Source organism: Ovis aries, chromosome 1, assembly GCF_016772045.2.
Source record: "Ovis aries strain OAR_USU_Benz2616 breed Rambouillet chromosome 1, ARS-UI_Ramb_v3.0, whole genome shotgun sequence".
Classification (NCBI taxonomy): Eukaryota; Metazoa; Chordata; class Mammalia; order Artiodactyla; family Bovidae; genus Ovis; species Ovis aries.
Window position 1 is genome coordinate 186,173,543 of NC_056054.1, and position 60,948 is coordinate 186,234,490.

Genomic DNA, 60,948 nt, shown 5'->3' on the forward strand with positions numbered 1-60,948 from the left:
TAAAGCAAGGAAGGGGGGATTAGGGGTGTGTGTATGTAGAAGCGATAGAGCAGCTATAATTTTAGAAAGGCTCAGGAAAGGCCTCACTTAGAAGGTGACATTGAAGAGTTCAGAAAACTGAAGTGAGGGAGCTAGCCACTTAGCTCTCTGGGAAGGTAGCGTTCTAGTATGGGAGACAGCAAGTACAAGGGTGCCGAGACAGGAGTGTGCCTCATTAATCTCCCAAATACTGAAGAGACTGTTGTGATTAACATAGAGAAAGGTGAGGGCAGAGTAGGAAGAGATGAGATGGGAAAGGTGCCTGGAACTAGATCACACCAGGTCTCATAGGTCACTGAAAGGACTTTTCTAAGTTGGATGTTCCATAATCAGAACTTATATTTTAACAACATCTCTGGCTGCTTAGTTGAAAAAGAGACTATGGGAGAGCAAAACTAGGAGCAGGGAGACTAGGACCTTGTTGCAGTATTCTAATTTCTTAGTTGATGGTGGCTGCAAGGGTGGTGGCAGTGAAGTTGGTAAGACATGATCTTTTCTGGTTATGTATTGAAAGTAGAGCCAGCCAGGTTAGCTGGTAGATTGGATATATAGTGTAAGAGAAGGAGAGGGCTCAAGGATAACTCTCAGGTTTTTGACTGAAGTGAAGAATGAAGTTGCAGTTTGCCAGGATAGAGAAGAGTGTGAAAGGATCAGGGATGGAGGTGGAATGGCAGGTTGGGAAATCGGTTTGGGATACATCACATTTGGCATCACATTTGCTGGTTAAACTTCCCTGATGGCACAGATGGTAAAGCATCTGCCTACAATGCGGGAGACCTGGGTTCAATCCCTGGGTTGGGAGGATCCCTTGGAGAAGGAAATGGCAACCCACCCATTCCAGTACTCTTGGCTGGAAAATCCCATGGATGGAGGAGCATGGTAGGCTACAGTCCATGGGGTCACAGAGTCGGACATGACTGAGCGACTTCACTTTCTTTTACTTTTCTTTTACTGGTTAAACAAGTCAGCCTTGAGCAGGGAGTGCAATATTATGTCTCCTGTTCAGGCTAGAGGTCTAGAGCTGGAGTTATACTTTTGGGGAGTCATCTGCCTATAGGACAGGGAGGCCTGCTGTGCTGCAGTCCATGGGGTCACTAAGAGTCAGACACAACTGAGCGACTGCATTGAATTGCCTATAGGTGGATATGTAAAGCCATATGACTAGAGATTATCAAGGGAGTGAATGTAGATAGGAAAGACCCATGGGTCTGAGGTCCACCCTTAAGAGATTGGAGAGAGAAGTAGGAAGGGAGAGAAAGAGACTAAGGGAATAGCCAGAGTTAGGAGAAAAGCCAAGCTGGCGTGTGCCCTGGAAGGGATAGATATAAGAATAGACAGATGTTTTATTCTTTCAGGTATAGAGCTCACACGTCCTACTGAACCTGTATCTTGTGTCTTCACCTTCTTTACTGTCTCTGCAAACAGTTTCATTTAAAATATCACTGTGGGAGACTTCCCTTGTGGTACAGTGGTGAAAAATCCACCTTCAAATGCAGGGCACCTGGGTTTGATCCCTGGTTGGGGAACTGAGAACCCACATATTGCCAGTTAACTAAGCCCTCACATCACAACTACTTTTTTTAACCGAGACAATCTGATTATTTTTCTTTAACAAGTTTATCCTTTTGAAAAACCATTTTAATAGTGTGAAATGTAATAATTTTGCTCCTAAAACTACCAGCTAAGGCAGCTCAAAAACCTTTAAGTTCAGAGTTAGCCTACCTCAGTCTTCATCCTTCCTGCAGTTTATTTGTAGCCTGGAGAGACTGGCATGGGTGTAGCATTAGAAAGGGTCCTGGAAACAAAGTTGACAGTATGATAGAGCACATGAAATCTGTTTGTCTTCATTGGAAATACTGCCTACTTCAAGAAAGGCAGTGAAGCCAAAAACAATCCAGAAAAAAAATAGAAAAAAAAAGGATTAAAAAAAAGTGCCTTCTCTGACTGCTTAAAATGATTAGGATTCTTAAATCAATGGAAAGCTGAAGGATAATATGAGTGTTTTAAATTGTGAACAGGATCATCAGGAGAAATTAGTCAACAAATGCTAGAAATGTGTGATCTTCTCTGAAGCTATGTAGGAATATTTGAGATATACCCTTAACTGCAGGAGAGAAGAAAGGGTATCGCCTCTGCTCCAGAACAAAAGTCCTGATGAGATTGCTTCTCAGTGTGGAACTTCATTTCCTGTATCTTTTGTTTTCATTCGTTTTAGGAAGATCCTGCCTTGATTCGTTGGACCTATGCAAGATCAGCAAATGTCTATCCCAATTTCAGACCCAATACCAAGACCTCCCTCTTAGGAGCTCTGTTCGGAATTGGGCCCCTCATCTTCTGGTATTACGTTTTCAAAACTGACAGAGTAAGTACTTGAACCTTGTGTTTGGTGACTGTGTGATAGGTTCCTGCTGCGCAGGCTGCAGCTCTCTCTCACTCGATAATTCCCTTCTTGGCTTTCTACTCCTCCTCCTTACCTTTCCTTTTATCTTCTCCTACCTTTATCCCTTTCCAGCTGAATTAAAAACCGGAAGTTTCATTTACATGTTTAGTTTTATTGCTCTATCCTTTCAACTCATGTAGAAATATTCCCTCTTAAAAACCACAGTTGTTTCTTGGTCTTTCAAATTTAATGTTAGTGGCTGCTCTAGAATTTAAAATAATGAACTGGTCCCTTTAAATATGTAAGACTTGAACTTAGTTCATGGCGGCGTCTTCCTGATGTATTCTAGATGAGGTAAGGAAGTTGTGTGTGTGTGTTTGTGTGTGTGCACTCAGTTGTGTCCAGCTCTTTGTACCTCCATGGACTGCAGCCCACCAAGCTCCTCTGTTCATGGAATTTTCCAGGCAAGAATACTGGAGTGGGTTGCTAGTTCCTTCTCCAGGGGATCTTCCTGACCCAGGGGTTGAACCTCTGTCTCTTGTGTCTCTGGCATTGGTAGGCGGATTCTTTACCACTGTACCACCTGTGTATATTAAACAAGAGGATACAGAAATAACTTAAAAAGTTAATTGCTTTTTTCTCATTAGATGTACAGAAGTTAAGATTTTCCATTCTGATTAACCTTTAGGTGTTGTTTTAAAGATATATTTATTGGGTTACATATTAGCAGAATACATGTATCACTTTGTATGTTCCCTGTCTGCTCTGCGTGAATTTCAGTTATATTGGTCACATTGTGTGAGTCAATGTTAAAACATTGATATTCCAACAGTAGAGTAGCAGAAGCAGCCTGTGGTGGGGATCACTGCCATCAGACGCCTGGGTATGTGATTGCATAGAAAGCCAAGCTTATCTTTGACACTAGACCAGTCTGATACTAGATCCCCAACCCGAGCCCACAGGCCTCATGTTGCCATCTACACTGGGGCCCACCAATGTGTTAATAGCTCTGCCTTAAACTGGTCAATCCACTCTCCTGTTAGAGTGTATATATTTTCATTATCTGATAAATTATTGCTTAACAGAAAGGTAGGCCACACTTACCAGAAGGTATATGCCTTTTGCCTTCAGTGTATGCTATTTGGTGGGGTAATATAGATATTTTTCAATGGGAGTGTTTTCTTACTATCCCTTTATTTCTTCAGATTATTGCTTCCTCAGTCACACTGTGCAGACTTTAGACAATGAGAGATTGGAATTAGGTTGGGAGTGTTTCTTCTTGTTTTTCAGAGTTACACCATGAATTGTACCAGAATGCATTGTTTTTGATGTACTTTTTTTTTTTTTTTTCTGTTTGTGCAGGATAGGAAAGAAAAACTTATCCAGGAAGGAAAATTGGATCGAACATTTAACATCTCATATTAAGTCTGACAATGATGTCTATATGTACTATTGTTTAAATAAATCAATTAATCACTAAATAAATAGTTTTCTTTCTTAATATTACTTGGATTCAGCAAACATTTGCTGAACATTATGGAATCCCACTTTGTAAGAATTCAGTTTAATGAAGAAACAGATTCATGTTCATTCATTCAGTCATTTAGCAAATGAGTGTCTGCTATAAGCCAGGCATTGTGCTGCGTGCTGAGAATATAGCAGTCAGTAGGACAAACTTAGGCCCTGTGCTTTAGAAGTACACACTCTGACAAGTGTTTATTCAACAGTTATTATATGAGTGCTTATTATGTATCTAGTACTATTTAAGACCTAAGCTCTTGTCTGGCTCCAGCCCCAGTCATAAATGCAGCAGAACAGTTACAACCTTGTGGTTTAAAGAAAAAATAGTGATTCAGAAAAGTGATGTAGGCAAGCTGATGAAGAAGCAGTTCTGTCTAGGAAGATGGCATTTGATCTCGGCTCTGAAGATCACAGGGGCTGACAGAGCAAAACAGGAACACAAAAGGGTAAGATGTGTTGGGTATGGCTAGATTGGGGACCACTGTTAGGGAGAAGACAGGGAGGGTGGAGGACATGCTGAAGAACAGAAGTAAAATGATACACAGCATGGTCTTTGGAAGTCAGATCTGGGCTAGAATCTTAGCTTGAGATTAGCAGTTGGAATACCAGACCTCCACATCCTCATCCATGGTCTGGAGATAGTAATGCCTACTACCTCTTAAGATGAAGATGAAGTAACAGAGTATTGCTCAGTGAAAGTTGCCCCATGCTTTGTAGTTCAGTCTTGAAACTGGATGACAATTTCATCTGTGAGAATAAAGTAAAATCAAATGTTGTAGGGGGAACAGCATGCTCTATGGGGCTGGCTTACATGAGTGTATTGGTTTTAGTTTTCAAAGCATATTTACAACTATTCTCTCATTTGATCCTCATATGAACCTGGAATACCCCCAAAATGCAGAGCCCAAGAGAAAAGCTTGTACAGACTTTTTATGTTAGGAAGTGATCTGAAAGAACAAGGGGCAGACTGCTAAGAATGAAACAGGGATTGAGGGAAAACCCATGAACTGTGTGCTCTTGGCCTGAGGGTAATGGGCTTAATTCCTATAGGGGCTTTCTGAGGAGCACTGTGGAATGGACACAGGTTTTCCTCAGACATGAGAAAGTGAATATATACCAGTCATTCCTCTCCCTCTTGGTCCACAGTTGTCTCATGCAGTTAATTCTCTTGAACTGCCAGGTGTGAGTAAGCCTCAGGCGGGCCAACGATTCTTATAGGCATCTCATGGAGGATGAAGGAAGGTTAGGGCAGAAAGAAGGTGACATGCTATGCAGCTGAGGTGAAGTATTGTCACACTTGCAGGCAGCTGAAAGCTGCAGCAGCAATGGGAGTGAAGATGGGTCAAGCAGAATTGAAGCAGGCACAAGAAGCATAGGATATCCTCCTCCACTCTGAACAGCTTGGCTCTGTGCACACACTGAATCTGTCATTCAAACGGGTGGTTAGGTACAGTGTCACAGGAGGGCTGGTGGAGCAAGCTGCTGTCCACAGTTGAGACTGGTTGAGGCCCTAGCTGATAATCATTTCCCCTCCCCATGCTTTCGAGATTTCCCTTCTCTTGGCCATCACTTTAGCAGATCTAGGTTGCTTGCCCGAGTCACCAGGATTTTCATTTCTAAAGGCCAGAACCTTAGTTACTCTAGCATCTTCAGGCCTTTGATGCACCAGCTGCCTGTTTACACTTCTCATGGAGCATGAAAGCGTGAAGATGAGCCAGTGAATCCCTTGGGAGCCAGGGGTATCCCTTTCTGCCCAACGGCAACCCTAGTTCCTTGTAATCAAGGTCATTTAGTGCTGCTAGTATAAATAGCCATTTTTTTTTTCTCTTTATCTACTGCTTCTGAAGTACAAAAAACCCCAGATGGCCAGGAGTTAGTAATGACTTCAAATTAAAGTGAAATCCTGTTAACATTAGTTCTATGATTTATAATAAGTATATATTCAGTCTGTGTTTCTGGCACAGAACTCCTAAAATCCTTGGGATTTCCTAAGTGAGATAACAGAAAAAGGTGTCTTATGTTAATAAGGTGACTTTTGAACCACACCTAAGGATGGGGGCTGGCTGTCTGGAACTTTGAGTTGCACCCCTGACCTCCTTAGCTTTTTTTTTTTTTCCTCCTTAGTTTTATATCCCTGCTCTGCCACTTATTGGTTAAGTGACCTGGAATATATTTAAAGTCTGTTTCCTTATCTTTAAAATGGATAAACTAGTAAAACATTTTTATTAAACTCATTGTATGAGTTATTATAAAATATTTAGAACAGTGGCACACATTCAGGTCTTGGTGAGTGTTAACTATTATTATAACTATTAAACTCTAAGTTTAAAAGTATATTTTAAGCCTAATTAATGAAAACATTTTAATTTGCATTTCATTTATTAAATATAACTTCATATCTCTGTTCAGAGATATGAATTCTCCAGGCAAGAATACTGGAGTGTATTGCCATTTCCTTCTCTAGGGGGTCTTCCTGAACGTGATTGAACCTGGGTCTCCCATGTTCCAGGCAGTCTTTACCATCTGAGTCACCAAGGAAGTCCATAATATTGAAGTATAATATAACTTCATATATTTTTGTCCATTTATGTTTATTTTGTTCTTTGCTTGCTCAGATCCACTGCCAAATTTTTCTGATGTAAAATGTCTTCTTAGTGATTTAAGATTTAGACAGGTGAAGATATTAATCCTCAATTATACCAATCTTTTTTTCCTCTGAGAGTTATTCTAATTCACCTTAGTTATAGGAAAAACATTTACAGTAGGACTTCTCTGGTGGTACAGTGGATAAGAATCTGCCTGCCAATGCGGGGGATACAGGTTCAATCCCTGGTTCAGGAAGATTTCCATGTACTGCGGAGCAACTAAACTCACATGCCACCCACAATCACTGAGCCTTTGTGTCTAGAGCCTGTATTCTGCGACAAGAGAAGCCACTGCAATGCACTGCAATGAAGAGTAGCCCCCGATCACCACACCTAGAGAGAGCCTGCATGCACAGCAAGGAAGACCTAGCACAACCAGTAATGAATAAGAAGGCAGTATCCAGAAAGACATAGGCAGAATTTTTTAAACAGTTGTTTAACATTGAGAATTACTCAACAGTGTGTTCTTATCATGATAAACTGCCCCAAATCACACTCAGAAGCTGTCACCTTATGTGAGCATTCAGTGCTGCCACATGTCTGACTGATGCCACTAGCCCTGGGCACTGGGCATAGACGCCCGCACTGGGTAAGCTGCCTCTGTTAGCCCAAGAACTCAAGTTTGTTACAAGTACAGCCACTGGCAAGAGTTCCTCAAGACCACCGTATTTTCCCATCACTTGCTTCTGAATCCAGGGCATGGGAGTGGCTGAGCTTAGGTGATGTGGGTGAGTTCTGGCTGCCAGGGAGACTGAAAAAGCCAACATGCAGCATGTTCAGCTCTAAAGCACTTCTAAAACAGTGGAAGCCTTTGAAGGTGTTAAGCAGGAGTAAGCTTATTGAATTTGCACTCCTGAAAGATCATTCTGGATCCTGGAGGAACTCATCTTGGGGTAACAGGCTGGAGGATGACCAGTACCAGGCTGTTATAAGACTTTAGGCCGGAAATTGTTTTCAATTTTTGAGATAGTTCTCAGTGCAGAATAAAGCAGCCCATTCCCAATCCCAGGATGACTCACTTCGATGTGAACCTGTCAAAAGCTTTATGAGATTCTAAATATATTATCTCTATTAGATCCCCTTTATGCTCATGCGTGAGGAGCCAGTTTTCTTAATAATTCCTTATCCTTGTATGACATCCCTTCTTCTCTCTGGAACAATATTGCTTCTCTAACAGCCTGGTTTGTTTACGTACTATGTTTTTTTTTACCCTTTATTATGGATCCTTCCTGAAGAAAAAGATTATTTGTGCTCTGATCAAAATCCCATTGGGTTAAGCCCCTGATTTATTTTTCTTCTTTCTCATTCATGGCACACAGTCTTCTCATAACTTCGGGGAAAATACAGGGTACTGATTATATTCTTCAGGATCATTAATGGGGTATTTGAAGAGATTAGAGTTCTGAACAAGAATCTGTCTTTCTGATTTACTTCACTTTGTATAATATGCAAAATAGATAGCCAGTAGAAATTTGCTCTATGACACAGGGAACCCAAAGCTGGTGCCCTGTGATGACTTAGAGGGGTGGAATGGAGAGGGAGGTGGGAAGAAGGTTTAAGAGGAGGGGACATATGTATACCTATGGCTGATTCTTGCTGATGTATGGCAGAAACCATCACAATATTGTAAAGTAATCCTCCAATTAAAAAAAAAATAAAGAATCTGTCTTACTCAAATGTGTGATTTAAAAATATGAACAGCATTTTTAAATTAGTGAAAATATAATCCTGCAAATACATTCAAAGATTCTGAATTTCCAAAGCTTTCATTGCCACTCTCTACCTTTGTGTGGACAAATAGGGTTTTATGATGTTTCTGTTATAGGACCCATTTGTCCCCTATCACTAGGATTGTAACATATCCAATGATTCCCTCTTTGGCTGCCTTGTTTACTGCCATTTCTCTAGCTGACCTAGAGATGACTCCTTCTGCTGATATCCACTGTGGCCTGGAGGGACAATGAGCAGTATCACTCACCTGGAAACCATCATCCCTAGAAGACTCAGCGATCTTATGGCCAAGTTTCAGGATTTATAAGATTAAAGTCAAGCTGAAAGTCTGACATTTGATCTCTGAATACCCCTGAAGACAGATGGCTGGTGCAACATGAGGTTTCTTGAGCAAACTTGAACTAGAGTTCAAATTTATTTCTCCTATAATCACAAGGAGTTATCACCTTGTCATTGTAGGGTCGATTCTTTGCCACCAATCACATTTAAATCATTCCTCTTATTTAATAATTAGGCTGTGGAAAAATCTTAGGGATGGGAGAAAGAGGCAACTTGGCTAAGGCTGCTCCAGAAATCGACACAGGAGGGACTCAAGGACTGCAATCTGATAGACAATTGTGAGTAAGAGGAAAAGGTGGGAGATGGGACTTCTTACGAAACTACATTTGCACAGTTAAACACTTTTTTCTACTTATATGTTTTGCATGAATTAAAGTTTTTAAAGAGGGTTTTATTCTTTATGTGAGGTGGAGACAGTATCAAAGAGTGGTATTTTATATGGAGTAGCTTGGATGACGGTAGATGGAGATGGAGGGTTTCAGTAACCCCAGTGCCATGTCTTAGAAGCTGTACCCCAAGCTTCTGCTCCAAAATCATGCTCTGCAAGAGTGGTCCAGAAGCAGCTTGGTCCCATCAGGAACTTTAGGAGGAGAGACAAATGCCAGACCGCAAGGAGAAGGAGCAGCTGTTGGTCTTCAGGTTCTAGAGATGGTTGGTTTCTTGGAGGTATGGACGGAGGAGCCTGTGTCCTGTTAAATTCTAGTAGGATACTCACCATCAAGTCCCCTCTGCATTGATCATATATCAATACTTATTGAGCTGCAGTCATTTACTAAGCACTGAAGATATTAGTATAAAGATACAGCTTCTTCTTGGAGGAACTCACAATGGAGAACCGTTATAGCAGCCAACATTTATTAAACTTTTACTTGTCTTCCAGGCACTAAGATAAAGTAAGGGCTTTACATATCTCCCAACATACCTTAAAAATCATCACTAAAATGATACCTTAAATCTCATCATCATGAGACTTTGAGAGGTTAAACAGTTTACTCAAGTCCTCTAGCTAATAAGGGCTAAGATAGAACTGAAATCTGGGCAACCTGAATTCAGAGGGAAATTTTTAACCAGTTCTTTGAAAGGGATAAAGATAGATGTTATGAGAAGCCCGATACTGAGAAAGCACACCCAGTCCAGCCTGGAGGGATTAATAGATGGTGCCTTCAAGAGCAAGGACCCCCATGTGCACTTTCTTAGGGTTTCTAGCACATTCACAGGTACACAGAATGTTAGAGCTGGAGGAATTGTTAAAGATCTGCTAGTCTCACAGCCTAACTCTATAGAAAAGGCTTGGATAGGAACAACAACTTGTCCAGTTCTTCAAGAACCCTGCTTAAAAAACTGTTGCTCATTACTGATGGGAATGTGAAATGATACAGTCACTTCAGCAGTTCATCAGTTCGTTAGTTTCCTACAAAATTAAACATACTTTTACCATGTGATCCAGCAACCATACTCCTTGTCATTAGCAAAAAGAGTTGAAAACTTAGGCCTACTCAGAAACCTGCATATGGATGTTTATAGATGCTTAATACGTAATGGTCAGAATCTGGAAGCAACTAAGGGAAGGAAGAATAGGCAAAGCATTTAAGGCAGTGAAACTACTCTGTAGGACACTATAAAGATGGATATATGTCATTATGCATTTGTTCAAACCCATAGACTGTACAACGCCAAAAGTGAACCCTAAAGTAAACTATGGGCTTTTGGTGATGATGTATCAATGTAGGTTCATCAGTTATAACAACCATGCCACTTTGGTGGGGGATGTTGATAATGGGGTGGGCTATGCATAACTGAAGGTAGAGGATATTGGGAAATCTCTGTACCTTTAATAAGGATGTATTTGGAGAGAAATCAGGCAGATATTTGGAGCATTTTCTGTGTACAGCAAGTATTAGAAGATTTATCTCTTCTTGGAGCTTGCACATGAAAATATCTGATTCAAAACCAATACCTCTCATGTTATTCTTGCTAAATTCTCATAAAAAGGTATCCATGGCAGGCATCAGCTCTTACTCATCAACACTCACTCTCCTTCCTTTTCTTCTAATAGAACCCGTGGGCATGATCCCACTCCAGGGAATGAACCTGGATTGGTCTAAGGATAGATGTGTAACCCAGTTCTGAACCGAAGACATAAGAGAACTCTACTAGGGAGGGCTTTCTTTCTTCAATAAAAGACATTTCCCAAAGAGAAATCCTTCTGTCCCTTTACCCTTTTCCTTTCCTCCCTTCCTCTGACCTAGAACATGGAAGTGAGGTGATGATAAGACATATCCAAGAATCAGTTCAGTTCAATCTCTCAGTTGTGTCTGACTCTTTGTGACCCATGGACTGCAGCATACCAGGCCTTCCTCTCCATCACCAACTCCCAGGGCTTGTTGCCTCATGTCCATTGAATTGGTGATGCCTTCCAACCATCTCATCCTCTGTTGTTTCCTTCTCTTCCTGCCTTCAATCTTTCCCAGCATCAGGGTATTTTCCAATGACCCAGTTCTTTGTATCAGGTAGCCAAAGTATTGGAGCTTCAGCATCAGTCCTTCCAATAAATATGCAGGACTTACTTCCTTTAGGATTGACTGGTTTGATCTCCTTGCAGTCCAAGGGACTCTCAGGAGTCTTCTCCAGCACCACTATTCGATTTGGAACCAGCCTGTTGTTCCATGTCCAGTTCTCACTGTTGCTTCTTGACCTGCATACAGATTTCTCAGGAGGCAGGTAAGGTGGTCTGTTAATCCCATCTCTTTAAGAGTTTTCCACAGTTTTTTGTGATCCACACAGTCAAAGGCTTGACATAGTCAATAAAACAGAAGTAGATGTTTTTCTGGAACTCTCTTGCTTTCTCGATGATCCAACGGATGTTGGCAATTTGATCTCTGGTTCATCTGCGTTTTCTAAATCCAGCTTGAACATCTGGAAGTTCATGGTTCACATACTGTTGAAGCCTGGCTTGGAGAATTTTGAGCATTACTTTGCTAGAGGTGAGATTAGTGCAATTGTGCTGTAGTTTGAACATTCTTTGGCATTGCCTTTCTTTGGGGATGAAATGAAATATTCAGGAATAGCAAAGCAGAAAACCAGAATGAACTTGGCTCCCAACTAACTTCATGTTATGATTGTCTTTGTCCTGACCTGCCAACCTCAGACTTCTTATATGAGATAAAATCTTAGTTGTTAAACTAATGTTAGATTTTCATTTACAATTGAATGTACTCTTAATTGATACCATGTCCTTTTATTTATTATAAAATATAATTGTTCAGATTTTAATTTTATTTATAAAATCCAAAATAAGGACACTAAATGCTCATGAATGAGCAAAACTGCCCCATTTGCTGAATTTCTCTTCCAGCGACTATATAGAATTTAGACTTGCACACACTTGGTTATTTTGTGAGGTATCACTGTTATAGTGCTATAGTGGGTTGTGTTAAAGCTTGTGATATAATTTTAGATTTTAAAAATACCTAGAGTAGGCTATTTAGAGTCCAAAGGCCCACATGGTTAGGCAAGACTCCTCCAGGAAAAGCTCTATAGTTAGTCATAGGCGAACTACTTATATCAAAGGCACTTTAGATTCTGTCTTAGCTTTCACTTTAATTGAGCTATTAATACGCACTGTTGAGATCTTAAATTGAAATTCAATATGGTTTTCTTCAGATCTAAAAGATGATGGAAAAAGGCAATATGTACTTCTAAATTTTCTGCACTTCGGGCTTCTGTTACTTATTGCATTAGAAGAGTGCATGCCTTCCTTCTCAGCTAAAAGCTAGTTATTTACGGACAGGGACCTTGGCTTACTTATTCCAGTATATCCTATAGTAGGCCACACAATAGCCTCGCTGAGGCAGAAACTTAATAAGTATTCACTGAATTACAATATCAATAATAACAACAATAATATCTAAATCTGCCCATGTTCACTAGGTGCCAAAAGCAGTGTGAGTGCTGTCAAAGCGTGGTCTCATTTTGTCTTGTTTTAGTCACTGAGTCGTGTCCAGTTCTTTTGAGACCCCATGGACTGTAGCCCACCAGGCTTCTCTATCCACGGTATGTCCCAGGCAAGATTTCTAGAGTGGGTTGCCATTTCCTTCTCCAGGGGATCTTACTGACCCAGGCATCGAACTCTCAACTCCTGCACTGGTGGGTGGATTCTTTACCACTGAGCCCCAAGGGAAGCCCATTGTCTCATTTAAACCCCCCACCAAATTCTTATGAAATAAGTCATTTCCTTCTTTCAGAGGAGGAAAGTGAGGCACAGGTTAAGTCACTTGCTCAAACTCATTCAGCTATAAGTACCATCTGGATTCCAGAGTCAGAATTCCTCATGAAGTATTATCTTTATCCACATTTTACAGCTGAGGAAACAAAAGCTCAGAAAGGTTAATAACTCATTCAGAATCACATAGCTAACAAGTGGTTGTGCCTGGATTTGAATCCAGGCAGTCTGGTTTCAGCATCTGCCCTCTTAATTAGGTACCACACTGACTCACAAAAGGATAAATTTTAGATATACTTCAGATTGTCACACAATTATATAAAGTTGATTCTATCAAATTGAAGCCTAGCTGTTTATGAAATGTAACAAAGAAATTTAAATGTCAGCTCTCAAGCCTTTTTTTTTTTTTCCCATTTTAGCAGTAAAATATCCTTCTGGAAGGGCAGAACTTGCTTCAAACTCAGAAGTAATAACTCTTGCATCACTCTAGAAAATTACAACACAGAAACCACACATTAATTTTTAACTTATAGTTCACATCTAGGCCCTAGGTTTCCTACCTTCCCTCTCCTCCTCCATCTCTCTCTGTGCCCCATCTGGTCAACAAAGTGTGTGCTTTCTGGAGGCAGGCAGTGGCCCTTCCCACGACTGCCTAATAGTGGCTTCTCCTCCTGGGTAGTTGCTTGTTTACACAACCCATCCTATTCCATTTCAATGTATGTTTACTGAAACATTGGGAGCTTTTCTCACCTCCTTTCTGTAGACCCAAGAAGCCCAGATTTGGACCAGAATCAAAGACTGCAAACAGAATGTTTTGGATACTGATTTTAAGGTAGTTTCTATTAATAGAACAGTGGCCCTCTGCCTTGCCGCGCATTGGAATTACCTGAGGGATTTCCAGAAAATTCTCATTTGGATTCCACCCCCAGCATTTCTAATTTAATTGATCTGAGATACACCCTGGGCACCTGGAGTCTCAGAAACTACCAGGCGCTCCAATGTACAGGCAAAGATGAAAACCACCATGGGGCTTCTCAACCCTGACACTACTGACATTCAGTACCAGATAATACTCTGTCCTGTGCATTGTAGAATGTTTGCCAGCTTCTCTAACCTTTACCTAACAGATGCCAGTAACACCCTCCCCAGTTGTGACAACAATGATGTCTCTAGGCTTTGACAGGTGTCTTGGGTGAGGGATACAAAATCACCTTATTGTGAACCATTGTCTGGAGCCACTGCCAGTAGCCTGGGCTGTGAGAAGTCTCCCAAAAAGAAAAAAGAAAAAGAAGGGCGACTTCTGTGGCATTCTCTCTAACAGGAAAATATATAAAGATGTCAAGGATACCTAGCAGAAAACTCCTGTCATTGGAGGAAACCTAATCAGGGTGCCTTTATTTTTCTTTTTAAAAAGAGTTTTAAATTTCTAAGCAAACAGATGGCTTATTCCTTGGGAGAACAATAGAGAAACGAATCTTTAAGAGTAGAGAATTAAGGAAATGATACAGATCTCTCTAGCTGATCTGAAGCACAACAGAAGGAAACTATATCTTTTTTTTTTTAATTAGCGTGAACAGCCTGGCCTGGGTGAAATATTGTCTCCTGCTGACAAGCTGCTGCCAGCAACAGGGAGATAAAGTACATGGGCTTGGATGCTAAATGGATGTAAACCAGAATGTTTCTTTAGCTCTAGAAAGGTTTTGCCAGCACACTAACAGAGTGAACCAAAATCGGTGAGAGTCTAGGTTTGTGTATAAGAAGAGGGTTGTTGTTGAGTTGCTAAGTCGTGTCTGACTCGTGATCCCATGGACTGTAGCCTGTCAGGCTCCTCTGTCCGTGGAATTCTTCAGGCAAGAACACTGGAGTGGGTTGCCATTTCCTTCTCAAGGGGATCTTCCTGATTCAGGGATCTAATCTGAGTCTCCTTCACCTCCTGCATTGCAGGCGGATTCTTTACTGCTGAGGACTTCCCTGGTGGCTCAGATGGTAGAGTGTCTGTCTGCAATGAGGAAGACCCACGTTTGATCCCCTGGAGAAGGAAATGGCAACCTACTCCAGCACCCAAATTTAAAAATTTTTTATTTAAAAATATTAACTGTCTTACTAGTTTATAATGTTTAATTTTTAATAAAGACATCTTAATACGGTATGGAACATTGGGAAGGCACATCAGCTACTAAAATACCTCACCATTTGAGACCAAGAAATGCCACTGCCAGAAACCCACAGTAGTCCCCCCCCCATCTGCAACTCCTCTTTCCCACACCCCTTACATCCTGTCCACTAACGAGTTCTTTCAGGTCTAGTCCAAAGCTTTCATGGATTTATCCCCTAGGTCCCTGCTGTCACTTCGTTAGCCCAGGACAATGGTGTCTTTTGCCTGGACTATTGCAATGGCCTGGTCCTGGGCTCCCCACACTCACACGTCAGTCCCTTAAATTCACGAGGCTTCTTCTTGGAATGCTCCTTTTCCCCTCCCTACCCCAGAGCAACCCTACCTTTCCTATGACTTGCTCCTTCCTATCCTTTCCCAGTTCCCAAAGCACCTGTACATCATGCTTAGTTTTAGTTGCTAAGTCCTGTCCGACTCTGCAACATGGGATTCTCCAGGGAAGAATACTGGAGTGGGTAGCCATTCCCTTCTCCAGGGGATCTTCCTGACCCAGGGATCAAACCCAGGTCTCCCACATTGCAGGTGGATTCTTTACTGTCTCAGCCACCAGAGAAGCCCTAGGTGTCCTATCCTTTAGGTCTGGCTAAAAGTCACTTCATCAAAGACCTAAAGAAAGGCGTCCCCATCCCACTCGTTATTCCCATCTCAGTTCCTATTTGTTTTCTTCTTTGCATGTTTCTCAATTTGCAATTATTTTGTTTGTGTATTTTGTCTCCCTGTCTATAATCTCTGTAAGGGCAATGCCCATGCTTATCTCTTGACCTCCATATCCTCATAGAATTGACAAGTTTAGTAAATAAAAACACAAGTGTGGTACTTCCTTAGGGGTCCAGTGGTTAAGACTCTGTCTTTCTAGTGCAGGAGGTGAGGGTTCGATCCCTGGTCAGGGAACTGAGATCCCATGCTGTGCAGTGAGGGGGGCGGGGGGCGGGGAGAGGCATATCAGTTAAATTTGAATTTCAGATAAACTACAAATAATTTTTAGTATAGGTATATCCAAGTAATGCACAGGACATATACTAAAAATTATTCGTGATTTATCTGAAATTCACATTTAACTGGATATCTTATTTTATCTGGCAACCCTAGTTCCTAGGCCCCAACACATAGCTGACTCTCATTTTGCAGTGTTAAATAAAAATTTGGTAGCAGCATATCAAAACTGCTACTATGGCAACAAAGTGAGGGAAATGTGTTCAAACTACAAAGTAGTGACAAACACCACTTCCCATTCCTTTCTGTTCTTTTGCCTGTCTTCTCACTCCAGGAGAACCTAATCACCTGGTCCAATCTCGTGGACCCCCTTTCCCTGTCACCCTGGGTCTGCTTCGTCAATGCCTGTATTATGACCAATTGTCACTTTCACGGAACACCAGCAAGTATTTATTGAGTAATTAAGCTGACAGAACTTAATACATTTCTAAAAATGTTTATGTTCCTTGACTATGAAACAGTGAGTTCCCATTTTAACCAACTCCCTCCCCGAATACCGCCAAACGGCATGAGATTCTGAAGGAAATCACACAAATCCATTCTCAACTGTGGCATCATGCTCCGGTTTCAATTAGTTTCTGCAGGGTTCCTGGAATTGGGGGTGAAGTGGCTCTTGAGAGGTTCCCAGCATTTGTAGTAGTTCTCATCCAGACAATTAGAGGTCTTCAGCCCCCACTTGGTGACGGCCATATTTAGAGAAGACTCAAACATAAATGCCTGTAGGGAATGCAAATGGAGACAAGAAAGAGGAAGTGAGGTGGATAATAAAACACATTTGACTAGATGTCAAGAGAGAAGATATGGGTAGGTAGACTCTTTGAGTAATAAATCACATGTGCTTGCATGGTAAGGAGAAAATACTCAAGCCTTGGGTTCTGACTCTGATCCTACTACTTACAAGTGGGTAATAGCTTGCGTGAAACCCTTAGCTTCTCTGACACTCAAGTTTTATTCTTACTAAACTGGAGTTGGGCACATAAGCATCACATTGTTCTTGTAGCACCATGGAGCTAAGTTTGCTAGATCCAAGGGCAGAGGTGGGAGAGTCCTGGGATTATTCTTTTCAGGGGCCATTACGGTGGCTATGTCCATGTGAAAAAGTTAAGTCGCTCAGTCATGTCCCACTCTTTGCGACCAGGTGGACTGTAGCCCACCAGGCTCCTCCGTCCATGGGATTCTCCAGGCCAGATTATTGGAGTGGGTTGCCATTTCCTTCTCCAGGGGATCTTCCCAACCCAGGGATCGAACCCAGGTCTCCCGCATTAGAGGCAGACACTTTAACCTCTAAGACACCATGGACTAGAGCCCATCAGACTATGTTCACGTGAAGGAGAACATAATTCCCATTTAATAGATGAGGAAACTAGGGTTCAGAGCTGGGAAGTGACTGTCTAAGGTGGTAGTAAGGAGAACTTGCAGATTTGGGATTTGAGCTTTTCTTTTGCAGGACTCTGAAAAGAGATAGGCTAGGGAAGGAGAAAGAAGGAAAAGAGAGACTGAGGAGACAGGACGAAGGGAGCAGGAATGGCTGTCACACTTTTAAAAGCCCTGTCCAGGAAGGTTCTGAATGGTGGGTGTCCTTCTATGTTCAGGCAGGTTTTATCTGCAACAGAAAGAAGATGCAAGTGCCCTGTGCATCCTTGACATTCCAGCTTTACCTACTGCTGATTTTCTGACCAATTATGGCTTTTAAAAAACCCCAAAACCTACAATTCTTATGCACTCATATTTGGAAATTCTAAAAATATAGATGGACAAAAGGAAGATAAAAATTCTCTTTGTGCCACAACTCAGAGAACCTCTGTTAATGTCTGGTATACATTCTAATATGTACTAACTTCTTTTTGTCTAAAATGATAGAGATGATGGTCCCTGCTTGACTTCCCATGACAAGCTTGATGTGAGGTGTTGGGCATGTTATAAAGCACTATTCAGATATAAAGATCATTATTATGGACATAATTATTGTTGTCTCTTTGCTAACTGCTTCTTAGGAGACTTCCTGTCTGACTGGACTAACAAAGCCCCATCCCAGCTGAGCTATGAAGGCAGTATTATAAAGTTAATTTATTCCAAAGTAGTATAAGGCTAAGGCATATGGAGGATCCTGGATCCAAATTACATAATGGGAAATGGGGAGGGAGACCCAAAGTCTTGTTCCTCATAAAAACAGCCCTGTCCTGTGCTTCACTGTTGCAGAATACTGCTCCCTGGTAACATTATCCAAAGCCAGGTTGGGCATTCAAGGTTGCTAAGTGGTAACTATGCCATAGCCTGTGTACCTCCAGGAACTTTTGGAGGTAGTAGCTTAAGATGATGAATATCTCATAGAGCTCTTGCACAGAGATGAAAGTATTCTACAGAAACTGCAGAGGCCCTTGAAAGGGGAAACAGAGCTGAGGTCTGGCAGATGGGACTCACACCCTTCCCCTGAAGATAAGCTTCATCGACTGTGGTCCTTGAGTTGGGACTGAAAGCAATCTGTTGTGTCGGGTAGAGGGGCAGATAAGCTCTCTGCTTAGGTAGTTTGCAAGCTGGGCATGGAGTCAGGCTGGTCTGTGCTATTGATTTTAATGTCAGGTAACACTGAAGGCATTGGTTTAAAAATGTAAAGCAAGCTTGCATATGATGTCGCATAAAATTACTCCTTGTGGTTCATAAACTCTATCTCCAAGAATGCAAAAATAAAATGAAATCAAGTACCGCAGCCAACTGCAATTGTGTTCAGTTTCAATGTTTACAGCGTGACACAGGAGGAATACAAAATAGCTTTTAAATCCCATCAGTTTCATCCCTTTACAAAGGAGAGCAAAAGAAAAGGAGAGAACTGCTGCTCACAAGCCCTGACTCTAGTCAGGCAAAGGCTTCCTGACCCTCCTGGGCTTGAGAAACCAGCTATAAGTGACACGCTGCAAACCTTGCTGCTGTGGTCCTGGAGGATGACTTCAAAAAGCAGGAGATAACTCTGAGACAGAACATATATATATATATTATATATATTATATATATATACAGGGCCACACACAGATAAGGGAAGACTCCTGACACAGTAGTAATAATGTCCCCCCTTTTGTCTGAACAGTGTGGCGCAGTCAGCAGGGTTAAATCACAGCCACCAGCTGCACTGAATGCCCTACCTTTTCTACAGATGGAGAAAACGAAGCACAGAGAAGTTATGTAAATTCCTCAAGGTCACACAGGAACCAAGAGCTAGAGTTCAAACCTAGACCTGACTCCAAGTACAAAGCTCTTTTTACCCTAACACATCAGGCATCTAGTATACACACAAGGGTGTGTGCGTACACAGGTGGGAACATACATACAGACACTCTCCTCTCTAGACTTCTCTGTGACTTTGGAGAAATAAAAATTAGCCATTCCTTGCAACAAGGTTGGGGGTCCCAGAGGCCGCTAGAGCCTGATGTCTAACTTGCTTACCATGGTGCCATCAGCAATCCTCTCAGGTGCCAGCTTGGCTTTGCTGGCCTTCTCAAAGCAGTCGGCATCAGGCCCATGGGGAGTCATTGGGCTGTGCAGGCTGCCTCCCCCTGGCAGGAATCCACCTTGCTTTGCCTCATAGCGACCTTTGATGAGTCCCATGAATTCACTCATGCAGTTCCCTGGGAAAATTGAAACAGTATTTTTATTATCCAAGGCAAGGACCCCAAACACCTAGACTTCTCAAACATTATTTCCGCAGAATGTCAAGAAGAGAGGAGAATCATAAAATTTCATAGAAATAATAAAGAACATAGATAGACAGGAAAACGACCACAAAACATTCATTAGTGTGGAATTCTTGGCATGCAAAGCTCTACTCCATGGCTATGTAGATTAACAGAGGTCTTAGGTTCCACTGTCTGAATGAAATTATGCTAGATCTAAAGAAAAGTAGGCCCCAAACAAGAATTTTAATAACTAACATGCAAATTGTGATAAAGAGTGAAGGTACTCCATATAAAAATTACAAGCCCCATATAAAAATTAACCACTTTCCCAGATCTGAATTCCTTCCCAAATAGCCTTACAGTAGTACAGGGCATCACCATATTTCTGGTTACAAATTAGAAAATTAAAGCTCTGTGTGTGTGTGTGTGTGTGTGTGTGTGTGTGTGTGTGTGTATGTTTGTGTGTATACGTGTTGATGGAAATGTGATATAAGGAAAGAACCCTGGACCTGGAGTCCATTATCAAATAATAATTTGTGTGAAAAAAATCTATCTAATCCATAAATACTATATATTCTAACAAATATCTTCTGTATCTGAATCTAATATCATCTTATTCTTTCATTTTCCAAAATGCTTCCTTAGATTGATTCCTTTTCCATTGACATTCTCTTCATAGAACCTGAAAATCTTAATACTAGAAGGGATCCATGAAAAAAAAGTGAAAGTGTTAGTTGCTCATTTGTGTTCAACTCTTTGTGACCGCATGGACTGTAGCCCGCTAGGCTCCTCTGTCCATGGGATTCTCCAGGCAAGAATACTGGAGTGAGTAGCCATTCCCTTCTCTAGGGGATCTTCCCAACCTAGGGATCAAACTCAGGTCTCCTGCATTGCAGGCAGATTCTTTACCATCTGAGCCACCAAGGGATTCCCTACTTCTACTCAATACAGAAATAACCTGTGTATCATTCCTGACAAATTACCTGCATGCCTCCTGTAAATTGAAGTGCTCTATTCAACAAAGGAACCTATCATATTACTGAAGATTCTGGGTATTAGAAAGTTCTCCCAAGTCAATTGGAAATTTGCTTTCATGTAAGTTGAGTATATTGGTGCTAGTTGTGCCTCCTGGAATCAACAAAATTTCACAAAAATCACCATGTTCCCACTCTTTCTATCTCACATTTTTGTTTAAACAAAGCTTTTTATTTAGAGCAAGAATTAAAGAAAAACAACACCTTGAAAACATCTACCCATCTATGCATCCATCTATTCATCTGTCCATTCCCTTCCCTATTCATCTGCCTATCCATCTAACCAGCATATATGGACACTGTGCTAAGTACTGTGATAGAAATGAGTAAGAAGCAGCATCTTTAATGTTCCTCATAATCATAGTCAGTCCTGTGAGAGTGCAGACACTGCAAATCACAGACAGTAGAGAGATATGGATGGCACTGGCAAACCTTGCAAAATTTGACATGATAAATACTCCACTCTTCTTCCCTACATGTGAATATAGCCAAGTGCCAAAATGCTTGTCAGTCAGTTCAGTCGCTCAGTCATGTCCGATTCTTTGTGACCCCATGGACTGCAGCACACCAGCTTGCTCAAACTCATGCCCATCGAGTCGGTGATGCCATCCAACCATCTCATCCTCTGTTGTCCCCTTCTCTTCCTTGTGGAACTGCCCAAACAGTCATACCTATTTTGCCCAGAACCCAAAATGTTGCTGCAGGCCCCTGCAGAAAATGCAAGACCCAGATTATAGCACTACTTGTTTCTCCATGAAGCAGAAATAGAGGGGGGAAAGTAACTGTAAGCATATCTGTTTAGTTCAGTTCAGTTCAGTCGCTCAGTCGTGTCGGACTCTTTGCGACCCCATGAATCACAGCACGCCAGGCCTCCCTGTCCATCACCAACTCCCAGAGTTCACTCAGACTCATGGCCATCGAGTCAGTGATGCCATCCAGCCATCTCATCCTCTGTCATCCCCTTCTCCTCCTGCTCCCAATCCCTCCCAGCATCACAGTCTTTTCCAATGAGTCAACTCTTCACATGAGGTGGCCAAAGTACTGGAGTTTCAGCTTTAGCATCATTCCTTCCAAAGAACACACAGGACTGATCTCCTTCAGAATGGATTGGTTGGATCTCCTTGCAGTCCAAGGGACTCTCAAGAGTCTTCTCCAACACCACAGTTCAAAAGCATCAATTCTTTGGCGCTCAGCCTTCTTCACAGTCCAGCTCTCACATCCATACATGACTACTGGAAAAACCATAGCCTTGACTAGACGTAACTTAGTCGGCAAAGTAATGTCTCTGCTTTTGAATATGCTGTCTAGGTCGGTCATAACTTTTCTTCCAAGGAGTAAGTGTCTTTTAATTTCATGGCTGCAGTCACCATCTGCATATAGTGTCTACATTTTAAAAGCAGTTCTGCTCATGACTTAAATATTCTGGCATACTCCTCCATCTAGTATGTGCCCTCAGGGTCACCTTCAAGGCTTAATTTTCAGAAGAGAGCAAGACTGAATTTAGCTTTGATCTGAATATGAATTTAGGTAGCAGTGAGATAGTGATGACATTTCTACATCATCTTCTATATTTCAAAGGACAGTGGGAAGGTAGGCCTTGCCTTTTTGATTAATGCTAAATCCAGTTGGCTAAGGTGCATTAAGATGACTAGAGGCAATATTTCTACAGAAATCATTCTCCACTTCTGTAAAGTCACATCAAAGTAGCAAAGATTTTGATTATTGCTAAAGCATTATTTTTAATGTCTCTGGTAAAAAATAATTTCTAACTCAGGGTTCTGTGGTTTTTCCAACTAACTCAGGGCAATCAAGCCTTTCTGAGATCTGTCTCTCCTGAGCCAAATTTATTTCAGAGTTCTTTATAAAAAAAGAAGTTATACGAGGTATTTCATGAGGTCACTTATTTCAGGCAGCCTGAATTACAAACTAGTCATTCAGTGGGTTGAGTGCTGTAGCAGAGTAGGGAACCTGGATGGGGAAGACAAGCCCCAGGCCAGCATATCTCAGCGTGTGGTCTGTAGAGCTCCGGCATCAGAACCCCTGACTCGCTAGTTCAAAATGCAGATTCTGAGGTTCCACCTCAATACCAACTAATTCAACTCTCTGATAGTGGGAATTTTTTAGCATTCTTTAAGCATTCTGCTAATAAGGGATTTTTATATCCCCTAATGTTCTCAAGTGTCAGACTTTATTTTTTGGGCTCCAAAATCACTGCAGATGGTGATTGCAGCCATGAAATTAAAAGACGCTTACTCCTTGGAAGAAAAGTTTTGACCAACCTAGATAGCATATTCAAAAGCAGAGACATTACTTTGCCAATAAAGGCCCATTTAGTCAAGGCTATGGTTTTCCAGTAGTCATGTATGGATGTGAGAGTTGCTGAGCACCGAAGAATTGATGCTTTTGAACTGTGGTGTTGGAGAAGACTCTTGAGAGTCCCTTGGACTGCAAGGAGATCCAACCAGTCCATTCTAAAGGAGATCAGTCCTGTGTGTTCTTTGGAAGGAATGATGCTAAAGCTGAAACTCCAGTACTTTGGCCACCTCATGTGAAGAGTTGACTCACTGGAAAAGACTGTGATGCTGGGAGGGATTGGGGGCAGGAGAAGAAGGGGACGATAGAGGATGAAATGGCTGGATGGCATCACTGAGTCTGAGTGAACTCCGAGAGCTGGTGATGGACAGGGAGGCCTGGCGTGCTGCGATTCATGGGGTCGCAAAGAGTCTGACACGACTGAGCGACTGAACTGAACTGAACTGAATGCTCTCAAAGTGTGGTTCCTGGAACAGCTGGAGGCCTTAACATCACTCAGGAATTTGTTACAAATGCAAATTATCATGGAGGAAGGTCCAAGAGGGAGATGATAGATGGATACATCTAGCTGATTCACTTCATTGTACAGCGGAAACTAACAGAACATGGGAAAGCAATTATACTCCAATTAGAAAAAAACAAAAAAAAAAAAACCAAAAAAACCAACCCACAGATTCTCAGGCCCTACACTGGATATTCTGAAGGTGGGTCCAAAGAATCTATATTGTAACCCTCCAGGTGGCACTGACATTTGTTAAAATTTGAAAACCAGTGCCTCTGGCACGTACAGCCCCTCCATACAGAACTATGTGAATTAGGGAAGTACCAAGGGTCAGTATGCGAGGGCCAGACTATAATCCAGACTAAGCCTCTCGCCTTGACGACAGGTCCTCTTGGGGACTAGCTTCTAGGAGGAGAACAGTTAGGACATGTGATGGGCTTTGATGGCTGTGATACTTCTCAGGAAGGACAAAATTTGTTGTATCTCTATTCACAAAGCATCTGGTGTCTCTGAAGCATTAAACCAATTGCATCCTTTTCAGCTGATGTCACCTGAAAAAGGCGATGCTGACATTTGACCATGAAGTGACCTTCTTCCGTTCTGAAGGCCTTTGTCTTCCACCCTCTGCAAACACCGACATTGCTCATTTTAGTCAAAGCCCTGGCACCTGGGCACATATAGAGAAAAGCCTCAGAGAGAAAGTGCTGAGGTTTACTAAAGAAAGGGTTTTTTTTTTTTAAAAAAAAGAAAGCAATGGCACCCCACTCCAGCACTCTTGCCTGGAAAATCCCATGGATGGAGGAGCCTGGTAGGCTGCAGTCCATGGGGTCGCTAAGAGTCGGACATGACTGAGTGACTTCACTTTTACTTTTCCCTTTCATGCATTGAAGAAGGAAATGGCAACCCACTCCAGTGTTCTTGCCTGGAGAATCCCAAGGACGGGGGAGCCTCATGGGCTGCCGTCTATGAGGTCGCACAGAGTCAGACACGACTGAAGTGACTTAGCAGCAGCAGCACAGCTGAAATGCATCTCAGAGTCTTTCCAGAACTCTGTGTACAAAAGTGCAATCTCCAGAAAGGAGAATTGTACATTGACATTTAGGTTGAATTTATAGCTAGCTGCTGCACAATTAAAAATGCCACCTTCATTAAGTACTCCATGAGGTACCTTATTCATGCTTGATGATGCATTCACTTACTAAATAAATATTTATTGGATGCATATCATGCACTGGGCACTGTGCTAGGGACATCCATTAATGCCCATGACTGTCTTCTCTGGCATCAGGCTGTCTTCATGTCTAGTACTTCACCTGTACTTCACTGACTCCACCACTTAACTAGCTGTGAGGACTTGATCCTTCACAGCTCAGCTGCATCTTCTTAAAAAAAAAAAAAAAGAAAGAGAGGATAATGATACCTATCTCTCACAACAGTTATGAGAATTAAATGTGTTAATATTTTTGTAAGAACTTATTACAGAGTCATAAAGAAAGGGTCAATAATTTTTAACTTCCCTGGTGGCTCAGCCAGTAAAGAACTGCCTGTAATGCAGGAGACCCGCATTCAATCCCTGGGTCAGGAAGATCCCCTGAGGAATGGAATGGCTACCCATTCCAGTATTCTTGCCTGGAGAATTCCATGGACAGAAGAGCCTGGTTGGCTACAGTCCACGGGGTTGCAAAGAGTCAGACATGACTGAGTGACTTACACTTTCACTTTTCACCAAATAAAAATATTAATAAAATTAAAATAATAGATTTGACAAGTTCTCTTCTAGACAGCAACTGCTTTGCAGAAACTCCTTCTAGAATAGGATCCATCCCCTGGGGTGGACTGCAATCTGCTTTTCCATTTCAAAACCATTGGAGAAGGCACACTTTATTGGCTCTTGAGCCAGACTTAGATAATGAACTTTCCCCAAACAACTGACTAAGCAACAACAGGCCACAGATCCTCCTCCCTTTACACCTGAAATGTAAAGAAATGTCTTGCTTCAAGCTTTACCAGCCTCTGTGCCTCTCTTCGGGGCCAGAGGAACTGGGCTCTAGGCATTACACAGGGTTTTCTCCTCAGAGTCAACACGCCACTGCCAACTTGATGCCAAATATCACAAGTTGTGATGTTTAAGAAGCTAACAGTCTAGGGAGCAGCGCTGGGCCTTGGCAGGCAGGATTCTGAACTCCAGCCAGGGCAGGACATCCTGCCTCTAGAAATGCCTCTAGCAGTGTTCCCCAGGGGTCATGTTGACCACTCGGCCGTCTCTCTCTCTTTTTCCCAAATGTAGCTTGGCAAATGACTTACTGTGGTAATAAGGAGGCCTGAAGGTCTTATCAGCAACCCCCCATCGAGGTGGGAAGATGACAAAATCAGCAATGGCCACTCCAGGGCGTACAGACTTAGCAGTCAATACCGTGAAAATGGATGGGTCCTGGGAAAGGAAGGACATGGAGAGCCTGAAGACACGATGAAAGGGGAAGTGACCGACGATGACACACATCCTCCATGCTGAAGGGGTTTTCGAGCGACACTGTAACTTCTGATCAAACTGCAGGCCAGGCTACGAAGTCTGGGCTTGTCATCCAGGTGCAGTAATCACTCATCTGACTTTCCCCTCTTGCTGTGCTTGAAGCAAAATGAATTAACAGTAGCTAAGCAGATTCTGAGCAGCTTTTTCACCCTGCTGAGCCCCCATTTCATATAAGTACTACCCTGTGGATCTGAGAACTGGCAGTGCCTGCCTCCCAACCTCAGGTCAGAGTGACTGGAGCTGGCATGTGCTGCAGGGAGCTCTTGGCAGAAGGGATGCTCAGAGTGAGGTGGAAATAGAAATAAAATAATATCTGAGTGTTGGGATAGATGTAGGATGCGCATCTCTTTGGAGGAATTACTGAGATTCTAGACGGTATCCTTATGGCTTTTTTTATCCTTGTTTGACTCTCAGGCCTAAAATATTAATACATCACTCATCTGGGTGGTGGCAGTGTAGAGGGGAATAGGTTGGGGGACAATATTATGATTTGTAAAGAACGTTAGACTCTTTCAGTGGAAAGACTGAGATTCACATTTAATGGCCATCAGTGTGATCAGGTCTGCTTCCTGATGTCATGTGAGGGCTGGGGATTCAAAGACGACTGAACTCCATTCTTGGCCCTTCAGCACCACTGGTGGTGGTGGCAAGTGTGTGTGACGGGGACAGAAGGAGTAATGAAACAAGTGTCTGAAGAATCACAGCAAGGTGCCAAGGGCGATCTATCTTTGTAGATAGAGAGCCAAAGGGGTACAGAGTGCTTATCTCTTCCTGAGAAGATCAGGGAAGGCTTCACAGAGGAGGTGATGTTTGAGGTGGGTCCTGAAGAATGAATGCAGAAAGAAAGAAACAGAGAGGGAATAAGGAAGGGAGGGAAGAAGGGAGGTAGGAAAAAAGAAAAGGAAGGGAAGGAAAGGAAGGAAAAGGCAAAAAGGCATTTTAAGCATAGAAAACAGGAAAGACATCAAAATGCACAGAGATTTTGTTAAGAAGCAAGAAAACTAAAGCCTAGAGTGCATTGGCAGGAGGGAGAGGGGCAGAGGTGGTCCTGGGAAATAAGTCCAGGGCCAGATGGTGAAGAGCATAGGACACCACGCTTCAAAGCTCAGACTTAATCCTACACCACAGGGAGCCTGCAAAGGTTTCTAATGTAGCATTAGAAAGATCAGGTCTGAATTTTGGGAAAATGACTATAGCCGCAGTACAAAGGAGACTGTCTGTGTAAATGCAAGCCAAGAAATCCTTAATGCTGCAAGAATGAATACTTCTTCATCTGTCATGAGAAATGATCTGAAACTGTTAAAAGGCAGTGAGGCTCAAAAAAAGCACTTTCAGTGTCTCAGCATCCTTTTTTTTGCTGCTTTGGGCATGATGCTTCATTTTGTCTCTTGGTTTTATCAAGTTGCTGCTTTTCAGAAAGGTAGTTTTGAGCCTCAAGAGGTAAGCTGAACTGGCTTAGAGTAATCTTTCTGTCTTTGGTTCTTTGACTTCTGCTCTAATTGTCCCTCCAGTTTGTGGGTTAAGTTCATCTATTATGCAAAGTGAACTTTCCCCCAGGATCTCAGAACTAGCACTTTATCATGAAAGTGGGTTCTTGGGAGCCTGCACTGTAGGCTGGGGACCTATTTGCAGTCCCTGACTGAGTGTAAAATATGACCGAGTTCATACTCTAGAATTTCTTTGGTTTAAATTCAAGCACTGAATGTTACGAGTAACTTCAGAAGAGAGCTGTCAGTCCCATCTCAGCTAAATAGAGCCGGGAGTGGAAGCTCTGAAGTGGGCAGGCAGATTTTTGGTATTTACGAGCAGGACAGAGAAATTTCCAAATTCAGGAATTTTCCTTTCTCAATACTCCATCACTGACATTAGCCATTGGTTTTCTTATTGGGATACATTGTCTAGGAAGAAATCGTGTTCTTAGCCATGAAGGAAAGTTACTGTGAGTGCCCTGTAGAGAACTGAGCTGTGTGGCAGGGTGAATGCTGAGTGTCTAGTCTGGAGCTCCCTCTGGTAGGTTATTTACTCCTTCACTGAAGCCTTGCAGCAGATGATTCAAATTCCTGTCAACACAATGACAAATGACTTAAGTCTCGGGCTTCCAAGGCAATGCTGGAAAAGTTGAATCTGTGAACACCAGGTGTCTACTGCGGACCTCTCCAACCTAAAGGTACCCTCTCCCAGGGTTCCTCCATGGGCCAGACTTACTGCATGGTCAAAGGCCACTGAATTGATGACCATAAAGTTCTCCAAGTTGTACTTGTAGGGGGTGTAATTCCCATGCCAAGCCACAACATTGAATGGGGAGACATCCTGATCGACAAAAAGAAAAAGCAGGAAAGGGTGATTTTAGCACATAATACTTTTATAGCTATGATTCCTCAGTTTGTAGTTGACATTACTCTTTCTTGATTTGATTCTGTTTGCATAACTTAATAATACCATCCTTTGGGAGAGATATCACCCTGAATCATCCTATGGTTGCTTCACTTTCTCTCAAACTGTCCTCCCTAAGCCACTGACCCTATTCTTCCAGTACCTAAGCTACAGCTGCCTCTGATCACATGTGCAGCAGAAACACAGCCAAGTAGTGCCTTTTCAACAATATTAATACAATGGTGATAATCTGTGGATGCCAGCAATTCTTTGACAATCTGGGCCACTTTCTGGGTTTCCAGTGCTGAGGGCAGGCACTGGCTGCGACTAAGATAAGAAAATAACAGGCCTTAGCAACACATAAGCAATAAGTTAAATGGGCAAAAACAAATCAAATGAATAATAGTAAATAGAATAGATCTTTGGATTATTTTTATTATATGGTTACTTTATTCTATGACATTATATATCCAGTAAATTAAGTAATAATGTATATTACATATTATATTATTATGTTAAAATTATTATTATCTATGCCTTTGTTTATCAATTGAGATTGGTCATGTCCGGGTGGTATGGCTATAGATAATGCCTTTGCTTATCTCCTGAGTTTACCAGTCTGGTGCTATCAACCAAGTCAAACTAATTAACTGAGTTTTGCTTGTTTTCTATCAGTCATTGCTTGTATTTGAAATATGGTGACTATTGACAAATATAAGTCTTAGATGAACTTCTATTAATTAATTTTCCTTTTCAGGCTGTACCTCCCTGCCTGTTTATTATGTTCCCTCACCATTTATAGAGACCTAGGTATTGTGGGGTTTTTTATTGCTTGATGAATAGAAACAGCATGACCTTTGGAGTCAGAAAGATATGGGTTTGAATGCTGATTCTATCATTTACTGTGACATTTGGCAATTTATCGCTACCTGGACTGTTTTCATGACTACAAACAGGGCAAATAGTACCTTATTGTAGTATCTTAGTGATGTAGTAAAGATGAAATAATGTATATAAATACTTAACACAAGCCCTGGCAATCAGAAGGTGCTTAATAATTATTCATTCATTCCCCTGCCTGTCAAGCCACTTTCTTTACCTGTCTGGCAGCAAATAGCTTGCCCTGGTGTTTATTAATCACAGTGTAACCACCTGGCACTTGGCGATCTTCATACCAGGCAACAGGTATCAAGAAATCACGAGGGTTGGCCAAGCCATTGGCTCCTAGAATATAATGATCCAAAAGCCTTTTAGATACTTTTGAAATCACACAGGAAAGATGCCACTATTGCACAAAGAGAAAGGGCTTTCTCCCACGTCAACAGCCATTCCACAATTTGCTATCCTTGTTGAAAGACTCACTGGAATCCCAGTCTGGTACCTTTTGAGGAGGACCCAAGAAATTTGGTCAGAAAAAAGAAATCCTGAAAATATCACCAGCATTACCTGAATAGAGTGAATATGGTTTATAAACATTTTCCATGCATTACCTCACCACTATAGGGGATGGGAGGGGAAGAGAGGAAGAGATTAGAAAAGAGGAAAAGGGAAGATACGATAGAATACTAGAGCTTTTTTCCTAATAAAACTCTGACAACTCTAGAACTCATCGACAGTCCTTGAGAAGGAGAAGGATACACACTGTAGCCTCAGGCACGCCTCTGCTCCTTAGACAGGACTCAGAATCAGCCCACGTCTGCAACACTGCTCTGCAGCCTGACAAATCTGTCTGCCACTGAGGGAGACCTGCCTGCTCACCTTTGCTTTGTGAGTGTTCCCTCCAGAGAAAGCAAATAAATCAGAAGACCAGAAATGAAAAATCTAAGTGCAAAAACATAATTTAACTCTGAGAGGAGAGACCTAGGGAGTGTTTTATCATTTCTAGCTCCTGGGGTTAAAAAAAAATAGGCCCCCAGCTGGTTAGTCAATTATATATATTTTCCAGAGGGTACATGTGGCATGGCACCTGGAGGCCCTGCTGGCTGTGGAGCAGCAGGAAAGCAGACCAAAGTGGGAAGAGCGGATGGAGGGCAGGACGACAGACGGCCCACCGCGCCTCCAGCTGCCTCTCGGCTGCCTCCCACCTTCCTCTGACTATCTGGATCCCCCAGGGGACTGACCAGAAGGCTCATGCTGGCCTGTCCCTGTTTTGCTCTAAAAAAATCTGTTGACAAGGAAAGGGAAGAGCTGGGAGGTGTGGCCACCACCTTCAGCAAACACGCCAAAGATGAAACCAAGGGCCAGTTTCCCCAACCACTCCTGTCACTCGAGAGATGGTTTGAGAACATCCCCTCCTACCACCTCCACTTCTCAGATCCTGCTCTCTTTGCCTCCAGCTTGCCAGAAGAATCGGGGGTAGGGGACCTTGGTTCACTTTGGAAAGTTTTCATTTGCCTCATGGAGGCTGTGGCTTCCAGCTCCTTCACAGCACTGAGTGAGGCACACTTTTTGACTCCTAACTATGTAGATTTTGTAGAAGATGCTCAGTAGGAATGTGACATCCATAGACTTTCTTTCAGTCCATTTCCCCTTTTTATAGCCACATAGCCCCTGCCATTATTATGGTTTTTCCCACTTTATTGTCTACACACAAGCCACTGACAAGAAAATGGTCTCTCTTCTATCCACAAAATCCATTCCCACTTGTACACTTTTTCTTAAACTGGTCCCTTTCCTCTTTCAGTTCAGTTCAGTTCATTTCAGTCGCTTAGTTGTGTCCGACTCTTTGCGACCCAATGAATGGCAGCATCCCAGGTCTCTCTGTCCATCACCAACTCCCAGAGTCCACCCAAACCCATGTCCATTGAGTCGGTGATACCATCCAACCATCTCATCCTCTTTTGTCCCCTTCTCCTTTCCTCTTTATTTCTCCTATCTTTCCATCAAGGATTAGTCATATCTTATGATTGCTATGAAGCTGTTCCTGGAAACTTGGCTCACAGTAACCCAGACTTTATATCCTCTAGGGTTTACACTGTATAACCTATAACCTGAAATCTATTACAAATTGTCTTGCTCTCCAATGGTCTATATACTATTCTAGAGAAAGATTTATTGTGGGTTGGGCTGGATTGTTCTCTGTTATGAACGTATGTGATGGGAAGAGGCTTGTGCCATCCTTGATGTGGTTCTGGTCATTACCCTCAGCACACCATGGGAACTGGGACAAGCTGATTGACTGGTGCACTGACCAGCTAATTAATGAAGCTATCATCTCATCAAATGGGTCAACTATACCACCTGGAGGCCCTGAACTTAGAGGCCTGAAATAAGAAGTCTGTGATTGTTCAGGGGACTTTAATATGTTCTGAAATTCCCAACTACACTTGGTCTGGAGAAGAAGTTGTCTAGAGAGGAAAGCTGTAGTTTGAGTGAGATAAGGTGGAGAGATGGATGTTTAACTTTCATGCAATTATTTGTGTCCTATATTTCAAGTCAGGCTTAGAAGCTTGCATTGAAGATTTACCAATTGGTCCCAGGTCAGGCAACTCGAAGTGGACTCCATAAACCTCCAGGATGTAGCCTCTAGTCTCCTCGAAGACATCGATGCTGAACCGCATTCCTCTCTGGAACAGGAAGTAGACACTGGTGTGCTCTCGCCAATCATACCTATAGTTATGAAGAAGCTGCCCAAGAGCTACAGCCAACCTCACATGCACAAATAATTCTATAGTCTGCTGAGCTATGTTGGAGAGGTGACCAGCTGAAAGATGAGTTTAAAGAAGTTAACCTCCAATCACATATGTGACCCAAACCAATTCTAGCCTACACTCTCACTGGGTTCAGAGATAAGAGTGCCCTGATTTCACCAAAATTTAAAGAAATCCATCTTCACTGCCTTCTGTCCCCTCCAGAGTATCATCCAGAGTGTGCATAAATATTTAGGAAAGTGAATTGACAATGCTCTTTGCTTTGTGATTGTGTGCTATTTTAAAACAAAGTAGGCACAGAAGCCTGCTTAATCCTTCTACACAGGGAGCCTTCTGTATAACTCAAACTCCCTCCCCATTGCCCAGACATGATAGAGAAATTTCAGAGTTAGAAATAGCAGCAGCTGCAACATCTGATTGCTCCCAAATTAGGGAGAAGCTGGGAGGAGAGGGGGACACATCACCAACCTGAATGACGCAGATCTCGTTGGGCTGAACAAGCATCTTGCCAAACTCGGTGTAAATGAGAAGTTTCCCTTTCTGGGGAACTAACATAAAAGACAAGGCAGCAGTGAGTAACTCGTTTCATGTAAGAACCACTTCATGAAGAGTGAAAGGCTTAAGGGCGGCATTTGCTTTTTCAATCCAAATGAAAAGTGCTTCATTGAGTTTTATGGGGGAAAATGTCAGAATTGACAACTTAAGTTGGCTATTTCTAGAAAAGCATGAATGAAAAAATTGACTCTGCTTTTTTCTTATTTTTGGTTGCCAGATAAGGAGCTTGTATTTGCACAGTTCTGTGGCTTGACCAGAAAGGGCACCAGAAATAGGATGGAAAAAGACCCAGCTCTGATAGTTCCAGCAGGAAGCTGGCATTTGCATGTCTAAGGTTTACATCAAAATGTTCATTCCAAAATATCAGTACTAAGATCATCAAAAAAGAATCAGGAAGAAAAAAAAAAAAAAAGAATCAGGAGACCAGAGAAATCCGTACTAGACTTTCCATCTGGATGGTTTCATGAAAATTTGTATTTATACAAATTTGCAGATATCGATGGCAGATGATCTTTACTTGGGTGAGTTTGAAGGCAAATAGAGTTATCTCAATAAGTTAATCACATGTTGATTTTATCCTGTATTTCTTTTAAGTTGCCCAGAGCTTGCATATCAGAAAAGCCTAGAAGAAATGAGTAAAGACAGGGAGACCAGGAAATAGGATAGGGGCTTGAAGGTGCAAGGAATCTTTTCCAGACCACCAGTTGCCTTTACACCTCAGTCTGTAGACTACATTAAGTAAGACAGATTGAAAGGACAGTAATATGTATACAATTAATAAGCAGCTTATAACTAGGGATCAATTACCAAGGAAAGGGTCTGAAGTCTAAAACTCACCAATCAAGAGGTCTCCATCTGAATTGTAAAAGCATCTGAAACATATAGAATAATTCCTATGAATAATTCCTATGATTTTCTATTTTAACAATGTCCAGACAAATTAATTCACTGCACAAATTATTGCTCAGTAGATAGGCTGTGCCAGGCTTAGTGCTAGGCATAAAATGATGAGCAAAATGACCTCATCTCTGCCTTCATGGAGCCTTAGAGTCTAGTAGGAAGTCAGACTGCAATCCAACAATTACATAACCATCTCATAAACTGTAATGGCACCATGAAAGTCAAGTTCAGGGGACTGAAAGAATAATGGACCTGATCTAGTCTGAGGCTGCAGCCAAGGTTTTCCTGAAGAGGGGATGTTTGACTTGAGATCTGAAGAAATCATCTAGGCAGGGACTTGGGGATGGGAGTGATGTCGGAGAACATTCCAGGCAGAAGGCTGCTCTGAGGCAGGAGGGTGGATGGAAAGCAAAAGGAACTGAATGAAGGCTAATGTATGTAACAGCTCAAGTAGAGAGGGAGGGGAGGTGCCTCATATCACACCGAACATCTCTAGTGTCTTGTCATAGGGCCATGATCTTGGCCCTGATTCGTGGCTCAGAGAAGTTAAATGACTTGCCCAAGTTTGCTCAGCCAGGAAGAATGGACTGGGCTTTGAACACAGTGGTCTGATTCCAGAGGTAGTGGGCAAAACTGTTATGATACTCTGCTTCCTAAAGAAACAGGAAACATACCTTTTATATATAAGTTTTTCTTATTGAAAAAAAATCTAACATGTAAGTTCTCCTATTCAGGATCTTTAAGCTTACACAGTTATTAGTCCGCCAGTTTGAACTGCCACCAACAGGTAGTCCTAATGGCTGCTCAGGTAGTATGACTTTGGACTCAAGAACAGCCCTGGGGAACCCTAGAAGTTAAGGATATTCTGACTCAAACCTGGTTAAAGCCTAAATGCTTCTTGGACTTTCAGTGCCCCATTATTACTTTTCTGCTTGCATTGCTAGGTGACATTCTTGCTTCCCAGGTGGTGCTAGTGGTACAGAACTCACCACCCCACACCCCAACCCCCTGCCAGTGAAAGAGACGTAAGAGACACAGTTTCGATCCCTGGGTTGGGAAGATCCCCTGGAGGAGGAAATGGCAATCCACTGCAGTATTCTTGCCTGGAAGAATCCCATGGACAGAGGAGCCTGGCGGGCTACAGTCCATGGAGTTGCAAAGAGTCAGACACGGCTGAAGCAACTTAGCATACACGCACAGGACATTCTTCTTTATGTCACAGGAGTCAGTCAAGATAGAAATGCTCATTTATTGTCATTTTTAAAAAATGTATATTAAGATTGCTCTGGGGTTAAAAGAAAAAAGCAGTAACAAAAACAACGCCCTAGCCTTCACCCTCTGGGCAGCAGCTCTTAGGGAAGGGGGCTGACCTGCTGTAGGGCTGAGCCACTTACCTATTCTCCATGGAGGTATTACAGAGGAAAACGTGGATAGCAAGCCCATTGTTAGACCTGATGTCTCCAGCTCCACACAAGGTGTGCAGGCCCTGGGAAAGATCCGCACAAGAGGGAAAGGTGAATGCAGCTAGCCCTCCCCTAGGTCCCTGAGAATCAGAGGCAAGTTCTACTAGGGTCTTCCCTTTGGGACCAGACTGCCTATGCGGAGCCTGGAATTGACTGACTTATGTTTTGTAGATGTCGGCCCACCCTCATTGCTAGGCATGGCCCTAGATCTGGATTGTCTTAATGGCTCCATCAGAATTGAACTTAGAGAACATCAATTCATTACTTGATGTTTTATCAGTATAGTGCTTAAGAGCACCCTTAAGTAGAGTTTCCTTTGGAGGTAAAATCGGGCATCTAGGAAGCTTGGGGAGGAAGGCTGCAGCATTAGGGCCCAATGAATGATCCTCAGATAACACGTCACTACGTGGACAGCTGTCTGCTTACAAATAGGGTCAGCCCTAATCTTTCCAGAACAGGGTAGAGGAAAGTATTCTGACCAACTGTAATCCTCTCTGCCAATAACCCACAGTCCCAAAGACCTTAACACATGGGCCTCTCTGAAAGGAGGGAGCTCTGCTCTCCAGATATCCGTAATTCACCCAGGGTGAGGGATTTCTTTCGGTATTTTGACTCATTTTGCAAGTTTGGGGCCTATTTAGATGAGCCTTGCACATGGCTTGGAGCATTTAATATGGATAAAGAATTTAATAGGATACAAACAGTTTGGCCTAAGGCTGGATACTTGGACTCTTCCCTAAGTAAGCCATGGACTGAGGTTGGTCTACAGAACCCTCCCCCGGCTTCTTTGAGCCCCACCTCCTTACAGCTCCTGGCCTTTCCCCTACATATGCTTTCTCTGAGCAGAGATGTTTCAATACTCCCAGCACCTGTAACTACCAATCAGAACTTCTAATCATCATTGTGCTAACTGAAGTTGCCACCCTGATTTTGATGCTATTCTAATCTAGGGATCCATTTTGGAGAGTTCATGACCTTGGATGAGAAAAAAAAATGCTATATGTATTTCTCTAACTTCTGACTGAAATTTATCATTTCCCTGAATTAATGTAAATGAATGTAAGCAACAAACCCTAGTGGGTTTAGAAGTGGCTGTAACAGTATAGTTGTTTCAGATATCTCAAAATATCATTTATGCTCATTCTTTTAATAACCACAGTTATTAGGTCTTTTTATAGATCTTGTGATTTAGTGCATTAAAAAGGCAGCATATATATTACTCTAAAGCAAGCCAAGTTTGTTATTTGAATATTTTTATCACTGTATTTCAATATAATTGGCTACTTTGTACTTTTATGTAATTTATTTTATGCATTGAAAAACACAGGCTTCCAGACTATCAAAGGAGTCCCTGGAACAAAAAGGCTTAGAACCCCTGTTCTAGCCAAGAACAAAGAAACCTGAAGTCAGTAAATGCTCAATTTCCGCTGGCTGTTTGGAGATGTAAACAGCTCACGAGTGCCCTTTGGTGTCAGGGGCCATGTGGTGTCAGGGGCCATGTGGTGCTGGTAAGTAAGACCTCCCTTGGCCAGCCTGGAAGGCAGAGGCGGGTGGCACTCTGTCTGCTGCCCGCCTCCAAGGCTGCTTCTGCTTGGCATCCAGCCTGAAGGCGGCTGTATCACCCACCATGGGAGAGAAGAGAGTGGTGGGCAGGCATGGATAGTATTGACTTACATTCACGAAGTCCACTTTCTTCTGAGAGGCTTTTGGAATCTCAAATGGTTTCCATCGCAGCTGGGAAAACACACACACACACACACACACACACACGCACGCACACACATGCACACATACAGGAAAGTTATTTCAAAAGGGGAAACCATAGACTTTCTAAATAAATCACATAAAAAGGATAGCTGCTCCCTCTGTGAGGCTCTGACGACTTGTGATTTTGCTATTTTCAATTTAATAATTTATCCATCATTTCCTTAAAGGGGCTCAGTTGGGTTCTGTGTGGGTATGCAGGGTGGGCGTGCGTGTGTGTGAGAGTGTGTGTGTGTGTGAGAGAGAGAATGTTTAATCTATATGTATACATACTGTCTTCATTCCTTAGCATTTTAAACTATAAAAATATAAAAAAAAATCATTGCTTCCTATTTCAGAAGCTATTTTTTTTAACATTTTGCTCAGGCACATCAGTGAGTTTTGACTGATGCTGCTCTTTGTGCTATTTATAATCAGCTCCCTTTCCTGGTGTGGCAGCCTCACTATGTGGGCTCCTGACACAGCAGGGGAAGGTTCTAGTTCTTACTTCCAGCCCTTGAAGTTTTGAATTATTTCTTTGAGAGAAAGAAAAAATTGAGATTGCCTTTAGTAAGTGCAGTACCGGGTTCAGTTTCTTCACCAAACCCTGTGCTTGTCCCCAGGCTGCCTGACAGTTCAGTTTAAATCACAACAACCTTTAATTTAATAATGAAATGATCTAAGCAAGTGGGAAATAAAATCAGCAGGTCTGAGCTCTACTAGAAGTATCAGCCCAGCACTTATTAATCAACTTGGCAGCAGGCCTGACCCAGGCAGGTTGGCACTTGATAGCCCCAGCAGCCTCAGGACATCTCAGGGAGGGACCTGCACCCCAAGGGCCGGCTCTACTGGCTGCAGTGCCTGGTCAAGGCAAGCCAGGCTGGGCCACCAGGAGGTCATGGGGTTCAGCTCATTGAGTTATTTCCAGAGAGGCAGCTAGGTGGGGGAGGAAACAGCGAGTGGAAAAGGCGGCTCTGGGATGATCCTGCCTCTCTGATGCACACAGTCAGACAGCAGCCTTTATCTCTTAAAGGCAAAGCAGGATTGTCACATTCTAGGACTGCCTTAAAAGAATGTAAGACGTTGCTTTGAAAAACATTGGAATCATGCTTCAGAAAGAAGGAAAAGGCTTAATTCCACTAAAGATGATATTTCATGGAGGAGGTGCGGGACCTGAGAGCAAGAATCTAGGAAAGGGTTTCTCCTCTCAGGCACCACTGACATTTTGTGTCAGATAATTCTTTGTTGTGGGGGCTGTCCTGTGCACTGTAGGATGTCTGCCAGCATCCCTGACCTCTGCTCCCTGGATGCCGATAGCATTCCCCCATTTGTAACAGCCCCAAAAGTCTCCAGACATTGTCAGATGTCACTGGGAGACAAGCTTCCCCTGGTTGAGCACCATGGACATAGGAGGATATTCCCCTGACATCAGCCAGGGCCAAAACTAAGTGCCACTGGCTTCTTGAGGGAGGTTTTGGTCTATCACGAACTGTTATGTGCCGCTCCCTCTTCAGTAGCAGCATGGAGTTTGTAACCCAGGAAGACTGTCTGGAAGATCATACAATCTAGAATCCTGACTCTAAGAAAAATCATTCTAGATTTCCCAATGGGAAGGATTTACTATACTCAGCATATCACAAACGATAATAAAGACCCCAAGGTGGTTCTGATAAACACAAAAACCCAGAAGAAGAAGCCAGTTTTGGGTCTTCTTCAGGCAAGAGTTTTGGTGCAATATCATGTTGAATATGGGGAGGCAAATTTGAGGAGAGGACGAACAGGAAGAAGCCCTGGAGTAGAGAGTGGAAACATCTCCTGCTAAACACAGATGTTCAGACTAACTGCATGCTGTGGAGGAGAAACTCTGATCCAAGGCCAGCCCAAGGGCACTGTGCACTGGGCTGACCCAGGAGACACGGGTTCTGTTGCTCCCTCTGTTCCTATTTATTCTGTGACTTCTGGAAAGTCATTTCATTCTTATTAACTAATGTAAATCTATAAATTTTTAACAGTTTATTTTATTCATACTATATATTATTGCTAAAGAGCCTCCCCCCATGGAATGCAATTATTAACATTTCAAAGACAACGAAATCCACTGAAGCATCCAATACAATATCTTGACTATCGCAGATATTAATATATTTGTACTGAATGATAGAATGAATGAGTAAATATAAGACACTGAGAACATTGCTAATATCTCAAAGAACAAGACTATAGCAAATTTGTGAGACTTTCAGAAGTCCAATAACATTCAGGCAATAGCTAGCAAATTGAAAATTGTTTTTAAGAGTCCTAAGATTGTTTCTAAAATAAAAGTCAATTCTTGATATATGTGAAACCCCACAGTTTTTCTATATCCTTTCTGATTTTCTGTTCAGTTGTTCTATCAACTCTTGAGGGAGAAGTGTTGCTGTTTCCCACTATAATTGTGGATTTAATCTATTTTTCCTTTTACTGCTATCAATACTTTACATATTTTGCAACTGTGTTCTGCAAATTCTACCGGAAAATAAAGTTTTGCTTAGTTTAAGTGAGGTGGTCAAAAATAACTTGAAAAGCATCTTCAACAGAGACTAAAGTTAGAAGTAAAAATTCTTTCAATTTATCGAAAGAGAAAGAGAATCTGGTAACATTTAATGATAAGGATTTGAAGTTTGTGCTCAGGAGTGTAAATGAAACCAGAGAATTGGACTCAGTATTTCTAAAGTCAGAAGACTGGGAGTATGATCTGAGTATCACCTCCCACAGTTGGTTTCTTTGCTTCACTGAGAGTCCCTCCAAAGTTGTGCTAGACTCAATTAAATTGTGTGAGTTGGATACTCTCACCAATATTGGTGGATTAGAGGTAAACATATTGTTAGAAGTTGCTAATATCTATCCAAGAATTTGGAAGTAACTTGTAGATGCAGTTGTGATCACAATGGACAAACAATTGTTAGCAACAGCTATGGCTAGGTGAGGCTCAGGGTAATTCACTACAGAGAGTTTCAGCCCAGACTAGGAAAGATTGGGGAGGGAGATAAAATAAAACAGTGGCTCATTAAATTCTTTGGAAAACCTAGAATTTGAGGGAAATGGCAGCATAATTTATGTGGTGAGAAATCAGGCTTTGGGTGACTTATTGGAGTTCTTAGAGGTAATAAGATCATGGTTAAAGAGGATTCAAATCACTTTGTTTAGAGTTTTTTTTTTTTTAATTAATTGTTTAGACTTTTAAAAGTCTTTTATGAGAAGACAAAAAAGATGAACTAGCATTGTATTTAGATAACATTTTTTCATGGACAGAAACCTGGATACTTGACCTTGCCCTTGAGTGTAAAGCTAAGGGCTTTATATCCCTTACTCAGCACCCAGCATAGAGCAAGCAACATAGTAGTCACTCGACAAATAGTTGTCAGATGACATTTAATTCTTACAACAGTCTTCTAGGGCTCCATTATTATTATCCCTATTTTATAGCGACAAAACTAATGGTTCAGAGCAGTTAAATTTTCTTTACTAAAAACTGATGCTAACAATCAATCTCTCAGCCTCCTTTAGTAATCTAAACCCTGAGTCCTTTAATCTCAGCCTGTCTTGATCTGCTTCCAAAACCATTCATGATCTCCATGGCCCCTGAACCCAGGTTCTGGCTCCTTATAATGGCCTTGTACTTGGTCTTCTAATCTGGGCCCTTATCTACTGTTCCTCCAGGGCTGAGTTGCCTCGGCCTAGTCTAACTCCTGGGACCCAAATCCTGCTAAGGTCCTTCAAGGTCAGTATTCCTGTCCAATCCCTATATATTCACTTATTCAAATGATTTATTGTCGCTCTCCACAGGCTAGGTTTTATGCTAGGTACCATGACAGTCTCTGCCCTTGGGCAAAGAGAAGCCCCTGCAATATGGGCACGTTGTGATAGGAAAACAAGGAAATGGGTAACTGGGAATGATTTTGGAAGAGAAATATAAACAGGAATGTCCCCTCAGGAATAATTCCTGGTGCAGGACGTATTTAACATTCTTACACATGAACAATAAAAAACACACACAATAGAATAATCTGGTTTGCAGATAGCTCCAACATCTTTTCCAAGGAATTAAGTGCAAGTTGATGGAGATGTACTGTAAAAAGAGCCAGCATGCTGTCTAAAGCAGTTGAACAGGGCAATGTGCACTGCAGTGTTGGCAAACATCAGTGAATGCATTTAGAGGAATGCAATCTAGTCTATTTATAGGAGGATGGGATTGGAGCTATCAGGGAGCTTTTTCAACAAATACTTGGGATTCTACTGTCTGGAAGAAGGCATATGCTGGGTACTGCAGGTTGTAAGAAAATGAGGGAGACGTAGCTCCTACTCTCAAATACTCTGAGAAAAATATTGGAAGAGTTCAGTGAAGAAAGTAGTATTTTAGATGAAAGTGAAAGTGAAAGTTGCTCAGTCGTGTCCAACTCTTTGCGACCCCATGGACTATACCGCTCATGGAATTCTCCAGGCCAGAATGCTGGAGTGGGTAGCCTTTCCCTTCTCCAGGGGATCTTCCCAACCCAGGGATTGAACCCAGGTCTCCTGCATTGTGGGCAGGTTCTTTATCAGCTGCACCACAAGGGAGTTTTAAATTATGGGTGAGATTTGGATGGGTGGATACTTGTGAGGGAAGTAGAGAAAATTCGAGGTAGATGAAAGAGCATAAAGCACCCAGGTAGGAAAATTTAGACTATTGTCCTAGGTTGGTGACGGTTCCAGGTTGGCTGATGGGTAGAGGACATGGAGGAGAGAAGTGTTTGAAAGGTACAATAGTGAACCACCTGTCTTGGGAGTCTGCATTTGATTGGCTGGGCAGTGAGAGAGAGGTAACAGCAGGATTTAAAGATTTCTGAGTAATAATTTAGTAAGCTGAGTCTGGCAGTAAGGTGTAGGAAAGGGTGGGTTGGGAAGACACATGGATCAGTTAGGAGGCCCTTATAACAGTCAGGTAAGAGGAAGTGAAGTCCAAATCAGGTGCTGCTAAGAAAAGAAAGGAGAGTACATAGCACCCTACTCCAGTACTCTTGCCTGGAAAATCCCATGGACAGAAGAGCCTGGTAGGCTGCGGTCCTTGGGGTCGCGAAGAGTCGGACACGACTGAGCGACTTCCCTTTCACTTTTCCCTTTCATACATTGGAGAAGGAAATGGCAACCCACTCCAGTGTTCTTGCCTGGAGAATCCCAGGGACGGGGGAGCCTGGTGGGCTGCCATCTATGGGGTCACACAGAGTTGGACACGTCTGAAGTGACTTAGCAGTAGCAATAGCATAGATTCCAAAGACATCTTGGGAGCAAATTCTACGGCAATGTTTCTTAAAGTGCGGTCTAGAGCCAATCTGCATGGAAATCATCTGGAGAGAATCCTGTGTATCATCCCAGACCTACTGAATTAGAATCTCTGGGGTGGGAGAGTCTGGGGAATCTACGTCTTCAACAAGTCACCTTGGTAACTTTTATGTAGATGGGAATCATCATCTTATAGGCATGGCACGTAACTCAATGTAAAGGGAGAAAGAAATTTTCATGATGACTCCAAGGACTGGCTGGGCAGTGGGTGCTGGTGGGGTAATTGCAGGTTGAGTGTGAAAGAGCGGTTGTGTCATTAACAGGTCTAGAAAGCCTGAGAGAAAGGAAAGTCTCGCTGGGACTATGATGTCTTCAGTATGGATCCTGTTGAGGTGGGACATACTCATGGCAATGTCCCATATGGGGTTTGGAGTTGGGGGAGAGATTTGTAAAACATATTGTAGAGGTAATAGTTAATGTCATGGGAATGAATGATGTTTGTTAGATTTTAAAAAGTAAAATATGGGAGATGTGGAAGATAGTGAGAGGAAGATGAAGTAGATCATAGAGTGTAAATGAGGTTCCACAGTGAAGGCAGAATGGCTTACAAATATGACTGTTGGGATGGACTTCCTGAAATATGGCCTACAAGTTACACCAAGTTTGGGGCTGGAATTAGGTTGGGTGAAGTTAGATTTCTGCCTGCAGAGACGAATATTTGTGGGGAATTTGGGGGATAGGTGGGAAATGAAGTGGGCTAGAAAAACCCTCTGCTGCTCAAGGAATTCCTCTTCTTAGTTCACCAAAGCTGGGTATTTCTTATCAACAGCAAGTAACCATTTGCCTCTAAGGCAAAGAGAGTCTAATAAAGTGGGAATCACTAACTGATAATTGGAAAGAAAATGGAGACACAAAGGGCGAATTGGATTGAACTGTCTTCTCGTCAAAATTCCTTTGTGTGAGTCCAAACCCCTACTACCTTAGAATATAACCACATTTGGAGATAGGGTCTTTATGGAAGTGATTAAGTTAAAATGAGGTTGTTGGGGTGGCCCCTGACCAACCTACTGTGTCCTTATAAGAAGAGGAAGTTCAAACATTTAGAAGGAAGACGTTCAGAAGGAAGATGACATGAAGACAGAGGGAGAAGGTAGCCAACTACAAGCCCATCGAGAAGCCTCAGAAGAAACCCAGCTGCCGACACCTTGATCTCAGACATCTTGCCTCCACGGCTGTGAGAAAACAAATCTTTATTGGTTAAGCCACCCAGTAGGTGGTACTTTGTAAAGGCAGCCCTAGCAAAAGAATAAAGAGGGGAGGGGCCTATGTGGGTGATAAGAAAGAGAAGAGAATATAAGAAAGACAAGACGGAAGAGGAAAGGAGCAGCAGGAGAGTAGGTACTTCTCTCTCTCCCAAGAGGGCGATGGAGACAGGGCAGAGACAAGCAGGTATTTCAGGACGCTGGAGATGGCCTATTTTGCAGGTTTACCTGATGTCCTAGACCACAGGAGAGGACAGAGCTCCAGGAAGAAAAGAGGCAAGTCAACTACTCCAGGTTTGGGGATATTGGGGAGAAAAGGGTTGTGTTTAGCCATGGATGATTTATAATAATAAAAATGGAAACAATCTAAGTACCTGAAAATAAAGGAATCATCTCATAAACATGTCCTGGGTAATTATGCCACATGAAAAACCATCTACATTAAAAGAGTTTGAAAAGACATGGGGCAAAGCATAAAATATGATGTTTCCATTAAAAAAACAGAACGTAAAATTGTATTAGAGCATGACTGTGTGCGTGCTAAGTCACTAAGTCCTGTCCGACTATGCGACCCTATGGACTGTAGCCCGCCAGGCTCCTCTGTCTGTGGGATTTTCTGGGCAAGAATACTGGAGTGGGTTGCCATGCTCTCCTCCAGGGGATCTTCCCAACCCAGGAATTGAACCTGTGTCCCTTGCATTGCAGGCAGATGCTTTACCACTGAGCCACCAGGGAAGCCCTTCTGTGCTCTACAGTATGACCTTATTATCTATGTATTTTAATTACAGTAATTTGTATCTGTTAATCTCAAATTCCTAACTTATTCCCATCCTGCTTGTTTTCTAAGTCTGTGAGTCTGTTTTTTGGCCATGATGCATGTTTTCCAGGATCTTAGTTCCTCGACCAGGGATCAAAACTGAACCTTGGCAGTGAAAGCATGGAGTCCTAGCCACTGGACCACCAGAGAATTCCTGTTTCTGTTTTGTAAATAAGTTCATTTGTATTAGAGTTTACATTACACATTTAATTAGTATAATAATCTCTACTAAGTGAAGTTAGAGAAAGACAACATCATATAGTTTTTTAAAAACATCATTAATTTAAGAGTATTCATAGCCTCTTTTACGTCCCTTACCTGCTCCCTACAGAAAACTCTGCTTTGCTTATCCCCACTCCCTCAATCCTTGAACTTCAGTCTCACCATGTAAATCAAAGTTTTGTCTGCGTGTGCTCGTGCATGTGCTGTGAAAAGTGGATGAGGACCTACCCTCTGACATCTTCTAGTGGCACAAGGTAGGGGGAGGCAGAGGCAAGCCAGGTACTTGTGGTCCCGGCCTGAGCTTGGGAAAGATAAGAGCTCAGGAGAGTGGTGTGAGAGGGTTGGAGTCCAGGGAAAATTGGGGAAAGAGGATTTTAAAAAGTGTTGCTGTGGGTCATATACTGGACACTCTTTGGTGTTTTCAGGAGAAGCAAATGTGCAAAGAAGACTGGAAAGAAAGAAACCAAAACATTGGAAGTAGTTAACTCTGCATTGGTACGATTATTAAGCACTGACACTTTTATGTAAGTTTTGAATAGAACATGACTTAATAGTAAGGAGCAATTATTGTTGTTTAAAGGAAGTACACATATTAGTACTTTCAGCAGCGTGATCTGGGCAGGTTGTATTGCAAAGGGTTAGGAGTGAATAGAGGTGATAAAGTGGGCTTAGATTACTTTCTCAAGGAATCACTATGAATAGGAATGACAGGCAAAAACCTTGAAGAGGCAGGAAATCCAAGACATTTTTGGTGGGAGGGGGTTTTTAGAATAGTGAAACCTAAAGAATGACAACTGCTACTGCTAAGTCACTTCAGTCGTGTCCAACTCTGTGCGACCCCATAGACAGCAGCCCACCAGGCTCCTCATCCCTGGGATTCTCCAGGCAAGAACACTGGAGTGGGTTGCCATTTCCTTCTCCAATGCATGAAAGTGAAAAGTCAAAGTGAAGTTGCTCAGTCGTGTTTGACCCTCAGCGACCCCATGGACTGCAGCCTTCCAGGCTCCTCTGTCCATGGGATTCTCCAGGCAAGAGTACTGGAGTGGGGTGCCACTGCCTTCTCGAAGAATGACAAATGAGACATCAAACACTCTGTAAGGATGTATTGTTTTGAAACAGTTATGATAATTTGTGTGTCCTGGAGGCAGAGGGAGTTTTATGATGTGATCTTTTACTAGCTTTGAAGTATTTCTCACTCAGTCCAAATAATACTGGTTGAGATCTAATAGGTAATTTCCTCAGCTGAGGCTTAACTGGGTCAATAGTCTGATTTTCCAACAGTCAAGACATTAGGGCTAGGGCTATAGTGATAACAAAGATAAACTTTAAAGGACTCTGACTGGTAAAGAGGAATGCTGATTCAGGAATGCTAATTGAAATCTGTAAACTCACAGTTAAATTGGATGTATATTTGTTTGTTAAATTTTGGGATTCCAGAAGTTAGAGGAAGGTGCATGATGCACAAAATTAGGTATATATCTTATGTGAGATATTAATGGTTTGGATTTATGTCCACAGCTGAATCTAAATATAGTCAAAGTTTGCATTAATTCTTAGGTGATTAATTAAATATACACTAAAAGAAAATGAAGTCTTGGAGGACATTATTTCCAATCTTCCTGGGAGGAAATCACAGATGATGGTGATGATAGCTTATCCCAAAATGCTCCCTTGGAGGAAACATTAAGTAACTGTCATGTCTTCAAATACTCAGAGATGACTAATACAGGGAGTTGATGAAGCATTGGATTGGGTCTGTGACAGGTGACATACCTATTGTACAGGTTTCAGCTGGGAAGACTGTCAGATGGATACCTAAAAATAATTTTCTCAGACTTTCTCAGTGAGAGTCTGGAGTACATATTTGGAAGAGGTTGAGGGGGCTGGGAGGAGTGATGAATGCAGATTGGTGTGGTTAATTAATGAAGCATAAAATTAGAAAGAGATATTAACTTGTCAAGAAGGTGTAAACAAAAAGACAAAAGGATAAATTTTTCAAGAACAGCCAGGGTGTGTATCAGGACAGGGGAAGCAGGGTGGCAGGTGTAGATTACAGAGACGGAGGAGGATAAACCACCACGTTGATGGAACTGGTGTCCAACTCAAAGTACAGTTGAGTTCTGGGGCACATCTGTCCCCATTTGTGTGAGCACAGAGTCAAAAATGAGCAGGAGAAATAATGGAGAAGAAATGCATTTGGAGAAATGCACTATGGAGAAAGTGTTGGAAGGAATTCAGAACAGGAGGAAGGTAACAAGTTCGAGGAGAAATGCAAAGCAAGGAAATGGAGAAGGGGAGGAAGAAACAAGTGTGTATTGAGGCTCTACTAGAAACAAGCAGAAACTTTCAATGCATCTATTTGGATGCCTCTGGATTAACTCAGGCTTTTAAATCCAGTTTCCTCATTAACAGATACACACCACTATGTATGAAATAGATAAACAGCAAGGTCCTACTGTATAGTACAGGGAACTATACTCAATATCCTATAATAAAACATAATAAAAAAGAATTTGAAAAAGATTCTATATAAATAAATCACTTTGCTGTACAGTAGAAACTAACACATTATAAATCAACCGTACTTCAATTAAATTTTTAAAACTGCAGTTTCCTCAAACTTCTCTCTCAGAATGTGTGTGTGCCAACTACTTATGCAATAATGAATTTACATGCACAACTGAGGTACTTGACTCTCACCGATGGTGGGAGACTTCCATTTTCTACTTTGCTAATTTCTATAACATTTAAGTTTTTATAAATATATATTACTCTTATAATAAGACAAAATCAGAAAAAATTCTATCAGAATGAGGTTAGCTTCCATAGAAAAGCCACTTGTACCCCCAAATAATCATTATGAAGGGTTGTATTTATGTCAAATAAAATGTATCATAGTAGTCATAGAGATAAACATACGATATAATAAAAGGATATTACTGAGCATATTACACATCACACTCACATTTTCCTTAAAGATTAGGTTTAAAACTTCACCCTCCACCCCCCAAAAATGACATAAGTGTGGCTCCACTATTGCCCACACAACCGCATCTAAGATGATGTACATAGACTGTCAAGTCTTAGATAACTGTGTGAATGATATTAGCAGCAGGCACAGTGGAACTCCCCTCTTCACCCCATATACCAGGCTGATAGTTATCTTAAGGGTCCCATGATTTAATTCCCAAATATCTGCCTAAGATTTTGCCTGCAATCCTTCTTTTAATTAATGCTCAATGGTTTTCAAATTTAGCTCAATGGTTCTCAAATTTAATGTACATAAGAATTACCATACAGAGTAGCACACACAAAAGCATATATCTTATACTTTATGGGGAGTTAAGGGATTTTTCAGAGATGATTTGGTTTGAACTTGTTTAATTTGCTGATTTAACAGCCACCTTGTTCCTTTGTATAATATGAGATTTGGCTCCACTTGAGAGAACTATCAGAAACTTAACTGGGGATTCTCTTTGCTGAATAAGAAAAGAATTAGAAAGCTTACTGTGGTTCAATTACCTTCTCAACTTTCCAAAACAAATATCCAATAAATGCTTAATTTCTGTCCTGACCATGAATCCTTTAGTAGTATAGGTATCCATCCTTTATTTGTTTTTTTTTTTCTGATATGATGGAGTCCTGTTATTAAGCCATTGGGTCTATTAATTAATCTAAAACAAATGAGTATGAGCATTGTAACTCTAAAGGAGAAATTGGAGAATTTGAGATACAACCTGTTGAGGAATCAAGCAGATTTTCAGAGAATGAACAGTGACTTGACCGGTCAAAGACAGCGGGTTAAGTAGAAGGCCAGGGAGGCAAACCTAGGTCTGTTTTCCTTTCTGCCTTATCCTTTTGTTATTGGTGACATGTACCTAAACTCAGGAGCAAAGAGAATACACTCGGGTGCTCAGAAGGTTAAAAAAAAAAAAAGAGCTCAGTCTATTATAGCGCTGGGTGTCTCTCATTACTGAAAGCACAGTACATAAATGATATGCAGAGGGAAAGCCCATTTGTCACTAGACCGAAAGAAGGCAACTTTCAGGCAAGGAATGGAGGTTTGCAGGTGACAGTTTAGGTGAAAATCCACCAGTCTGCAGATGTGTAGATGCATTTTCACCAACCTGTATAATTTCCATTCATTCACTGGGTGCTCCTGCAGCTAGAAAAATGAAAGCTTATACACACACATGTGTACAGGCACGGCCAATCACTTCCAAAAGTCCTACCCAAGGTTGGGCAAAGGAACAGATACACTGTAGCACTTGTTTTAAAAATCTAATTTCTCAAAGACCCAGGTTAGGCTTAAATGTTTATATTTAAAGCTTTGCTCTCCAACTCATAGGACCAGGTTACCTGGTTAGGGTCAGGATTAACTTCGTCCCAGTTGTGAGTGATGTGGCCTTGGTCAATGAATTCAAAAGGCTTGTGACAAACTGAAGGGAGAATCCTATACAGCCAGCTGTGGGGAGGAAACAAGGACACACAAAACTTAGGGTGGTGTTATGGGTGATGCCCAGACTGTCTCAGGAAGTACCATCAGGAAGACACTCAAGTCCACAACGATCTGTGGGCTTTAATGTGAGATGCAATGACGCAGCATCGCTCCTTAATAGCCACTGTTGCCCATAGCCCTGCCTCTTCTCACCTTTCAGCTCTACCCATCAAATGGAGAGTTGGAGGCTCTAGCCCTCGGTTGTTTCCACGCTGGCAAAGAAAGAACTGTCTTTCCCAATGACAACTATAAAGGAAGGGAAAGTACCTGGAGGGATATCTGTGCAGGCAGACCCACAGGAAAACATTAGCTTATATATGTCATTGGGTCCTAATCTTTGCTCTGGCTCTAGTTAAGTGAGGAAAATGAAGCCCACACAGTTTGAGACAATACAGGTGGTTTCTTTGTCAGTCTTGAAATATTAACCAATTTTCTTACTTAAAATTGTAAAATTAATTCATACCAGTGTGAAAAATAATTCAAGCAATTTAAAAAGTCCCAAAAGGTAAAAGACTTTCTCCTCTAGTTTCTCCAGCACCAGTTCTCAGAGGTATTAGAACTGTTTAACAATTTTCTTGTATATTCTTTCAGATGTTTCCAATGTGTAATAAGCAAAATTGCCAAATTGCTGTACCATTTTAGTCTCACAACAATAATGAATGAAAGTGGCTGATTACCAACATCTTTACAAATATGCAGTATTATGGATAATTTTGACCTTAGGTGAAAAATGCTATCTAATTTTTATTTTGAATTACCTTTATTTATGAGTAAGGTTGAGAATCTATATGTTAATGGGCCCCCTGTAATTTTTCTGTGAATTACTTGCCCAAGTTCTTTACTATTTTTCTATTGGGTTGTCTTTTTTATGCTAATTTGTAAGAGATTTAGGAAATTAACACAACTGTACTCTAAAATTATAAAACCATCCATATTTTCCTATAGCACATTTGTAGCTTTGTTTCAAGCTTCTCTGGTGACTCAGAGAGTAAGCAATCCATCTATAATTCAGGAGACCGGGTTTGATCCCTGGGTTGGGAAGATCTCCTAGAGAAGGGAATGGCAACTCACTCCAGTATTCTTGCCTGGAGAATTCATTCCAGGGACCGAGCAGATTGTGAGCAGGCAGAGGAGACTGTGGCCCGTGGGGTCACAAAGAGTCGGATGTGACCAAGCGACCAACACACACACAGCTTTGCTTCAGTGAGAGATGATCTTAATGAGGGAACCCTGAAGGACACCAGGAGGAGAAGCATCCAGAAGTCGAGAGGGACACTGAAACGCACTAAGAGGGACCCACGTCCTCTCAGAGGCTGTTACCCTGACAGAGTACGGCAGGCAGAGGAATACCTCCTGGGGCAATGGAAGATTAGACCTGCTTGAACCGCTTCTGGCCCTTTAAGCTCCAGGACAGTCTACATCAGGAGGTGGAGGTGACCTGGGCTAAAACTGAGTCATTCAGGAGATCAAGCTAGATTTGTTCAGTTTTCTTGTTTCCTCGAGCTCTAGGTGAAGTGATCTCAGGCATTGGACTTCAGACCGTGAATTATTAATAATTATGCCTCGCTAGCATCTAGTAGTATACAAAATTGAGAACACGTATGTGTGTCTTAGAACCAACTGTGAGATTCTGGGCAAGTTTTTTGAGTCTATGTTCCTCATCCTTATCTCCTAGGATTGTTGTCAGGATTCAGAGTTTATGTACCAAGAATGCCTGGTAGAGTAGGTGCTCACTTAATAGATGTGTGTTAAATTGTTTATCTGTCTACCCCTATCATCTAGGTTGTTATGATGGTCCAGATTTTCCACATTCTCTGTCCTGGCTTTCACCTTCTCAGGACTGAAAGGATCAGCTAACTAATCATAAAAACCAACCCCTGATAGATATACTCTCTGATAGTTTTTCGGTGGGGGTGAGGAGTCCTGAACCCTGTGGTTTAAATGCTGCTGCTGCTAAGTCACTTCAGTCGTGTCCCACTCTGTGTGACCCCATAGACGGCAGCCGACCAGGCTCCCAGATCCCTGGGATTCTCCAGGCAAGAACACTGGAGTGGGTTGCCATTTCCTTCTCCAATGCATGAAAGTGACAAATGAAAGTGAAGTCACTCAGTTGTGTCCGACCCTCAGCGACCCCATGGACTGCAGCCCACCAGGCTCCTCCATCCATGGGATTTCCCAGGCAAGAGTGCTGGAGTGGGGTGCCATTGCCTTCTCCATGCGGTTTAGATGAGTAGTGACTAAATGTAGGAATACCAGGCTTTCTCACTTAAGGATGGGGTTGGCTCCATCTTCCCCCTGGGGATTTTGAGCATTTTCAGAAAACTCTTGTGGATACCTTTGAAGAGTTCTAGACAGATGGGTGAACCGTGCCTAGTGTCCTTTTTTTTTCAGCCGAGTTTGTATAACTCCCCAGGCAGCACTACATTGCCCTGGACAGAGATTTAATTCTGATTCAGGGAATGGTGCCAGCATCTTAATGAAATGCCAACAGCTCCTTTTCAGCCTCCTGGAACAGAGCTCTACTCCTGCTGGCTGAAGATATTGCTGAATAATGGGGGCAGGCAGCAGAATTCGGAGTCCAGGTGTCCCGTTAGTGAATGGGTCATAAAGTCAAAAACATAGCCATGGAGGCCAGGCTGTCATAAATTAGAATGGACAAGAATTGTCTGTGTGCTTACCTTACCTTGGCTATCTGGGCTTGCAGAGAGAGAGAGATGATTAAATAGTGATAGAATTAATCCTGATTTGACAAGTATGGGAAACTATCTCTTCCCCTCTTCATCTGCAAATCTAGCGAGAGAGAAGCAATATTGATATTGATGTGATAACAGCACCTGCCACTCAATTTTCTGACAGCCTCTTAGGGATACCATGCATTAAAGGGAGACACTCTGTTATTGTGGCAATAATGATGATTATGGTAATTAATGTTAATTGAGCACTCACCAGGTACCTGGCAATGTGCTAAGGACTTTGCATACATTCTTTCCTTTAATCCTCTTCAAGACTATGAAATAAGCACTATTATTATCTTTTTTACAAATGAAAAACCAAAAGGCTCTAAGAGGGTAGATGACATGCCCGAGGTCACACAGCTGAAAAGAGCAGGAGCCAGGATTTAAACTCAGGAGGCCTGACTGCAGTGTGGGCATGATTAACCAGTAAGGGGAACAATCTATCATTTGTGTGGTCCATGATGCTCTTGTACTCGGTCTCATTTACTTCTCAGGAAGACTCTCTGGAGATAAACCCAATCATCTTCCACTAAGCTGTGCAAGACTGCCTACCCTCTGCCCCCAACCTCCAATATAAATAGCAGCCCTCTTTGCAGATACCTTCATCTGGTCTGAAATTCTTGCAACTGGACACGGCTTGTTTAAGTCACAACACATAACTGCCTCCCCAAATCACAACACCTACTGCATCTTATCTGCACCATAGGAGTTAACCAAGGCAGTGTGTCCACTGACCTGGCTTGTAGGACATGGGAACACGACACGTTGTGCTAATGAATGTACTGGTTTCCAGCAAAGGCAAATTCCAAGGAGAAAAAACCTTATTAATTCAAACCACAAGGGGCCATAATACATGACCTTTCATCTAACCCATGCTTGGATTATCCAATATTTTCATCCAAAGAACATAATACTTCTAGTCAGCTGAGGAAGATATTGCACTGAATCTTCTGTAACTTTGAGTTAATCAGTATTTTTTAAAAAAAAAAAAAAGTAAAACAGAATTGGACAATTCCTAGGGGAAGTCCAGATTATGAGGAACATTTTTTTCTGAGTACAAGCAATAATTTGTAAATGTCACTAGACATGTCTATTTTCTAGGCTCTATGCAGCTGTTCTCTCCACCTCTTCCAACAGTCACTTGATTCTAGCTGGAGATGAGATTCATCCTTCCCTGACTATGATCCAAGGCACAGTCTATAAGAAGCAGGATTTGGGGCAGCCCTGGGAGGTTGTGGCCCAAGTATAGGAGGCAGAATTAAATACTAGTTATAGCTCCCATACCTTCTTTTATTGGTGCTCCGTGGACAAGTGAAAGCTGATCCTGAGAGCTGCTCAGCATACAGATTGTAGGGGCAAACTTGAGGATTATTCTAAAACAAAGGAGGCAATAAATGACATCACTCCATCAGAAAGGTATCCCACCTTCCCATGAAACAACTCAGTGGGGGAAGTTCTGGCTTGGATGGGGATGCTCTGGGTCACTTACTGCACATGACCATCTTCAACCTATATATCCTTCTTATAATAATGTTTTAGGTAACTTATTGTATAAAATTTATAAATTATAACCTATCTCACCCTTCAGAAATATCCCAGTGCTGACATATGAGTATATGTCTTTCTATTCTTACCCTCCAAAATGGGGATTCTGTGACATGTGTAGTCTTCTTAATAATTAGCACATTAAAATAGAGAAAACAATATATCATGAGCGTTTTTTATGCCATGAAATAGTCTTCAATTTTTTTGAAAGATTTTTGTTTGCCATAGTTTTTATTGTAACCAATACTAGTGTGAATATCTTTGTGTACACATTTTAAAACAAGGGCTGATTATTTTCTCCCCATTGTCATATCTTATGCTGTTCAAAGAAGTATAAGAAAGTCCCCTAACCCTGAACATGGGGGATCCTCCTGAAAGCCCTACAGTTAGTCTTACTTATTTTGGGATAAGTGTTTTGCCATAGGTAATCATCATCCAACTTTAATTTTTGTATTATTGCTGTTCAGTATCCCAGTTGTCTTAACAATCTGTAAAACTTTTAGATAGTTCACAGGCTAATACAATAGCTATGGTGGGAAGAGGCACTTGACCTGAAGGCTGGTATTACATTCCCTTAATTCAGAGCTCTCTAATTAATATTTTATTTACTCATACCTGTCCTTCTGGCAGGGCACCTGGGCAGCGAGGGTCCTCTGAGGCACACTCATTCCCGAATCCAGAAATGTACTGCATGTGACAAGACACAAAGGCCACCATCAATGGGACTTAAAGGGTATTCTGCTATTTGACTATCTACGAAGGTAAGAAATTTCTCTATGGACATGTGTTTATCATGTTCTATACATCATATCTTTACTATGTCTTGGCATGTGACCCATTTAGGACAGATAATTTCCCTGCGTGAATTTCAAAGACCCACAGTTGACTGGGAGAAGAGTGCTGGATATTGCATAGACTCACCTCCCCTAGCTGTACTTACTTAATTGATTTATGGGCTTGTTCTTAATTGTCCCACTCCAAGAATAGGTTCTTTAATTCTGGGTCCATCAGGGAGTTCCTGAGAGGGGAGATGGGCTCAACTCCAGGTTAGTAAGATCTTGCTTGCCTAGATAGAAACCTCCCTGAGGTTGGCGCTCCACTCCCCCTCCGTACACTGAAACAAGCAGCTACAAGGAGATGTATGGATCCAATCTGACAGCAAAACCCTTGAGAAAAAGCCGTCCAATCAACCTGGCTGCAGGCAAAAGCCTATGTCATCTGGGTCACATACAGAGCACTTGTATATATGTTTGCATCTATGTGGATACAGGAAAACAAAATTTGAAGATATGGGTGGCCTTCAGGAGAAGGGTCAGACTGGAATCTGTCCTCAGTGGCACAAAGGAGTGCATTCTGCCTGCCATCTGTTTACTTTACATTCAGAGAGAGGAAAAGAGAGTTTCTCAACAAAGTGTGTAGGTCCCCTGAAACTGACTCTGACAACACTTAACACACTTGTGAGTTCTTGTTCACTCCCTGGCTTTTCTGCTGGTTTATAAGCTCCATAAAGGCAGGAACTACAGCATCTTGTTTACCTCTATATATGACCTGTGCCTTGTTTATAGAAGGTACTCAATAGATACCTATTGTTTTAGTTTCCCTTTGAAGCCTATGCCAGCGCAAGAGTATGTATCCTGCTCTAAGTAGGGTTGTGTGTGTGTGTGTGCACGTGCGTGCGTGTGCTAAGTTGCTTCAGTCGAGTCCAACTCTTTGTGACCCCATGGACAGCAGCCTGCCAGGCTCCCCTGTTCATGGAATTCTCCAGGCAAGGATACTGGAATGTGTAGCCATGCCCTCCTCCAGGGGATCTTCCCGACCGAGGGATTGAACCCACATCTCTTGCATATCCAGCATTTGCAGGCAGGTTCTTTACCAGTAGGGCCACCTGGGAAGCCCAAGTAGGGTTAGGATCAACCCCCCACACCCTTTTCTCTAACTTAAACGTCAAAAACGGCTGTTTTCTTCCCATAGTTGTTTCTTAAATGTACTTAGTTTTAGCCCATGAAGATGAAAGTGCAGCCTCACTCAGTGAGTGAAATACCACCATCTGAGCACAGTCTCTAAGAGATATAAGAAGGATGTAAGTGGGTGGAGGATAAGCCCTCCAGAGTTCTCAGCAGCGTGCAGAAGGGTGAGCTTGATGGAATACACCTGCACGTGTGAGCACCGAGCAGGGCAACAGCTGCCCATACTTGGAAGGAATATCAAATGTGAAATGTTAGAACCTAGAAAGCAATGGAACGGAAATTATTCCTTTTTGCCTCCAGACACAGTATTTTTTTTATATTTGAAAATCTATCAGCACTAAAAACAGCGAGTTATATTACACACAGATTGGTTAACAGCAGTGGCATGTAGTTTGGAATGATTTCTTTGGGGAAATGGCAGAGACCATCCAACATTATGACTCTCCACTGAATACAATTTTCTTCTCTCTAAATGAACCTCATGCTCACCAGCAAGAGGATTGAATCTGAGCTGCTGAGAAATGGTAATGACTCCAGATTATCTTTAGCTCTGTGGAATGGAATTTTAGACCAGTCTTGACTGAAGCCACAGGGTGTCACAGTGCCTTCACCATGTTCCGCTGCTGCGTTGTTTCTGCAAAGGGAGGCAGGCAGGTCTGAGTGCTGAGTAAGACAGCTGAGGTCTCTGGCAGGAGTGAGTAGGTTTACTCATTAACTTGCTTCATTCTTTGCAATTGCCGGCCTCAGAGCAGAGTCCAGGGTGATTTGTACATTGGAAACAGAGGAAAAGAGACTCACTATGTGTAGTTTTAAAGCATTTGCTTCAGACTGCTTTAAAAAATAGAAAAGAAAGTAGAAAGAACAGCTGGTGGTTTGGAAGGGAGCCACCCAACTTGGAGAGAGGTGTGAGTTCTGAACTGGTTTCCCACTCTTAGCTGCGGGGCATTGGCTGAAGAGGAGGGTGGAAACTGCTGAGTCATTCTCAGACCAGTTGGTTTTCCAAATCTCCTGAGAGAAAAATTACAGATGAGTTTGTTAGAGCTTTAAATATCTTGTGCCTCACTGCTGAATATATCAGAATGGAGGAAGCAGTGTTCTGCAGCTGCTTTCCCAAGGCTTTGAGATCAAGGGCAGAATCTGAACTCTGCTCCTATAGGCTGTGAAAATCCAAGCTTTCAACTCCAGCTGATTCAGTGACTATACAAATACATCTTATACAAATAAATAAATAAATAAATAAATAAATAAATAAATCTGACATTAAGTGTGTGTATTTATATGCTTTCTTCAATCTGGATTTCTGAATAATTTTATCCAACATAAAAATATGATTTTGTTCCCTTCCAAGAGAATTATACACATCCTTTCCACATCCCTTCTAAAGAACAAATGACTGAACTCCATATCATTTCAGTAGCGTCAGTTCTTTGGCAGTTCCCTAGTGTACAGATTTCTAATTCTCACTTGGTCCCCAGGATATGATTTACTTGTCAGTGTAGTTTTATGAGGTGCTTTCGCCTTAATCTGATTCTGGATAACACCCTGATGGGATGAGCAGATGGTGTACCTCACCTCCTTTTACAGGGCATGAGGAAAAGTGAGAGAAGTCAGGGCAGAGATGGAACTATAGCTACCTTTTTCTCCTTTGTAAAGGGTCCAGTATTTTTAGTTAACCTTGTTGGGAACATAGATTATAGATTGCTAGGTGAACTTGCCGATTATTGCAAGTGGATTAAACTGCACTAGGCTGAAGAGTGAGTGGCTCTCCAAACATATCTATGTCTTAATCCCTTGAATTTGTGAGGGTTGCCTTATATAGCAAAAGAGACTTGGCAAATGTGATTAAGAATCTTGAGATGGGGAAATGTCCTGGATTATTTGGGTGTGCCCTAAATGCAATCAGGGCTTCCCTAATAGCTCAGTTGGTAAAGAATCCACCTGCAATGCAGAAGATCCCGATTTGATTCCTGGGTCAGGAAGACCTGCTGGATAAGGGATAGGCTACCCACTCCAGTATTCTTGGGCTTCCCTGTGGCTCAGCTGGTAAAGAATCTGCCTGCAATACGGGAGACCTAGGTTCGATCCCTGGGTTTGGAAGATGCCCTGGAGAAAGGAAAGGCTACCCACCCCAGTATTCTGGCCTAGAGAATTCCATGGATTGTATAGTCCATGGGGTCGAAAAGAGTCAGACACGACTGAGCGACTTTTCACTTCACTTAAATGTAATCACATATATTCATAAAAGAGGGTGGTAGAGGAGGATTTGATGACAGAAGAGGAAAAGGTGATATGATGATGGAAGCAGAAGTCAGAGTGATGCACTTTGAAGGTGAAGAAAGGGACCATGAATCAAGAAATTTCTAGAAGCTGGAAATGCAGGGAAATGGATTCTTCCCTTGAGTCGTCAAAAGGAACCAGCTAAACACTTTGACTTTAATCCATGGAAACAGATTTTAGACTTCTGAACTCCAGAATTTATTTTCCAGAAGAAAATAAATTTAGTCATTTTAAGCCATTAAATTTGTGGGAATTTGTTACAACAGAAACAGGAAAGTGATACGATAATTATGTAGAGTGGGGGTCCCATCTTCAACTAACCATTAGAATCACCCCCAAAGCTTGTTAAATACAGACCCAAACCTAGTAAATCAAAATAGTTAGTCCTGGGGCCCAAAGTCTGCTTGTTAAACATCTCTTTTCTATAGAAATGAGGAAATCAAGACTTGTAGAAGTGAAACAGCTTTAGAACATAGTGAGGTTCATTTAAAATTAAATTTTATTATTATATCCTTTGAATTTTCTTCCCCCAATTGTGCTGCTTTTATGTAAATATGATTTCATTTGAGGCTCTGGGTTGGTATATCCATTACAAGGAATAAATAAAAGCAGATTTTTTTTTAAACTTAAAATGTGTATTGATTAGAATGATGCAATCTGGCTTTCTGTGTTTGGATCTGTGATCTCTAGAGCTAACCTTTCCTTGCAGAGATTAGACAGCAGGCTGGTAAGAATGCCTTTGAAACTGAGAACAAAGACCAGCATACAATTTACATTGGTGTGCTGGTGCTGTGCATATTAAGTTTCTTAAAAATTTCGGCAGGATAGGATTTTATATATTATTTATTTATAAATGGTAAGGATGTTTTCATCCTGCTGAACTTCCTCTAGGATTTTCATCAGGAAATAAATTTTTATGTACTCCCCCTCTTCTAAGGCTTCAACTACCATCATTGATATGATGACCTACTGTATCTTGTCTCCTGGGCTTCCCTGGTAGCTCAGATGGTAAAGAATTTGACTGCAGTGCAGGAGACAAGAGTTCAATCCCTGGGTTGGGAAGATCCCCTGAGGAGGAAATGGCAACCCCACTCCAGTATTCTTGCCTGGAAAATTCTATGGACAGAAGAGCCTGGTGGGCTGCAGCCCATGGGGTCACAAAGAGTTAGACATGACTGAGTGACTAACACGCACAGACAGACACATTTCTAGTCTCCTAGCTCTCCCCTCTTCCCTAAGTTCCAAACACATACAACTGACCATGTCTTGGTATCTCATCTTTGGTTATCTCTGGAGCAACTCAAATTTGACTCTTGGATCTCAGAACAAGATCCAGAGTCTGTGTGTGCCGCGCCTTTGCACTCGCTATTTCTTCTAGCCCTGACCCCTTCTAAGTTAGTCAATTTCAACTTCTCTCTTAGGACTGAGCTCAGGAAGAGTTTCCCTGGTGACTTACATGCTAAAGAACCTGCTTGCAGTGTGGGAGACCTGGGTTTGATCCCTGGGTTGGGAAAATTCTCTGGAAAAGGGAATGACTACCCTTGCCAGTATTCTTGCCTGGAGAATCCCATACATATTTTTCAATTGCAGATTAAATAATAAGGAATTATTTCCTAGAGGAAGTGCTAGGACTTCTGCTGGTCAAGGGCTGATTGTGAGCCTCAAAATAACTGAATAGATTAAACATATCTAACTGGTGGGCTGGAGGCTGTCCAGGAAACTGTAGCGACAGGAAGGTGTGTGAGAGTAGGGACTGGCAAACAGTCACAGGGAGAACTGTGTCTGTCCATAGTGGAGGAGAGCCCTTATAAGGTCTATAGATTCCCAAGACAATATATGAACTGAACAAGACAAGAGATAGACAATTAGACTGTCATCTATTTTCTTTGTCATCCCCCAGCCCCCGCCATGCTTACGGCAAAGCCTTGAACACAGTAGCTTGGACCAGGGCCTCTCTAAGTTAGTGTTAACCCTGGCTCTCTGGAATTTTCAGAAGCTTCCATGAATTGTGGCTGAAGAAACGACAGCAAACTGGCCAGATAGTTTCTTACCTTCAACTCAGTCATTTTCCTTCTGCTGCAGGTATGATGATTTCGGGAAACCCAGGCCCAGATGCTTCTGCTTCTCCTGCAAACCACCCTCTGGGTGTTATTCCACTTCACTGTGCTCACTGGCCAGCAGGTCACTCAGATCAGTCACAGGCATTTCCTAACCGGGCTACGCTAGGGAGAAAGTCCAGCATGCGTGTTCCCAAACTGCTTTCCTAACTGCCTTGGGTTTTTATTAAACCTGGGCTGTTTCTAAAGAGTTTGCAGAGGCCTGTCTCCTTTTCACCAGAGATAAAGGTTGATCAGTTATTTGTTTCAGGTTAGGGAAGGAGGCTCATCACTAAAGGCAGAGAATTTAAAGCTCTCTGTGAGAGGAACTGTGGCAGTTAATGCTTTCTGTGTGAGGCAAAGGCTTCTCCACTCAGTCCTGACTGAGGCCAGGAAGGAACACGGCGGAGTGTTCGCTCTCTGAGAGCAGAGAGGAAACTAGCTGTGCCCTGACACAGGTGTTTTCACATAGCTGCCTGAGACATGGACCGGGTCTGGGCAGCTCTCCACAGTTGCCTCCCAGGGATGAGCTGGATGAACAGTTCAGAGCGAAGCACTCCAGTTAAAGCCAATTTAGATATTTACTGTTGTTCCACTTAATTTCTCAAATGTATTTAGTGTTCTTATAAATTCCTTAAGAATATTATTTCCTTATGCTTGTATCCCTCTGACTTCCCTGGTGGCTCAGAAGGTAAAGCGTCTGTCTACGATGCAGGAGACCTGGGTTCGATCCCTGGGTTGGGAAGGTCCCTTGGAGAAGGAGATGGCAATCCATTTCAGTACTATTGGCTGGAAAATCCCATGGACAGAGGAGCCTGGTAGGCTACAGTCCACGGGGTCACAAAGAGTTGGACATGACTGAACGACTTCACGTTCACGTATCCCTCTAACAAGAGACCCAAGGGTTATTTTCCAGCCACTTTTCCATGACTCCCTTGTCCTTCATCTTGGCTACTCTCCTTAGCCATGGTCAGGTATCAACTTCACGGCTAATGGCATTCAGGAAGGAAGAAACCATATATTGAGTGCTTGTCATGCCAGATTTTCCCACAGACATTACCTCATTTAATTGCACAAAAACAATCTTGTAAACCAGGCTTTATTATCGTAAACTCAAGTACAGCAGACCAGGCAGAACATGTAAATGGGTAAGGTAGGCTAAGTAAGTTTTAAAGATATATAAATGAAGTTCCAATTTTTAAACACTGGCAACTTACATAAGTGAATGGATGAATGAATGAATGAAGTCATTGTAACAGATTGTAAAAAATGCCCACAATTTCCTTTCATCCTTGTATACATGCTCCTTTGCAATGTGACTTTGCTGCTCCTCCCAACATGAGATGGAGTCTTTAACTTATCTCCTTGAATCTTACTTTGGCTAATAGCAAACATAACACAAGCAGAGGTTTGAAAAATGCTTGTGCTTTAGGATTTTCCCATTTCTTGCTACTTGA

At 42.1% G+C, this 60,948-nt stretch overlaps 2 protein-coding genes across 2 annotated transcripts in view; one reads left to right on the forward strand and one right to left on the reverse strand.

Annotated features, from left to right (window-relative positions):
- NDUFB4 (NADH:ubiquinone oxidoreductase subunit B4) overlaps window positions 1–3,904 on the forward strand; it is a 5,983-nt gene extending 2,079 nt beyond the window's left edge. Inside the window, exons 2-3 of the mRNA XM_004002954.6 lie at window positions 2,255–2,401; window positions 3,782–3,904. Of these exons, the coding sequence (XP_004003003.2) occupies window positions 2,255–2,401; window positions 3,782–3,844 (210 nt within the window). The 3' untranslated portion in view covers window positions 3,845–3,904. The remainder of the gene's footprint in view (window positions 1–2,254; window positions 2,402–3,781) is intronic.
- A 12,506-nt stretch (window positions 3,905–16,410) lies between these two features.
- Window positions 16,411–59,538, reverse strand: HGD (homogentisate 1,2-dioxygenase). Its single transcript, XM_004002955.5, has 14 exons — window positions 59,447–59,538; window positions 53,767–53,838; window positions 52,891–52,979; window positions 48,733–48,838; window positions 36,706–36,765; window positions 34,963–35,054; window positions 33,506–33,540; window positions 32,582–32,661; window positions 31,930–32,029; window positions 29,563–29,687; window positions 28,296–28,400; window positions 25,865–25,991; window positions 19,482–19,663; window positions 16,411–16,760 (listed from the first exon to the last, which is right to left on the reverse strand). Exons 1-14 carry the CDS (start codon window positions 59,459–59,461, stop codon window positions 16,611–16,613), a joined length of 1,338 nt encoding a protein of 445 aa, XP_004003004.1. The 5' UTR covers window positions 59,462–59,538; the 3' UTR covers window positions 16,411–16,610.
- Between the last annotated feature and the right edge of the window lie 1,410 nt (window positions 59,539–60,948).

Bases quoted from the DNA above. Each gene is read 5' to 3' on its own strand.
- HGD (XM_004002955.5), bottom strand. The intron at 33,541-34,962 runs GTAAGTGGCTCA...TATATGTTTCAG, and splicing joins AATACCTCCATGGAGAATAG to ATGCTTTTACAATTCAGATG. The intron at 29,688-31,929 runs GTAAATCTTCAA...ATTATATTCTAG, and splicing joins GCCTGACCTGGGACCAATTG to GAGCCAATGGCTTGGCCAAC.